Source organism: Solanum dulcamara, chromosome 10 (genome assembly GCF_947179165.1).
Source record: "Solanum dulcamara chromosome 10, daSolDulc1.2, whole genome shotgun sequence".
NCBI lineage: Eukaryota > Viridiplantae > Streptophyta > Magnoliopsida > Solanales > Solanaceae > Solanum > Solanum dulcamara.
Genome location: NC_077246.1, coordinates 6,774,652 through 6,846,740, shown reverse-complemented (window position 1 = coordinate 6,846,740; position 72,089 = coordinate 6,774,652). Strand labels below are relative to the sequence as shown.

Sequence of the window (72,089 nt, the reverse complement as noted above, 5' to 3'; positions counted from 1 at the left end):
TTCAATAAATCTTCCAATTGTTCTTTCAACTCTTTCAATTCTGCCGGAGCCATCCGATAAGGAGAAATAGAGATGGGTTTAGTGTCATGCTCCAAATCAATCACAAAATCGATATCACGATCAGGAGGAACTCCCGGCAAGTCTGTAGGAAATACATCCATAAACTCTCTCACCACCCTCGTAGTCTCTATATGAGATGACTCCGTGGTGAGATCACGTACATGAGCCAAATAAGACAAACAACCCTTATCCATCAAGCGACGAGCACGAATATAAGATATCACCCCCTTAGGATATGAACTCGGATTACCTTTCCATACCACGCTAGGTAAACCGGGATAAGCTAAGGTCACGGTCTTTGCATAACAATCTAATATAGCATGATAAGAAGATAACCAGTCCATACCCAGTATCACATCAAAATCAAGCATGTCTAATAAGATCAAGTCAACTCGGGTCTCTCTACCCAAACATATCACTGCACACTCCCTATATACTCTATCCACCACTAAAAGTTCACCTATCGGGGTAAAATTAGTAATGGGCACAGCAAGAAGATCACTCATATAATCAATACCACATCAAAATAAGTCAACACATAATAGTAAGTAGACCCTAGTTCAAATAATACTAACGTAAAATGATGGCAAACCAGAACAATACATGTAATAACCATATCAGAGGCCTCTGCCTCAAATTTACCTGGTATAGCATAGCATAATTAATGGTCACCCTTAGCCTGTGAACCACTACAACCACCACCTCGAGTACTCCATGAAGCACCTCAAACAACTAAAACTGGTGTATTGCAGACAACTTGTGATCCTAGCTGAATAGAAGAAGAATCACATATTTTCCCCTTATTCAAACTCACTATAACAAAATAACCCAAGTAAACTACTCCCAACTCATCATAGGAGGACCGATAGGTCTATGAGCAAGAACAGACCTCTATCACTTCTTAGCCATTCCCGCAATTATAAAGAGAAATAAGACATTCACTGTGCCTTCAAGATACCCGATTTTGAACAACCTGTCCTAACACTTGGTCAAAAAGATATAAGCCTTCTCAACAGTGATAACCTCAAACTTGGGAGACAATACCCTGACGAATCTCTCCAAATCTCTTTTGCTCCTAAGTAAACATAGCAATGCTAGAAGACATAGGTGGAACCACAAATCTCAAAGGAATCCAAAGTGGGCTAATTAGATATCTAAAATTTGAAATCTAACTGTCAAAGTTTAACCGACCATTTTCCATACTTTTTTTTTTTGCTCCACATCTTCATACTCATAATCAGGCTCGAATAGGCATCACTAAATCATCCTTAAGCAAGAGCCGATATTTCGAACCCGACAGTTACTTTTAATGCGGAAGGAATAGATCAGAGGTATATAACACTTGATATGAATAAATCGCACGAAGGGAGTAAAAAGAAAGAAATTCTCCTATTAAGTATCTTGTAGCCTCTCGAAGATAAGTACGGACGTCTACGTACCGATCCGCAAGACTCTACTAGACACCCTGCTCTTTAACTTATAAGACCGGTGAACCTAGTGCTCTGATACCAATTGTCACGACCCAAAAACTGAGGTCATGATGGCACACATCTCAAAACCCAATCTGATGTGTAACCCTAAAAATAACATTCATACAAGACTTCCAAAGAGGAAAGTGATTCCACGATTTAAATAAAAAGAAAAAAAAACAATGAAGAAATTATCCCAAAACCTGGTGTCATAAGTATAAAGAGCATCTAATACAAGGTTCGAATCTGAAGATACAACATAAGTCTCTGAATGATACAAAAGACTGAAAAATAAAGATAGACTAGTGACGATCCGAATTCTGGGACCTCACCACTAATCTGAGAATTACACAATCCGCTAGAATATTAACTGCCACGTGGGGTACCCCGACTAGTATCTGCATCAAAAAGGGACACAGAAGTAGGGGTGAGTACAATTCACATGTACTCAGTAGGTTTTAGCTGACTGAGTATAAGGAATTAATCAAACCTATGAAATAAACTAAGGAACGCTTCCACCTGCATATAGAAAAGTCCCACTTCGGCATCGGTGCCGCCAGTTTATATATATAGTGGCACGAATAAAGTATAATAACAACTCATAATCACAATTAATCAAATAATTCAAGCAGCACAAATGTCAATGCAATGCAATGCAATATGATGATGCAATGATGTGGTGGTACGGTGGAATCAAGACTGTCGCACAGCCTGTCGTATACACCTGCCGAGCTGTGCTACCAAGCAGGACCCATGGGGGTCTCGCAGACCATATACCTCAATCACAATATCTCATTATCCTTGCCACCTCCTCGTGGTCAAGAGATCACAATGCATCCACTACCCTGCCGGAAAACTGCCTCGGTCAGGGACTCAAGATACAAAGGTTAGGATCACAATGCATCCACTACCCTGCCGGAAAACTGCCTCGGTCAGGGACTCAAGATACAAAGGTTAGGATCACAATGCATCCACTACCCTGCCGGAAAACTGCCTCGGTCAGGGACTCAAGATACAAAGGTTGGGATCACAATGCATCCACTACCCTGCCGGAAAACTACCTCGGTCAGGGACTCAAGATACAAAGGTTTAAAGGTGTTTTATTTTCTTTCTCAAATAGAATTTCCATATTTCTCAACTTCCCATGTTTCATGATGTGATGAATGAGGATGAATGCATCAAAACACATATGCATGGAAGTAATAATCAACTCACATGTGGTATAATGTTCAAAGTTCTCAAAACTTAACCTACACATGATATTCACCCTCAATAAATAGTAACGGGAAGAACACACTTTCATTTAAATATTCACCCCTTTCTCAACAATATTTCAATACTCAAGTATGCTCAAAACCCCCAACTCAATCTCTCAGGCGGCATCACAAGTCAAATAATATACTCAAGCCTCTCTCTTAGGCAAATCATAATTCACATGCTCTCAAAGCAAATAAGATAACAAATAAGGCCCCCACACGGGCTATGTAATACAAATAAACCCCGTCACGGCAACACATTAATAAATAAGCCTCCACACGGACATCATAATATATATAACATTCTCAACTCATACTACAACCCCATCCCAAAGTCTATAACATATGAATGATTAATTACCCCATCTCAATCTCAAAGAAAGATAGCCAAACCTACCTCAATTGCCGAAACCGCACTCGAATACCTCCACCGGACAAGTAACTCTCGAATTCAGCGCTCGGAATGACAACCCACTATCAACAATGAAACATACACGTCACAAGGAGTCCAATGACACCCATATTGATAGGTTTCGGAACCGGGGGTAAAATGGTCCAAAAATTAACTATTTTCGAAAAGGGTCAAATCTGTAAATTTATTGAACAATCCCATTCTATTGGTAATAAGGAACTCATGGTTGAAAAACCCATAAAAATAGAGCTTAAAACGAGTTGGAAATCACAATTTTCCTTAAATTCGGATTAGGGAAGAAACAAGGATTTTTGGGGTTTGAAACTAAAATTTAAGAGTTAAAATCGTCAAAAACTTAATGAAAAAGGAAGGTTTTAGGTCAAAAATCACTTACCCATCACTTTGCCTCGAAAATCTCTTCTCAAATCACCTCAAGGAGTTCAAGAACTCAAACAAATGTTGAAAAATATTGAAATGAGAAGAAAGGGGCATTTTCTGCCCAAAAAGTTACTGTTCACGCGTGTTACTGTTCACGCGTGTTACTGTTCACGCGTGTTTTGTACAAATTTACGAAAATCACCCTCAAGGTCATTACAAGAATATTCTCTTTTCTTTGGAAGGCCTAAATTTGTTACACTAATATGCTGGTGTATCCTATCAAGAAATTCTTTATTACCAATATGGACTCTGTTTGTTTTTTTATTGCTGAATATGCATCAAATAATCTTTATTTGAAAAGCATCATATGTGATCTTTAACCTTTCTAATGTGGCTAGTTCTATACATTCGAACTTTAGCACTATCAGAAACAATAAAATTTTCCACCCGCGAATTAGTGGTAAATTTGTGCTATAGAATATGATTTTCCCACTTATTTCTCATAAATTTAATTCATTTTTCAAAATAGTATTAAATTTATAAGGACTCCTTTTAAGTTACACTAGCTAGTTTTGAGAACGTGCTTTGCACGTTTTGGCCTAACTCATGTATAGAAAATATTTGTAACATCAACTCAATTAACGCGAAATGCAATAAAATACACATATCATACAAAATGAAAAGCCTTAAACAAAGCAATATATTAATTAGAATAAGAAAGAATAACCAATAAATAAATAATCACACATAAGAATTATAAGATGATGAAATACAAGAGAGTGCAATGGACTAACATTTTATGTCCAATTATAAAGGGATAAACTGCATACATCAAAAGTTGTGAATAAATGCGAAATAATAATAGAGAAAAAAAGATACATTTACCTGATTTTATAGATGGATATAGTTGTGTTGACGAAATGGAACCAAAAAATTTGTTAATAAATTCACCTCCTATTAAAAACTTTACCTAAATCCCATAGTGAAAAAGTTCAATTACAACTTATCCCTCATTTTTCTTAAATTACCCGATTTCTCTGATTTTTGCCATATTTCTGATACATTTGTGGTTCTTCTGATACATCACGTTTTGGGGTGTAGAATAATTAATGTTGTTGAGTTATTTATGGATAGTAACATAATTTAAGTTAAGATTCCTTGTTTCAATCAATTACTTTGCTAAATAAGGGAAATAATCCATACAAAGAGTAACAGTTATGAGGGACATGAAAAAATTTAAAAACAGAGCATAACAGCGATGTATCAGATCTTGTATTGATATAGGTTTGGGGGTTAGATTCTTGACTAAATTTGTTGCAACGTCTATAAGGAAACTCTGTGTCAGAAGGAAGAAGGGTGGAGATGAAACTCTGTTTCTTTGAAAACAAAGGGTCTTTATTTGGTTAAGGTACTTTTAGGGAGGACATGTTGTTACTGTTTTTAGGCACAAGGTTTAATTTTGAGTCTTTATGACATGAGTTGATACATAACATCTAATACATTGATATAGGTTGTAAATGTATCAGAAGCAGTAAAGCTTGATACATGAGAATCTGATACATATACTTTTCTCGTATCTGATACATTAGAATAGCTGATACATAACCATTCGACATATTCAATAGATTAAGGGTTGATACATTGAAGATTGTTGTATTAGTTTTCAACTGAATTGTGGTTGATACATAACATCTGATACATTGATATAGGTTGTAGATGTATCAGAAGCAGTAAAGCTTGATACATATACTTTCTTCTTAAATTCGAATCTGATACATGAGAATAGCTGATACATAACCATTCGACATATTCGACAAATTAAGGGTTGATACATTGAAGATTGTTGTATTAGTTTTCAACTGAATTGTGGTTGATACATAACATCTGATACATTGATATAGGTTGTAGATGTATCAGAAACAGTAAAGCTTGATACATGAGAATCTGATACATATATACTTTCTTCTTAAATTCGAATCTGATACATGAGAATAGCTGATACATAACCATTCGACATATTCGACAGATTAAGGGTTGATACATTGAAGATTGTTGTATTAGTTTTCAACTGAATTGTGGTTGATACATAACATCTGATACATTGATATAGGTTGTAGATGTATCAGAAACAGTAAAGCTTGATACATGAGAATCTGATACATATATACTTTCCTCTTAAATTCGAATCTGATACATGAGAATAGTTGATACATAACCATTCGACATATTCGACATCCCCTCATCATGTATAATGATGTGTTCATCATCAATCTCAGATGTATCTGATCCAGAACCACCTAGGAGCTTGTTTATGGCTCCTTTTGCAATTTTTCTGAACCATTCATCCTCCGGTAGGGCACTAATTAGAAAGACATTTTCATTAATGAGGCTCATACAGAAAGAAGATGAAAAGCAGTAAGCTAGGTGAACGAGGTATACTTTTGTAGATCTATGCCCCTGGCAGAAAACGTCCTGACTGCACGAGAGAAATTATGTGAGTGATTGTAATCTCTAACTTGTGTGAGTGATTTTAGACGAGAAATTAGGGATATGCTTAGTAAATTTCTTAAATTTTTGGATCTTGAAAATGGAGAGAACGAGAGAAAATGATTTAGAGGAGAGAGAATGTTTTTTGAGTGATGTATCTGAAAGATGAAGGGAAAAATTAAAAATAAGGGATTTTGATAACTTTTTTAAAGGATTGGGACTTTTAGCAAATATAATAATAAAATGTGTGTAGTTTGGTAATTTACCCTTTTTTTAATTAATAGATGAAGAGTGAAGAATATAAGAAGTTAATTTATAGGAATATATTGGAAACTGAAATGAGAAGACATTTATTTCATAAGCCATAAAAGAGGAAATCAAATTAAATGAATATAAAAGAAATGACTGTTGGGAAGTCAATTGCTTTGCCTTCTCATCGACTATGGCTATACGGCTCCCATTTTTCTATTGATTTGTATTAACTTTTACGAAGAGTGTTAATTGCCTTCAAAAAAATATATTTAGCAGCAATTAAATTATTATTGTTAATTAATGAAAAAATAGCCTAAAATCTCTCCAATTTATATCTGAAATTCCAATTACACACTCCAATTATACGGGTGTTCTATCACCCCTGAACATTTTTTAAATTTATTTTATACACCCCTGAGTGCTGACTTTTCATGGGAGGTGAGAACACCTCCTCTAGGCGCATTACAGGAGGCTGATCCAAGTTGCCCAAAATTATATACACGTGTTACGGTTTGTAATCAGCTCCAATTTCTTATTTAGGGTCTTTAATTTTAATTTTATTTTTCTCTAAGTTCGTTAAAAATGGCAAATAGAAACTTGAATAAGCTTTGTATCGCTGAACAGAATGAGTTGATTGCACAGTTGGCGCAATAGATCTCCGAGATGAGAGTTAAGATACAGAAGAATCGAGATTTGTCAAACCTGTCTATCGCTGCCAACACGTCGGTTCCAAGCGAAGGAAGGCCTCTGCTCCATCTTCATTCACAAAATCCTCTAGAAAACATCCTGAATAATCCTCATGTCGTTCCAACTCAGAGATCACCAACCATCGATTTAACCACTTCTAACCCACATTACGCTAACTCATCATACCAAGCACCACCGCCCTCCCAAAAGCTAAATGCTAACAATTCTCAGACATTCTGCCTATTTCAAGGATCAAACGTCAACAACTCCCAGACTTTCCCTCCCTTTCAATGCCCAGATGCCAACAATTCTCAAACATTCCGTCCCATGTACCAGACTCTTTATCGAAACGCTCAAAACCCACCTACCACTCAACCCATACCTTTAAAAACCACTTTCTATACTCCAACACTACCAGAATCATATCCTCCTTACACTACATATTCCGAGCCTGATCACAATAAGGAGAAGGAGAATGAGTGGAGGACCAAAGAGGAAATGACTAAGCAGAGTATGAAAGAGGAAATTGTAAAAGCTATGAAAGAGTTTCACTATACTCCGGATGTTGTTAGGTTGAATTATGAAGATCTGGGTATCCATCCAGATCGAGACCTTCCGGAAGGGTTCAAAGTACCGAAATTTAAAACTTTCGGAGGAATCGGAAATCCTTTGGCTCATTTGAGAGCATATTGTGATCAAATTGTAGAAGTTAGGAAGAACGGGGCTTTATTAATGTGGCTCTTTAGCTGAAGCTTAAGCGGAGAGGCCTTGGAATGGTTTACTTCTCAAGAAATGAAACAGTGGCCAAGTTGGAATGTTTTGGCTAAAGATTTCATCGAAAAAATTGCTTAAAATGTGGAGATCGTTCTTGATTGTTACTCTTTGGATAAAATCAAACAGAAGTCTACTGAAAGCTATCAAGAGTATGCCTACCATTGGAGAAAAGAGGTTGCCAGAGTTCAACCTCCCATGACTGAAAAAGAGATTATCGAAGTCTTTGTACGCATTCAAGAGCTTGAGATCAAATGGGAGATTAATGAAGAAATTTTTTATTTTTGGTGGGATAATTGGCCTAGTCATGGCCCTTTGGCCAACAAAGTACAGTTTTCGAAGAAACCAGGGAGTATCACTGTAAATAACTTCACTCTAGGCCAACAATGGAATATTGACAAACTTAGCATGACTCTTTCAGACAATATTGTTCGGGAAATTTCTCAAATTGACATTGGTAACAGAAACAACAAGGACATATGCATAGGGTCTCCAAGTACTTCTGGAGAGCTTACTTGCAACACTGCTTGGAATATTCTAAGGCAGAAAAAGACTAAAGATCTTCTATTCAGGCAAATTTGGGGGATGAACATTCCTTTTAAGATTTCTTTCTTTATATGGAGAATTCTTAAAAGGAAATTATCCGTGGATGATATTGTGAAAGGACTTGGTATAAGAGTGGATACTTTATGCTCTTGTTGCAGAACTTCTAGGCCCTAGACCTTAGACCATTTGTTTATAACAAGTGATCTTGTTGTTAAGGTCTGGAATTACATGACCAGACCATTGGGAATCCTTTCCAATGCCAACTCCATACAAGGGGCTTTTGATTGCTGGTAGCAAACGATTGCTAAGAATGAAGTTCACAAATTTATTCTACATGTCACTCCTTTCTTCATCCTATGGGAGATCTATAAAAGCAAAAATGCTAAAAGGTATGATCAAAAGAATATATCTGTATATAGAATTACAAATCAAATTTTGTTTAATGTGCAGGTAGCCATCTCAAAAGAGTTCTGTAAGATGAAAACTATGTGGGACTGGACAACGATGTGCAGAATAGCTGAAGGGTACGAGCCTAGGATCAACAGCATAATAATTAAGTGGGAAAGACCAAATGACGACAACTGGAAACTCAATACTGATGGAAGCTTCATGGAACGACCGAAGTTAGCGGGGATTGGAGGGATTGTTAGGAAAGGAAATGGTAATATGGTCTTTGCTTTTGCAAACCCAATCCAATTCTTAACTAACAATTCGTGTGAATTAGAGGTTGCTCTACATGAAATTAATTGGTGTATAGGCAAAATCAATGCACTAATGACTTTAGAGATGGATAACTTGTTAGCGGTTAATATGATCAATGGGTTCACAAAACCTACTTGGAAACTCAAGAAATTTTTTGAGAAGATCAAAAGGAAGATTCAGGGCAATCGAATTGATGTCAAACATTGCTTCCGAGAAGCAAACTCAGTTGCAGATGTCCCTGCAAAATTTTCTACAACTAGAAAAAGGGAAGAAATTTACACTCGAGAAGTTGATTTGCGAGAGTCTTGTAAAGGTCCTTTGAGATTGGACAAGCTTCAACTAGCCTCCTTTAGATTCAAAAAGGAAAAACATCCTGGATGGTGCTTTAATCCACCATGACTACTGAGAGGGTCAAATTTTTAAAAGAACAGTACCTTACCTCTCAGGAATAATCAATTGATAATTTTATCTTCTGCGTAGTTTTTTTTTGGTGTCACTCTGGGAGGTTTTGGTTTTATGTCCCCCCCTCTTTTGTACTTTTCCTAATGAAATGAGGTAGGGGTCAATGCCAAACCCCTTATTATAAAAAAATCATTATATTGTTGTTAAATTATTATAGCTTCATTCTACTTTAACCGTCATTATTCTTTGATTAAGTTTGTTGTCAAGATATTATAAGAAGAAATGCATAATTCAATCTCTAAATAGTTATTCCTTTCAACATATTTAAGAATTTTGTAATCAAACTAAAAACTAGAGGACAGAAAACATAATGTTTCCATCATTTAAATTATTTATGCAATTACATTTTTGAGTTTAATCAACTTCACATATTTGGGAATATGACATCTAAAAATGACGGATTTAAAATCACTCTAATCCACTTATAATTAAATTGATTATTGTAAAATCAGGAAAACAATATAGTTAAAAGAACCTATTTATGGAACTTATTTTCTTTCTTATCCTCCATAATGGTGATGTTGATGCCTTTCACTCAATTGAAAGTATGAGCCAAAGCCGTCATGACATGAGCTTGGTCTGAAATTATTTGTGTAGTTGAAGGGTTTTGTCCCAAAACAATGCAATAACCATCATCATAATTCTCCATTCCATGTGCCATGAGTTGCCATACTAAGCTTCCTGCCATGGTTCCACCTTCTTTTGCCAAATTGTACACATTTCTATATACACTACTCATGAATGTGTCTCTTGATCCTTGACCTCTACTAGACTTTCCAAATTCAGCAAGCACTAGAGGTTTCTTTAATATGCTTCTTGCATCTTCCCAATGCCTTGTTATCCACTTTTCCATCCACACCAATTGTGCATCATCGCTTTGTCCAGACACCCTATATATATAACGATATAAAGAAATGTTTAGACCTATAAAGTAAATCTCTATAATAAGTGACTTTGGTAATTCAAATATATTATAATGGAAATTTACCATTGGTCAGTGTATGCATGAATAGTGGCAAAATCAATCTCATTAATAAGATGGTTACTTATGAAATCTGTTCCAACTTGATAACCAGGATTAACAGACTTCCTTTCAGGAATTGAGTCACCATAAAATCCCTCCATTCCAACCTCCAACAAGTGTTTGTTGTCTAGTGACTTCACAAAACTTGCCATTTCTTGAACCCAAGCCTATAACAATATTAGTAAGAAATCATATTTCAACATTCAATTAATTTAGAAATGAATTAAATTGCATTATTAATAGAGGCTCACATTAACAGTTTTTCCTGAATAGTCAGCTTGGTCCCGTGGCTCATTCATAAGTTCCCATGCCATAATTGTTGGATCATCTCTGTAAGCAACTCTAGTAATGCTATTCAATCTTGTAACCACTTTCTGTAATACAATTTCATAGATTTATTAACCATCATACTAGGGGGTAATGATTATAAAATTGAGGGGACTCTGAATAAAATGCGTCAAGTTTAGATATTACCCACATACCTCAATGTGGTTCTTGAAGTACTTTTTGAGCATAGGATGAGTATAGAACTCGTCGTCGTTACTAATCTGAGCTCCTGCATTTCGTGCCCACCAAACATATTCAGCTTTTCCTCCAAAGTCGTTCCATTGATTTACAAAGCTCAATATTAATCGAACACCATATTTCTTAGCTTCAGAGATCACAAAATCCAAACCCTAAATTTTGAAACAATATAACAAGTATCTAATTAAGGTCACATGCATTACAACACGATATATAATGTTACTATAATTAACATAAACCTTTACCTGAAAAACACGTTCATCATAAACACCGGGTGATATTTGTAATGCTCTATCACCTCCATCACTGAAAGCCCACGTACGACAAACAGAAAGACCAGCAGCAGAAGCATCTTTAAGAACCTCAGTGACTTTGTACCTTTCAGAAGGCTCAGCAGCAACATGCATCAACCAATAAGAGTTGAAACCATTGAATAGAAAAGGGGATCCATTGATTTCAAAATGGGAATCCTTAACTCCTATAAACCCGGAATTCGCTTCACATGCCAGAGCTAAGAACAAGAGAAAGAGCCCAGAAATGCAACTCCTTCTTGTATAAGACATTTTGTATAGTGAATTATACAAGATATATGTGTGATGGTCACCTATTGTGGGGTTTTATAGTGAGTTGAAGATAAGGAAATTTACTAAAAATAGTAAAACTTGCAGGAACTATATAACACTTTTTAGTGGATATAATTGATTATTGAGATTTGATGAAAATATTTTCATTCTTAAAAAGTATCATGGGATGTTGATAGAAGAATTATGGCAGTTATTTGGTTAAGATAGAAAGAGAGGTCTGTTGAAAGAATTGTATGGAAACATTAATTGGTTGATTTTTAAGGTTGGATCACTGCTAGAATTGATGATGATGAAATAATATGGAAACGTGTACTCAAGTAAAGGCAGTTTGAAAAAGTTAGTTAGTATTAGAACTATACTTGTCTAATGAAAATATACAAAGAACTCTTCCATATAAATTTTAATCTCCATCTGGATGTGTCATGTGTATATTTTAAGTTGTTCGATCGAGTAATTAAAACATTTGAAAGTCAGATCATTTGGTATATTGGGTTTCGGTATTCAGGAGTCCTACATTTTTTAATATTTTATTGCAAGACATTGAATAGTTGTAGTAATAATAGTGGTAATAATAGTAATAATAATAGTAGTAATATTAATAGTAGTAATTGTAGTAGTAGTAATAATAGTAGTGGTGGTACCCTAATTAATAATAATAATAATTATTATTATTAATAATAGTAGTAGTAATAATAACAATAATATAATAAAGTACTATTACTAATAATATAATAATATAAAATTAAAAAAATTAAAGAGACATGACAAGATCATAACTTAATTTGGGGTGATTTTTTTTGAGGAATTAAGATCTTTTGGCCACTTACAAAATGAATTGAAGAAAATGACATTTTTAGATTTTTTATGTGTAAAAATAAAAAATTTGTAAAAAGGCCATGCAACTAGAAAGAAAAAAAGAATTTTCAAAAATAGCAAAGATTTGAAACATAATTAGGCTTCTTAGCTGCAATTTGTCTAATTTTGTTTCATAGCTATAGTTCCAATTTCTATGGCAATTTTCCTTTGTATATCTCATTACATTATACAAATTGGGCTTTCAAAGAAATTGTATCTATAAATACAAATTTGCTTTAGAGATTTGTATATGAGCTCCTTAATTCGCTTTGTATACAAATATCAACCTTTAGAGATTTTGTATGAATTCCCACAGATTTGTATATGAGCCTCGAAATATACAAATACAAAAAAATATAAATTTGCTTTAGAAATTTGTGTATGAGCCCCGAAATATACAAAATATAAAAGAAAATACAAATTTACTTTAAAAATTTGTATATGAGCCTCTAAATTCTCTTCCAAATTTGTATATGAGCCCAAAATTTGTATAATAACAAATTTCATTAAACTATCACCGCAATTCATAATTATGTGAAACTATAGTTATATTAAATAATACACTAGTAATATTTTCCAATACGCATATTTTTTCAAAAAATAATTGTAAATGGCCTACAATTTACAAAAACTCAAGTTGTATTACGGTGCGTTTGGTATGAAGCAAAAAAAAATTCACATAAAATAATTTTAAAAAAATATTTTATTAGAAAAATAAATAAATTCTTTACTTATTTTCTGGTGTAAATAAGTAAGCAACGTATATTGTCCAAAAACTTTTATATAAAAAGATTATGAGGGTTGGGGATAGGAGTGTGGTGATGGGGTTGGGTTAGGAGAGATTGAGAGTGGGGATAGAGGTGGAGTGTGTTGTTAAGAAATTTACTTTTTTGGAGAAAATGTTTTTCAAAAAGTATGACTAATCAAAAATAAAAGATATTTTTTTAAAAATATATTTTTCTCTATACCACACTCACCCTTGAAAAACTCTCCCATATTTGGGATCTTTTTTCCCTCCAAATCCAATCACTTAGCTTTCGCCTCATGAGGAGTTAAAAGAGGTTGATATTGTCCCCTGTCTTGTTAATTAAAAAATCAAAGGCATTACAAGATTAGAAGGAGGGCATAAGTAGAGCTATCGAAATGGATTTGGCCCGTGAGGCCGGTCCAATTCAATCTTTGAATTAAATAGGATTGGGCTAAAAAATTTCAGTCTATTTAAGAATGAGACTTTTTAACCCAGCCTCATTTGGCCCGCAGGCCTCATTGACTCAATCCGTGAGTTTCAGAGGTCAGCTCATGGGTTGTGAATTTTAAAAATATTTATTATATATATTTTAAGTAGTATTTTATTTTGCTAAATCTTCACCAACTAGACAATTGAAGTTATTATAACTATAAATCTTTGACCTCTTTTACTTTTGTATTTATACCTAATTTCTTGTTTCTCCTTTCTTTTTCTAGTTTATGAAAAAATGATCATGTAATGTATGTTGTTACAATGAATCTTATGATTGTTGACTGTTGTATCTTGTTTATTCTATTGTTTTGTAAGTATTCCACTAAAGTGTGCGGAACTCATGAACATGTGAATTTTTGAAGTATTGGCGTTGTGTTGATCAATGTTCGATAGTATTTCTAAGAGGTCAATGCTGTCCATCTTTTGATTAAAGGGTCGACCCGTTCCAATCTGTAGCCCGCTTAAGGCCGGATTGAACCACTATTTTATAGGTCATTTAGTTAAAATAGCATAGTTCCTAAGTACTAGGTTTTGTGGCATAGCATAGTTCCTAAGTAGTAGGTTTTGTGGCATAGTATAGTTCCTAAGTACTAGGTTTTGACAGCTCTAAGCATAAGCTATACCTCAAAACCTATTACTTAGGAACTATACTATGCCACAAAAACATGTTAGAGTGTTAGTTAAAAGAAATTATTAACAAAGCACCAAGTTAGACCAAACAAGGCAACCTGAAAGTTCACTGAAATTGTTAGTTGTGAATTGGGTAAGTTTAGCAAAAGCCATGATCATCTGACCATTTCTCTTTCTAACAATCCCTTATGCTCCTGCTTTAAAAGAGTTTAATAAACAACTTCCATCCGTGTCTGAAATAAATGAATTAGTGAGTTTAAGCCTGTGGTTCAGATTTTAATCATGTAGGATTTAGATAATGAACCAAACGCATCACGGCAATGTCACAAATAAGTCTAATTATTAACAGATGACATAACTAAATTATTTTTGAAAAGTTGCAACGCTTTTCAGAAGTTGCTTGCAAGTCATCTGCTTGGTTGCACAATATAATGTATTTATAACAAAAAAGAGATTCTAAATCCATCATTTAAAAATACAATTAGTTCAGTGCAAAGAAATTTTAAAGATTGTAGCTATAAAATTTAAATTCTAGATTCGCCTCATATGTATATAACATTCTAAGTTGAGAACACTAGAATTCACTTCAACCCCAGAACTCGCCCTAAATCCGTCCCTGCAAATAGTCATCTATTCCCACTGGACCATTTATGGTGAAATCACGCTGCTGCAAACTATTATCAGTGCAAATGTAGTAATTCCCAAATGGACTGCCAGCAGAAGAAGAACCATATTGAAGTACATTTTTCCACATATCAGCCCTGCTATCCCACCTTTTATCTGTATCAAATAGCCCTTCTTTTAATTGGATTACATCTCTCAAATCCTGATAATCACTATTTTCTTGTACTATATTGCTAGTATATTTTGGCGTTGATTCATGAAAGCCGCTCCCATCAAACATCCTTATTTGGGCATCCTGGTGCACTAAGTTATGATCAGGGTACATGGAAGAGCTGGACCATAATAGTGTATTGTCCGTACTCTTACCTTGTATCCTTATTTTTTCATCTAAAACAGAGGTACTCTGTTCCACTGCTGAAGGTACCCTGTTTTTCTTCTGACATTGTCTGATGTGACGTTTATTGTGTTGGATTTGAGGACCATTCTTCGCGAATGAAGTAGTACTTGAGGATGCTGATTTAGTCTCGTCTATGTTATTACCAGACGAGTCCAGGTATCCGACGAACAGATGCGGGAAATTAAGTCGCGCATCTGTTCCTCTGAGCCTAAAGGCCTCGACATCATAAGCAAAAGCAGCTTCCTCAGCATTGCCAAACGTGCCTAACCAAAGTCTAGTTCTTTTACGAGGAAGGCGAATCTCTGCTACCCATTTCCCCCAGTGGCGTTGTCTCACTCCCCTGTACCGTTTAGGGACAGGGGAGGAGACAGTGCCATAAACATTCATCATTGTCGTTGTCGTCGTCCCATTGTCAGTGGTTCGACACTGATTAAAGCAACTTTGAGGTGCAAAAGAAATCATAGTTTGATTTTGAACAAGTGATTGCCAATTAAGGTGACAATTACTTATTGATGGAGGATCATCAAGAGAAAAAGGAAAACGAAATCTTGAACTATTATGAGGAGTATAAGAAAACCGTAGTTCATAGCCACGTGCTTTAATCCTTTGAGCTACATGCCCCAACCCGTCTCCACTTGATCCAACGTTACTGTGTTCTGATGATGGGCTCATTTTGGGCTTTTTCAGAGGTCTATATATTGACATAATGGATTGAACACTGTCAATTGATTCGACATATTCCATTTTTCTTGAAGTATGTATGAATGAAAATTTGAAAAAAATAATGTAATAGTACTAATTGTATGACAAACATCAACATGAAGTGGGAAGAAAAGGGCATTGAAGCAATATGATAGAAAGATGACGAGGGGGCTTAGGTTTTATTTGGTAAAGATGACAAGAAATATGGATGTTGACATTCAATTGAAGCCTGGTTTGTCAACTACTTTACTTGTTTCACTTTATTTACTTTAGTACGAAATTTAAGAAAGTCAAAAAAAATAATAATTCATTTTAAATTATATATATATATATAATGTATCAAAATATACTTTTATGATGTGATATTAAATATGTCACACGAGATGTTAAAATTAAAGAATTATTAAATTAAAAGAGAGTTATTTATTTTTAACGAAGCAGCCCGGTGCACTAAGCTCCTGCTATGCGCAGGGTCCGGAGTGACCTCCTAATCACATGACAGCAATTTTACCAGTTACTTCAAAGCTCTCTTTCAAAATTATTTAAATTTAAACAGACTAAAAACGAAAGTAATATAAATAAATTTAAAGTGAGTAATAAATTAAACAATACATATTTTTTCATCTATGTACACCAAAAAGACAAGAAAAAGCCATTTGTGTGTGCATGTTTTCATTCACATAGAAAGGCATGACTCTTGCAATTTAGTAGAAGCCAACCCAAACTTGCTTGCAGGTTAAGAGATGGATTTGTTTTACCTCTCTACTTGCTTTTGTGGTTAGTAATGAATTATTATTTTTTATTTCAAAGTTCAAATACATTACTCTAGAAGTTTTATTTCAAGAAAGGAAACAATAAGGTTACTTACGGTTCTAAACACCTCAGCTATCAACATATATATTGATTGTATATATTTCGATCATGTTGATAAACTAGTTGACCGAACAGTATATATTCATAACTTTCCCAAATAATAAAGCACATTGGACAACCCTTGGTTTTACAAAGAGTAGCAATATAGTATGTTTATTTGTACAAAAATATGTCTATCAATGTTACAAGAGAACATTATTTGGAAGTTCCTTTTGGATTTTATTAGGACCTACTCTTCATTACTCACAATTTTTATTTGTACAAGTGCTAAAAAAATGTATATATCCGTAACTTCAAAGTTTTTTTTTTTTTTTCTATTAGTACATTTATTTAATTTGTTATAATGGAATAACATGCTTTATTTTCCAAGTTACTAATTTCTAACCTTAACAAGTTTGAGGGTCGATTTGTTCATCAAACTTTAAAAAGTAGACCGAACGCTTGGCTTCCTAATAAGTCATAATTACCACGTTATTTTCAAAAGTTACAAGTCTTCCATGTTGGAAAGTACCTCCGTTATAAAATAAGTGATATTTTTAACTGGAACATATTACTTTTGAAAATTACTCACTTTTTAAAAAATAAAAAGTGTTTTATTATCTTATTTTTAATTAAATGCCTTGAAAAAAGAAATTTTTTCCTAAATGATGTAAAATTACATATATTAAAACAAGAAAAAAATTGAAAGAAAAAATTAGTTTTTCGTGAAATATCATTTATTTTAAATTAAAATAAAATGAAAAGATAATAATATCACTTATTCCTAGTATATTTTGTAGGCATATTTTAGTGCTTTTTGACTTTTGACTTCTTACCTTTATTTTTCTTTAATTGAGAGAGATCCAATTGTGCAGTCATACGAGAGCAAGCGTGCTTTAGATTTGGTTGCTTCTTGATTGGGTTTCTCCATCAAGTGTGTTTGGCAGGTAAGAAAAATATTTTCCTAATTTTTTTTATCAAAAATTTTTGAAAAATAATTTTTCTAGAAAAATATCCTTATTCGTAGAAGTAGGAAAAATAAATTTTATAAGTGTCATTTTAAATTCATTGTCTTTTTAATACGCCCTTAACTCTTAACCCCCCCGCAGTGACCATCATGACACACCTACTCTCCGGCTTAATTCACCTATTTTTTAAGATTATACATATGTAATAAGTGACAGAGAAATTTTGTAGCTAAATTATTATAATTTATCGTTAATCTTATTAAGCAACAAACTAACAATAAATTATGCTAGCTACGAGCAATATAGCGACAAAGTACGTGGCTAATTTCGTGTCATATGCAAACAAATTTATGGAAGCGTGTGGAATAGTAATGCAGCTTTTCTTTCCTAATGACGCCAGAGTTTTAGCCCTTCAAGTGACTACTTATTCCATACCAACCATGTCAATGACATTGTATAGATTAATGTGAATTGGCATATTGACATTGTATAGATTAATGTGAATTTGCATATTGACAGAATCTACTCAAGTAACGTCTTGATTACTACAAGCAATTAATATTATTGGTCAGGAATTAATTATTGCTTTCTCCATTTTAATTTGTTTCTTTTAAATTATTTATTTTACTTTTTTTCAATTAATTTTTAAAAAAAGTATTTTGTCTTTTTTGACAATTTTTTAAATCAAACTTTTAACTCTCTTTATTTTAAAATAAATGGTATTTTTAGCTTGAGCACCCCTTAAGTAATTATTCATTTTCCAAAATATATATTATTTTTACTAACTTACTCCTAATTAAAAAAAACTAATTAATGGTTCTTGTTAATGCAAATAAGGGTAGTTTCAAAATAAAATAATAAGATCAATTTCTTCTTGAGAACCTATAACACCACTTATTTTGAAATCAGGGAGTATATGGTATGTTTAAGATCACACGATTATTGAATATTTTGATACATTTTACATATTTTAAGTTTAAAATAAAATTTAAAATTTATATATATTTTCTTAAATTCTATGTCAAGTCAAAGCGAGACAAATAAATTAAAATGGAAGGAATAATTCAAAACAAGGGTTGTTGGGATGCTATGGCAAATTATTTGAAATTTAAATATAGTTTTCTGATCAGATGATATAGGTAAGTAAATTTTGAAATGTATATCTAACTTTAGGGGTGTATATAGTTCGAGTTGGTTTGAATTTTTTAAATATCAAATTAAATTAATTTGTATTGAATTTTTAAATCTATAATTTAATTGTACCAAGAAATGTCAGGTTTTCAAAAAACTATTTGATAAAGTCTTCACACAAAACATATAAAATTGTACTTGAAATATTTCTTTAATTCTAGTAATTAACATAAATATCTAAGGTGTTTCTTTAATTAAAAAAACACAAAATATGACAATAAAAAAGATGAAATCGCATAAAATAAATATTGTTAATTAATAAGTCATAATAAAAATGATCACAATCTAAAAGTACTAAGTTATGCCAAACTAAGTACGTATAATAAGTGTTAGTTACATAACTAAAGCTCAAAGAAAAATATTTAATTATGTATTTTCACTGTATAAATTAATTGATGTAAAATTAAAGAATAAATATCTAATATTATAGCCATTCCTAGTGTTGAAATCATTTTGTAAGCATTAGTAGTTATTTGATTTTCATTGTACACTCCTATCTAACTTTATGGATCTACACTTTGCCCTCCTCCATAGAGGTATGCGTGCGCATACACATAGTGAATGATTTGACCATAAAACATTGAGTTCTTTCGAACTCACAGATTCACTGTTAAATTTGTTAATATATATATATATATATATATATATATATATATATATATATATATATATATTTCTATGTTGATAAATTTGTCGAATAATGATATTTTTTACTAACTTACTCCTAATTAAAAAAAACTAATTAATGGTTCTTGTTAATGCAAATAAGGGTAGTTTCAAAAAAAAATAAGATCAATTTCTTCTTGAGAACCTATAACACCACTTATTTTGAAACTAGGGAGTATATGGTATGTTTGAGATTACACGATTAATGAATATTTTGATACATTTTACATATTTTAAGTTTAAAATAAAATTTAAAATTTATATATATTTTCTTAAATTCTATGTCAAGTCAAAGCGAGACAAATAAATTAAAATGGAGGGAATAATTCAGAACAAGGGTTGTTGAGATGCTATGGCAATGTCACACCCCAGGAAGATACCCTAGGCGTGATCGGCACTCAGAGACTATTGCTAGTCCCGAAGCGAACCACTTGGCCAGTTCACACAATTATTCAATCAACTCTCTATCAGCGGAAGACTTAACTCATCAAGATGATCAAATAACTACTTATACAATAAGGCCAAAGGCCAAAAATCTGTCTAATCCAATCAATAAGACTACTAGTATGAATGAAACTAGCCAAAAGACAATCTCGAATCAACAAGTCAACAATCTAGTATACGAAACCTATATCACTACTATCTAAATGGTGCCAATGACAGGTTCATGGCTACCTCAATTCAAATGAAGAAAACTAAACTCAAAAGCTAGAAAGACAAATGTGGCATCCTCTTGAAATAGGGGTTACTCACCAATCAGCTGAATACGAATATATCATCAACGATGCGCCTGTTGATGACCTCTAGTACCTGTCTCTGCATCATGAAATGATGCAAGCCCAAATGGACGTCAGTATGTGGAATGTACGAGTATGTAATATGATAGAATGAAATATGCATAAGGTAGAATACTATCAACTCAGATAACTCAAATCAAGAAGTAAGAAGCTCGATCAAGATGTCATAAGTCTAAAGCAAGAGTAAGGTTTAGACATAAATCAATCATATACAATCCAATCCAATCCAATCTAATCAGAGTACTATCAAGACCAATATGGGAGTTTCTTTTATCCGACAACAATTACTTATGAGTCAATGATCGTATAACAAGCTCGTTGTTGTTGCCCACAATCGTCCAATACCTTGCCAGGGTAAATGACAAATCTACCAATCCATATCCAACAATCAATCGAGTCCTATCTTTTCAGGACAATAAAAGAGGGAAACATGCAACTTTAACGGTTCAATCCTCTCCTATGTTTGGCGATGTAGGTATTGAGTTAAATTTATTACTTACTCTTACCCAATTCGGTGCTTGATACTCCTCCAAGACTCAATGCTCATAAGACAATCAATCCCAATCAATCAATGAACAAGTCTCATATGGACCTTTATCAGTTCATCGATTCTATCTAATCAATCCTTTCGGACAGTCAATCTTCTAATCATTCCCAAATCATTCATTTATGAGTAGTTAGGACAATCATTTATGAAAATATTTAGTTGAAACCATTCAATTTAGTTCAATAATGAAGATGCAAAGACTATCAAGTTTCATCAAAACTATCATCATACTCACATCCCAATCACAATCATACATTCACAAGTTCAAGGCTCTAGACTCAATCCTTAATCGTATTCATCCAATATTAGTAAAAATATCATGAGGGTTTATGAAGTAAATAGTCAAAAATTATTTGTTCAAGAATAAGTTCATAGAAATCATCAATTACGCAATATTATGTAAAAATATGTTAAATTTAAAAAAGATTCTCAAGAGGACAATCGTGGGGACTCAATTCATTCACAACTTAACCTATCACAATCTTGGGGCACATGAAAGAACAAAGTCCATGCTTTAGTATAGACTTACATACTTGAGATTAAGACAGGATAATCAATCTTGCAAGAGTTTGATTGAATCTTACAACCTTAGCATTTTCTCCACTCCTTAGCCCTAAGTCTCTAGTTAGAATGCGTAGAAGAACTTAGGAATGTTTTGAAACTCATTTAAGGTTGAAAAAGACCTATATTAGTCGTGGAATAACTACAGGAGGGGTGGAAAAAAAATAAGAATGACCCTCCTTAAGAATAAAAAAGGGTAGAATAATTGGCCTTTGGGGATCAGGTCCGCGACGCAGACTGATTCCCTCGTAGTGCAATTTTTTTTTAAAATTTTTTCGATCGAATTCTAAACCCGTAGAAAATAATTAGGATAGAATTACGTCCAATCCACGACAGGTCCTCTATTTTCGTTGCTTCACTCCAAAAATTTATCTTTTGATCCGGTTAGCCTAGAATTCAATCAAGATCATTTTTTCACAAAATTTTTCATCCTGATCAATATTCCGGCCTCGGATTGACTAAAAAAGTTAAGAAAGATGCGTTAAACGAGCAATCTCTCATCTAGGGGTATTTTGGTAATTTTAGCGGATGTAACAGACAAATTATTTGAAATTTAAATATAGTTTTCTGATTAGGTAAGTAAATTTTGAAATGTATATCTAACTTTAGGGGTGTATATAGTTCGAGTTGGTTTGAATTTTTTAAATATCAAATTAAATTAATTTGTATTGAATTTTTAAATCTATAATTTAACTGTACCAAAAAATGTCAGGTTTTCAAAAAAAAAAAATCAATAAAGTCTTCACACAAAACATATAAAATTGTACTTGAAATATTTCTTTAATTCTAGTAATTAACATAAATATCTAAGGTGTTTCTTTAATTAAAAAAACACAAAATATGACAATAAAAAAAATGAAATCGCTAAACTAAATATTGTTAATTAATAAGTCATAATAAAAACCATCATAATCTAAAAGTACTAAGTTATGCCAAACTAAGTACGTACAATAAGTGTTAGTTACATAACTAAAGCTCAAAGAAAAATAAAGTAAAATATATATATTATTCTATGTTGATAAATTTGTCGAATAATGATATGTTGTCTTGCAGAAAGAGAGGGGGGAATAAAGTGAGAAGAAAAATAGGAAAGAAAATTTATCCTATCAAAATGACACCTAGCTCTTCCCCTCTGTGTGGCATGCTCTTAGGCCTTAGTTTATATTCAATCATCCTTTATGTTTCATTATAACGATCAAGTTCTTTTCTAAAACTGTTTCATGGTATATTATGATATTGTCTAAGAAGAAACAAAAAGAATATGTCTTCTTTGATATTTTAGAACTTAAAACTAAATTATTCAGATCTTCATTGTAGATTAGTAGTAAATAAAATTTCTCACGATAAGATCAAGGTAATGTATAGTAAACATGTAGCTTAAAAACAGTCGTCTTTCAAAGTATGGAAAACTTTTTTTGCAGCAACATAAAAGAATCAAAAGACCTTTTGAACACTAAAAACAACCAGAGTACCAAAATATGAAGTCAAGTACAACTAAGAAATGGAAAAAATTGTATACATAACGAAATTCATGATCCATGGCCAAAATTGTTCACACTCATTTGTAGCCTGCCATACCCACAACAGCTTCTCCACCATATGGTCCAGCGCCACCCTTAGCATTAGAGTAAGACACATAGTAAAACTTGTTGATTATGCTGGTGAAGAAAATGAACGCCGCTCCAGCTGCAAAAACTCCCTTTCTCACGGTCTCACAAGATACAGGCTTATCATTAAACAAGAGCGATGATCTATACTTGGTGTGGTACGCGTTCCTAACTGAACCAGCCAACAAGCACACCTCAGCTATGAAGAAAGTAACCCTGAAACATAGGTTAATAATATAACTTAATTATCACATTGCCTATACTTTTGAGTCTGAGTAAATATATTATGTGTTAGCTTATAATTTACCAACACGCGATGAATAAAAGAAGAGCACAACCCCTTGAACCACCAGGACTCAAAGGCTTTCCACAACAGAAGCAACGACTTGCCACCATTATAAGGATTTGACCAACCATGAGAAATAAGAATGCACCAACGCCAAATCCAGTTGAAATGTCGGAGTCATAGACACAATAGGTATACACTTGCTCACTATCTGTTTGAATCGTGGCCTATCAATGAAAAAAAGACTTGTTAGATCAAAATGAAGTACATATGCTAGCAAAATTTGAATATGAAACGAAAAGTAATATCATAGAGGTTGATATTCAAATAAATGCTAAGAATAGGCAGAATAATAGATTTTTCTGTAAGCAATGGACAGGGGCGGAGCTATAGTACTATGTACGGCTCGGACCAACTTAATAAATTTTGCTTAGATCATATATTAAAAAAATTCATTAAATATATAATTACGAAACCAACAACTTAAATAAGCTACGAATTCAATAAAAAAATTTAAATTCATAACTTTCAAATTTTGATTCTGCCTCTAAAGCAAAACAAAAGCTAAATATATAGACAAAACAAGATCAATTTTTCAAGAGTTGAACAGATCAAAGACCAAACAAGGAGCCGTAGATCAAGTTACAGGTTATCAAACTCCAGTAATTTTGATCCAAACTTTATATTTGTCTGAAGAAATTCGAAATTCAGTAACTTAAAAGGACTAGAATTTCAAATTCTGACTCCGTCTCTAATCTAAACTGACAAAAATATGGATGATATGAAAATGAACATAACATAGAAAAAAATGTATAATTACATACCGTGCTTCGTCTCTGTTCAGCAGCAACAGCCAAAGCAAAAGCAATTAGATCCAAAACAAAGACAGTGATCATTACTAGCTTCGAAGCCATTGTAAATCAAATTGATGAAACACTTTTTTCCCACACAATTGCTTTTTTTCTCTCTGTTATTACTATGTTGTTTCAGTTTCAATGTCTGTCTATATACAATGTAATAAAAGCCTTTTGAGTAATGAAGAAGAAGAGTAAGTATTAATAAAGAAGAAGAAAAAAAACATTATTCGAGATAAAAAGTGAATGGACACACCAACAAAATGTAACGACATCTCAACTTTCAACCACAATACATAAAGTTGATGCTACAACTCTAACCTTCCATATTTTGTAACTACCTATTCCCTCCATCTCAAAATATAAGTCGTCGTCTTTATCAAATTAAAATCAGACAAATAAATTGAAATGGATAGAGTAACATTTTTTTTCCGTCAAATAAAGGACATATATATAGTTGTGTGTAGGAAAAGTAATTTTGAAAATCTGAAAAAAATATATATCATATTAATTCCTTATACTATAAGTTAAATTCAACACGTAGATTTTGATCTAACGGTTGGTGCCGTTGTTAAAGAATAGAATAAGATTCATGGAACAAAAATGATGCATTTTTGTGGTCCACCATTCAACTTTTCCAACTTTCCATTTTGTGAACGGTAAATTGGAAATATATGCATTTTGTTTATATGGAACTTATTGTAAATATTGGTATCAAAGTTACTTTTTTAATTTTGTCTTTCAACTAAAATATAATAGTATAAAAATTGTGATATCAACAATTTTAATTTTAATATAGTAATTCGGTCGTACCATGGCCACCAATAATTATATGGGATGATTACGAAAATTTACAATTATCTAATTTACATTGTAAAAATATAGTCCAAAACTTATATTACAAATTTTAAGCTACAATCACAATCCGATATACAATATTATACGTTCGGTATACAATAATATACAATTTTTTCATATTTTATTTTTATAAAAAATATTCAAAAGATTTATATTATTAAACACCTAATATAAAATATTATATAAAATCATAAGAGATATTTATACACCATACATAATGATATACAATATTATAATTTAATGTATAAAAAATGAACTTCGTCTTCTTCTTTTTATCCAAGCATCAGATTCATCCAAAAATACCTAAAAAGTTGGACCAAATCATCCAAGATTTCATATCTAGGCTCCTCAATACATAACCAATCTTTTGCAACAATACCCACTCAAAATGGAGCCTAATTGCAAAAATTTAATTTTGAAATTTTAAAGCTTTGAATTTCAACAACTTTCAACAATGTCAATAGTACTTCATTGTAACTCCAATAATAGAGATAAAACAATGACTTAATATGTGAATTTCTCCAAAAATAAAAAAGAAAATTACTTCTAAATATACCTGGAATAAGAAAAAACCACATAAAATGAAGGCAACAATCGACACCAACAATAGCTAAAATTAGGGGTTTTCACGGATTGGTTTGAGTCGGTTATTAGTCAAAACCAAAATTAAACCAATTTAATCGGTTTTTAAAATTATTAAAACCAATCCAAACCAATTAAAATAGACATCCATCGGTTTGGTTGTTATCGGTTTTGGTTTGGTTTGATTCAGTTATTCGGTTATTAGCCATACACAAAAATAAAAATAAAAATGATTCATTCAAAAGAGAAGAAAAGACAATAATTCATTCAAAAAATATAAATTTTCTTCGTGCCATTTTGGATCTTATAATTCTTATACCATAACTTTAATTATGTTTAACTCCCTCCTTATATTGTTAGCTAATCCAATGTACTAAACAACATAAACTTGCTTAATAATGATAAGCTAATGATATAATTGTACAAATAAAAGACGTATCATATCTTACTATTTTAAATTAGTAAGCTGTATTTTTTGCATAAAAAATTATTTCTTATATAATTGTATAATATATATATATATAAAAATTGTCGGTTTGGTTCGGTTATTTCTTCGATTTTTTTGAACAAAACTAAATATTATCGGTTTTTAAAAATGTCAAATCAAACTAAATAAAAAAATTGATTTGATTTGGTTTTATGATTTGGATCGATTTTTACCCAAACTGTGAACACCCCTAGCTGAAATGTGTGAACATGTATCGGAAAGAAGAAAGAGAAGAGGAAGAAGAATGACAAAAAAAATTGAAATAAAAGGTAAAATATTTTTAAAAAACTAAATGGGCCATTAACTGAAAAGTAATACTTTCTTCTTTGTTATTGGGCCATATTTGGTAGGAACTTTAAACTTGGGCTAAATTTGGCAAACATTAGATACTCAAGGTAGAGTGTAGTTTTCTCTAATTATCTATCTATTCATAATAGGAGAGGTGTCGAATGACACGTGTCAGTACTATAACTGTTTTTCTTTAAATTATGTTTATGTACGCTATGTTGAAATTTGACATAAGAGTATATGTTAAATTTTTTTTTTTTGAATTTATAATTTATGTTATATTTTCAGTTTCATTTGTTTTAGAAGTATTGACTCGATATTTCAACTTGAAAGCTATTTCTTTTAGTTAAATTTGATAGATTATCTTTTTGTCAAATGTTTTAATAATTTTATGACATTATATTTATAATATTAATTTTTTTGTCAAACATGTATTTCATGATGTTCATAGAAATTTTGTACGTTTAGTTTTTATGATTAATTTAATTAAAATATTCTAATTTGAAAAATATAAATCAATTATTTTTTATAATGTTAGTTAAGAACATACATTTTTTAATTAATATATTTTCAAAAGACGATATATATCTTAAATATTTAATTTTAATATCATTTATAAAGATCTTTATTTGTCTAATATAAATTTTTAATTTTAGATAATTAGCTTTTATTTTTTAAAATTTAATACAACCTTATGATTTCACTTGTGCAACCAAAAAATACACTCGTAATTACACTGTAATTATATTGTGGCAAAAAACAGATAATCATAATTATTATGTTGATAGTTACTATCCTAGTAATTACACTAATTTCAATCACTACATGGCTTTTCAAACTGACCCTAATTGTTTATAAGCATTTTTTAAACTTATCCAATGCTTAAAAACTATTTTACCTTAAAACATTTAAAATAAATCAATCCAAACGCCTTTTTTTTTACATTCAAACTTCTTCGTATAAATTAGGAGAGGGAGAAACAAATTAATTGGAACATTTCCACTGGAAACTTTTTTATCAGCTTCTTTTCCGTCCATTTCGTTAAGAGTCATAAGATTTCTGGGTTTTAAGTTTTAACTTTTACTCTTTTTTGCAGATTCTACGCATCTGATTTACATTCATCAGATATTTTTTTTCCAACTTTTGTAATCCATTCATCCACAAAAAAATGGGTCGAGTAAGCAACAAACAGATTATGATATTCTTTTATTGTATGTTTTGCTGATATTGGGATTGCCTGTACTGGTTGTTTCGGTTTTGGCATTAGCTGGGCCTTTGTACGGAGGAGTCACGTTTATCGGCTGGATATGGATGATCTCGATCATCTTGGAGATTTTGGGAATGCTCTGCTTGTCTATAATTGGAGTACTGGTAACCGATAAAAACACGAGCAGACCTTTATTTGGGAGAGATGGAAAGTACTCCTACTACTTGTTGCACAAGTATGTGTTGAATGCTGAGAATTGGGAGCAGATTAAGAGATGTTTGGTTGATTTCAAGTTTTGTCAGCCTACAAATGTTGGTATAGGGGGGGGTGATATTTTCAAATATATCTTCTATCATATTCATGTTCTTAATTACTTTTGTTTTTATTTATTAGTATCTCCTTTAATTCAATTTATTGATTTTCGATTTATCAACATGTTAAATCGGTAACCAACTCAATAAAATATTTATTATTGATTTTTAGTTAATCGATTTTTAATCCTTAATAATTCGATTTTAAATGCTAATATATTAATATATACATAGGATGTTCTTAAAATAGAAATAGTAGCAAGAATAGAAGTGCAACACATATTTCTATATTGATCATTTTTTTTAGACAGAATTGTTCGAATTTTTCTAAATGCTCATGCAATAAATTGCAGAAATAAAATAATTATCTGTCTTTGTCACAATCAAATCTAAAATTGAGAAGAAAGAAGATAATATTAGTTTGTGTCGAGAAGAGAGAAGGTGTTGTAATAGGGAGGTAGAGAGGCTAGTTTGTGTTGCCTACCGCCAAAAGTAAAATACTAAATTTAAGAAATAGGGTTGATAAAATATTAAAATCATTGTCATATAATTAGAAGTAAAATAGTAATTTTAATATAATCTTATCGGGTTATTGATTTAACCATAACTAAAACCATAAAATTGAAAATCAAACCAATAATCCAATAAAAAAACTTACAAAATCGTTTAAAATCATTAATCTAATAACTCAATACTAATAATTTAATTTAAAAAATCACTTTTTTTCTTTTTCCTTTTTTTGATCAGATAATTGTAGTCTGAATGATCATTTTTTTTCGATTTGATTTATTAGTTGAATCGATTTTTACGCACCTCTATTACCAGGAGAGATGTAGATAAAATAATGAATATGCCATAAATATATTTTTCTGAATTTAAGTTCCAAGCATTGAGGATGCAACAAATATATACTCCCTCTGTTTACTTTTAATTATCTATTATTTCAAAAATAAATTTTCTTTTCTACTTGTCACTTTTAACATATCAAAATTTTTTTATTTATTTACATGTTTAATTTTAACATTAATTACTTATTCTCCAAATTATTTTTCAAGATCTAATATTATACATAATTAATAAGGGTAGTGTGATCAAATAGTCATATCAATCATTGTTTTCTTAATGATGTGTCAAGCCCAAGTATGACAAGTAAAAATGAAGAAAAGGAGTTTATAATTACGTCAAAACAACAATACTTCCGTCATTCCTAAATACTTATCATGTTTTATTTTACACATTCTTTTACCAAAAAACATTAACTAGAACATAAATTGACTTATAAATTACCCTTATTTATTAGTCCTTTCAATTTAATACTTCTCATCAAAGTTAGTTAGGATTGTCACAGTTAGTTAGAGTGAGTTGTGCCCACATGTATCATCTTGATGATTGTTAGTTAGAGTTACTTAGTATATAAATAAGTAGATCACATATTTGTACAATTTATTTTTTTCCTTTTCTAATGAGAATTCACTGAAGGTTCTCTCTCAATTTCTTCTTTCTCCTTCTATGGAGATTTCATAGTTTTCACCATTGTAGGTGATCTCATAGTCTTCAATTCATTAATTCAACATGGTATCAGAGCAAGATTTCTCTTACTAGATTCTTCAGTTGTCTATTGCTATTATTTCTTTCCCTTTTATTATTTCTCCAATTTGGTTCTATCACCAATCTGTTGTTAAGGTTGCATACTCGAATTGCACATACAGAGCTTAATTTGATCTTTCAGTAAATCAAAAGTTCTTTGCAATTAAAGTTCACTATGGTAGAAGTCACAGAACAAAGCACCAACATTGCAGAGAGCTCCAGCACCACAAGATCTATCTATGTAAGTAGCCCTTTCTACATTGATCCATCTAATAATGCAAGTCTGGTTCTTGTGCCGAGTGTATTTGATGGAATAGGTTTTAGATCTTGGAAAAGATGTGTAGTAAGGTCTCTATGTGTGAAAAACAAACTAGGTTTCATCAATGGTGTGACACCCCGGAAAATTTTTCGCAAAGAATCAAACCTTTCTTCACGTGTGAGTAGACTCGGGCCGGAGGACTTGTAATTCTACATGTGAGTTAGGACTAATTCCTAAGTATTTGAAGTGTGTTAGATGTGTTTAGGGGTCATAAGGGATCTCTAACACCAAGTCGAGTCCAAAGAACTCCAATCGATTAAGTTTTTGGACGAGTTAGTATAAGGTTCAACTTCAAACGACCATATCTCCTAGTATATAAAGAACTGGGTGGCCCACAACCTACCAAATTAAAGGTCTTTGAGTCTTCTTTCCAACGCCACCAAGATTGGAATTTTTGGAGTTCGGAGTCAAAAGTTATGGCCATTTTACTACGAACTAGCACTGCAGGAATATTCAGGCCTGGGCGAAATATAGGCTTGGCACCCCAGTGGCGCGACGCGCCACTATAGCGCCAGAAAACAGCCTCAGTAGTTTGATCCTTGGCGCAACGCGCCACTATTAGATGTGCAGGGTTTTAGGCCTATTTTGGCTTGGCGCGACGCGCCACTATAGCGCCAACAAGATTTTTTGCCCAATTTTCAGATTTTTAAAGAGGGGCAACTTGGACTTTTTCCAAATTACATATACCCTATCCTTGAATGTTTTGGGACCATTTTTCAGCCCCCACTCTCTCTCTAAAAGCCCTAGGAGCTTCTCTCTCTCTCTCCTCTTCTTCTTCCCCAAATCCATCTCCAACAAAGGGTGCCTTCAAGAGTTTCAAGGATTCAAGTCTTCCATTGAAGACCTAACATCAAGTTCCTTCAAAGTCTTCAAACAAGGTATGTAAGGCTAACCTAAAATATGGATTTAGTTCTCCCATATGCCCATATATGTGTTGGATAGAAGTTGTGAAAGAGTTGAACCTTCTAAGAAGGTTTTCTTGAAAGTTTTCCTAAACTATGAAAGGTTTTTAAGTACTATTAGTTGATTGATGTTTTTAATGACTTGAGTTACTAAATAGTTAATTTTCATATTATTGACTACAAATGTATCTTTGTAATGGATTTATAGGTATTGACGATTCTCTTGAGTTGAGTTTTGTTGAGAGTATGGGTTCATGTTTCATTCACATGAACCCAAGATGAAATTTCTTGTTATAAATGTCTTGAGGTTGAGATGGATAGTTGTGTGTATATATGTATTGATTGGAATGAAAAGAATGAATTGGTTAGTTAAGAATGTCTCTTTACTTCTATAAAATGAACATAGGACAAAAAAATAAGGATTTTAGAGTAAATATTTGATGATGATGTAAATGATAATATATGAGGATGATGTGATGATGATGTTTTGATGACGATGTGAGGGATGACGTGAATGGTGCTTATTTAATATGTGTAGAATGATTGATGAAGAGGTATATTGATGAGGATGTTATGTGATGAAGTGGATTGGAGTCTAATGTGATTTTGTGGTATATGATGTGCATAATTTGAGTTGATTGGAGTCTTAGGAATATTTTAAAAATAAATTATCTCTTGAGGAGGAGCTTTAAATAAAGTATTTGTGAACCTTTTTGCATAACCTATTTATACACTATTATGAGTCTAAAGAATTATTAGTTTCATCTTTGATTTAGAAAGGAGTTTAAGTATGAGTTGAGTATGAAGAGCCTTTGAATGAGTTGAGTATCTTTACATTAAAGTATTTATTTTGAGTTTGAGTTGAGGAGTTGAAATTATATTTTGATGTACATAACATTTTCTACATTCATTGGGTCGAGATTGTATAAATTTTTAAAGAGAAGAGTTTGATGATTTGAAATAAGTCGATTTGAAAGAAGGTCCAATGAGACTTGTCATTATGAGTTAATTGAGTTGAAATGAGAACAGAGTTGATGAGGTGGCAATGTTCCACATGAAACTAGCCGTGAGGGCTTGTTTGAGATGATTGAAGGAGTTTTATGAGCATGGAGTCATGGGAGGAGTATCGAGCACCGAATTGAGCAAGAGTACAGTCCATACTCGAACCCAATACCTGTGTTGCCAAACGTAGGGGGGATTGAACCGTTAAGTCGGATGCTTCCCCGAGAGATATGTCCTGACATTATAGGACTTGGTTGGATTGGATCCATGAGGTTCGTCGTTCATGCCCTGGCAAGGTATGAACGGGCGTGGCAACGACGTTGTTTCGTTGTACCTTCAATGGCTCATAAGTGTTGGTTGTCGGTTAAGAGAAACTCCCATTTAGGTCTTGATAGTACTCTGAGTCAGTTGAGTTGAGTGAGTTGCTATATGCTTATGAGTTAGTCCGGTCTACACTATTTCTTGTTAGACTTAGGACACTTGAGTGAGTTGTTACATATTTATTGAGTTGAGTCCTTTGAGTTGAATTGTAAAATGTCGCATAATTTAATTTGCATATTTACTGAGTTGAGTCTCTTGAGCTGATTGTTGAGTTGAATGTTAAGTTGATTGTATACGGTCGGATTGGAGTAGATGAATTGTGATTGGATTGAATAGGATGGTATGTGACTAGATTGGATTTGATTATTAAGTTGATTGTTGAGTTGAGTGTATATAATCGGATTGTACATGATTGAAAGGGATCGAATTGTAAATGATTTGATTTAACTGTATTATACATAATTGGATTGGATTGTATGGTATATGATTGGTCTCTGTCTAAACTGTATCCTTACTTTAGACTTATGATGCCTTGTTGAGTCTCTCTTATCTTTCAATTTGAGATATTTGGACCGCTGCTATTCTTCCTTGAGGTATGTTCCATTCTGCCATTTTACATACCAGTACATTCCATGTACTGACGCCATTTGGCCTGCATCGTTTCATGATGCAGAGACAGGTTTGAGAGATCATCAATAGGAGCATCATTGGGGATCTATTTGCACTCAGCGTGTTGGTGAGACCTCCCCTACATTCAGAGGACACCGTCTGTGTATTCTTGCATCGAGTTAGCCCTTTTCATTTTGATTTAAGGTAGCCATGAACATGTCATTGGCACCAATTAGATAGTAGTGATAGAGGCTTCATAGACTAGATAGTGATGAGTCGATCGAGTTATTCTTATCAAACTATTTATAATGACAAATATTAGAGTCGAATTTGTTGGCCCATGGCCTTTATTCTTTGAGTTAGACTGAGGTTTGAGTTGCCCACTGAATATTCTTTTTATTCTTTTATCTTCCGCTGATCGAATGAATGAACGGATGTGTGATCAGGCTATGTGGTTCGGTTGGGAGCCAGAAATGGTTTCTGAGTGCCGGTTACGTCTAGGGTACCCTCCCGGGGCGTGACAAACATGGTATCAGAGCACAGAGTTCAAGTGTCCTAGGGAGTCTATGAAGCCGTGTCTAGTAGAGTCTTGCTTATGGGTGTGTTGTGCACCACACTTATAATCAGGAGGCTATAGGACATTAAGAATTTGTTTCCCTTCTTTCATATTCTGAAATTCGTGCGATAGAGTTTAACTCTATAAATATTCCCTTCTAATTCATGCGTTGCTCAAATCCATTTGACTACCCCTCATACTCAAGGTAGTTGAAATGGTAGATATGAGATTCTTGTTGATAAGTTAAGATAAAGTCTTGAGGAAGGGAAGAGACGGCACAAGGCTTGAGTGGAGCCGATTACTGTGCTTAACTCTATTGATCTGGGAGGATTTACTCTCATTCATATGGATCGTGCGTTGAGTCAGAGCGAGATGTATCCTAGAATCTTATCCCTACATCTTGATTCGAATGTTACCTTCGAGGGGGAAGTTGTGTATCTAAGTGATAAGTGTCACCATCCAATGGAAGGTAATCCAAGGCATGGAGAGCTATGATTGATAGTATGATCGTAGAGTTAGAAAGAGAGAGTTGGAGGAGTAGAACTCAAATAGTGAGAATGATGGTTGATTGAGGCTTGTAACTAGGGAGAAGTATCTATAAGGTGAGTAACGAAGTATAATGAATGATTGTGATAGTGCTAGTTCAAGATTTAATTTGGAAGGCTTGACATGACGTATGCGAGAGATTAAGATATTAACTTGCGAGGAGTGTGTGTTATGAATGGAGGGGTTATGTGACCCTCAGAGGTAAATAGTGAATTGAGTCTAAGTCATATGGTGAGAAGAGGCTTAAGAGGTGTATGTGAAACAGTGTAGAGTTATATGAGGTTCTAAATTGTGAATTGCTCTAAGTGACTAGTTAGTATTCCTTAGTTGATGACTTTAAGCTAAGGGGGAGATGATAGGGTAATGAGCCAAAGTAGGTCTTGAGCTTTCGATAGTGGTGAGTTGGCTAAGATGATAGTAGATGGAGTTGAGTAAGAGTAGATGAGGGAGAGTGAGTGCTTCCCGATTGTGATAGTTGTATTGTACTTGTATAGTTGAGGATAGATGTGTGGAGGAGGAGTGAGATGAGACCTTGTGATGAGTAATAGATAGGTAAGAGTATGTTAGTGTGTCTCCGGGAAAGAGCTCATACAATGATGAGGGTATAAGTGTTAAAGTGAGCTCGAGAACTCTTAGATGAGAGTGAGGTAGTTAGAGTGATAAGCTTGAGAGTATGATTGTCACTGTGAGAGTGATGGTAGTAGGCTAACGATTGCATTTGGGAGAAAAGATTGGAGGTACATGAAGGGTGTTATGAGGCTTAGAAAGGAGGGGAAGTTTGGACACCGATATATTGACCTTCGCAAAGAATCAAACCTTTCTTCACGTGTGAGTAGACTCGGGCCGGAGGAATTGTAATTCTACATGTGAGTTAGGACTAATTCCTAAGTATTTGAAGTGTGTTAGATGTGTTTAGGGGTCATAAGGGATCTCTAACACCAAGTCGAGTCCAAAGAACTCCAATCGATTAAGTTTTCGGACGAGTTAGTATAAGGTTCAACTTCAAACGACCATATCTCCTAGTATATAAAGAACTGGGTGGCCCACAACCTACCAAATTAAAGGTCTTTGAGTCTTCTTTCTAACGCCACCAAGATTGCAATTTTTGGAGTTCGGAGTCAAAAGTTATGGCCATTTTACTACGAACTAGCACTGCAGGAATATTCAGGCCTGGGCGAAATATAGGCTTGGCACCCCAGTGGCGCGACGCGCCACTATAGCGCCAGAAAACAGCCTCAGTAGTTTGATCCTTGGCGCAATGCGCCACTATTAGATGTGCAGGGTTTTAGGCCTATTTTGGCTTGGCGCGACGCGCCACTATAGCGCCAACAAGATTTTTTGCCCAATTTTCAGATTTTTAAAGAGGGGCAACTTGGACTTTTTCCAAATTACATATACCCTATCCTTGAATGTTTTGGGACCATTTTTCAGCCCCCACTCTCTCTCTAAAAGCCCTAGGAGCTTCTCTCTCTCTCTCCTCTTCTTCTTCCCCAAATCCATCTCCAACAAAGGGTGCCTTCAAGAGTTTCAAGGATTCAAGTCTTCCATTGAAGACCTAACATCAAGTTCCTTCAAAGTCTTCAAACAAGGTATGTAAGGCTAACCTAAAATATGGATTTAGTTCTCCCATATGCCCATATATGTGTTGGATAGAAGTTGTGAAAGAGTTGAACCTTCTAAGAAGGTTTTCTTGAAAGTTTTCCTAAACTATGAAAGGTTTTTAAGTACTATTAGTTGATTGATGTTTTTAATGACTTGAGTTACTAAATAGTTAATTTTCATATTATTGACTACAAATATATCTTTGTAATGGATTTATAGGTATTGACGATTCTCTTGAGTTGAGTTTTGTTGAGAGTATGGGTTCATGTTTCATTCACATGAACCCAAGATGAAATTTCTTGTTATAAATGTCTTGAGGTTGAGATGGATAGTTGTGTGTATATATGTATTGATTGGAATGAAAAGAATGAATTGGTTAGTTAAGAATGTCTCTTTACTTCTATAAAATGAACATAGGACAAAAAAATAAGGATTTTAGAGTAAATGTTTGATGATGATGTAAATGATAATATATGAGGATGATGTGATGATGATGTTTTGATGACGATGTGAGGGATGACGTGAATGGTGCTTATTTAATATGTGTAGAATGATTGATGAAGAGGTATATTGATGAGGATGTTATGTGATGAAGTGGATTGGAGTCTAATGTGATTTTGTGGTATATGATGTGCATAATTTGAGTTGATTGGAGTCTTAGGAATATTTTAAAAATAAATTATCTCTTGAGGAGGAGCTTTAAATAAAGTATTTGTGAACCTTTTTGCATAACCTATTTATACACTATTATGAGTCTAAAGAATTATTAGTTTCATCTTTGATTTAGAAAGGAGTTTAAGTATGAGTTGAGTATGAAGAGCCTTTGAATGAGTTGAGTATCTTTACATTAAAGTATTTATTTTGAGTTTGAGTTGAGGAGTTGAAATTATATTTTGATGTACATAACATTTTCTACATTCATTGGGTCGAGATTGTATAAATTTTTAAAGAGAAGAGTTTGATGATTTGAAATGAGTCGATTTGAAAGAAGGTCCAATGAGACTTGTCATTATGAGTTAATTGAGTTGAAATGAGAACAGAGTTGATGAGGTGGCAATGTTCCACATGAAACTAGCCGTGAGGGCTTGTTTGAGATGATTGAAGGAGTTTTATGAGCATGGAGTCATGGGAGGAGTATCGAGCACCGAATTGAGCAAGAGTACAGTCCATACTCGAACCCAATACCTGTGTTGCCAAACGTAGGGGGGATTGAACCGTTAAGTCGGATGCTTCCCCGAGAGATATGTCCTGACATTATAGGACTTGGTTGGATTGGATCCATGAGGTTCGTCGTTCATGCCCTGGCAAGGTATGAACGGGCGTGGCAACGACGTTGTTTCGTTGTACCTTCAATGGCTCATAAGTGTTGGTTGTCGGTTAAGAGAAACTCCCATTTAGGTCTTGATAGTACTCTGAGTCAGTTGAGTTGAGTGAGTTGCTATATGCTTATGAGTTAGTCCGGTCTACACTATTTCTTGTTAGACTTAGGACACTTGAGTGAGTTGTTACATATTTATTGAGTTGAGTCCTTTGAGTTGAATTGTAAAATGTCGCATAATTTAATTTGCATATTTACTGAGTTGAGTCTCTTGAGCTGATTGTTGAGTTGAATGTTAAGTTGATTGTATACGGTCGGATTGGAGTAGATGAATTGTGATTGGATTGAATAGGATGGTATGTGACTAGATTGGATTTGATTATTAAGTTGATTGTTGAGTTGAGTGTATATAATCGGATTGTACATGATTGAAAGGGATCGAATTGTAAATGATTTGATTTAACTGTATTATACATAATTGGATTGGATTGTATGGTATATGATTGGTCTCTGTCTAAACTGTATCCTTACTTTAGACTTATGATGCCTTGTTGAGTCTCTCTTATCTTTCAATTTGAGATATTTGGACCGCTGCTATTCTTCCTTGAGGTATGTTCCATTCTGCCATTTTACATACCAGTACATTCCATGTACTGACGCCATTTGGCCTGCATCGTTTCATGATGCAGAGACAGGTTTGAGAGATCATCAATAGGAGCATCATTGGGGATCTATTTGCACTCAGCGTGTTGGTGAGACCTCCCCTACATTCGGAGGACACCGTCTGTGTATTCTTGCATCGAGTTAGCCCTTTTCATTTTGATTTGAGGTAGCCATGAACATGTCATTGGCACCAATTAGATAGTAGTGATAGAGGCTTCATAGACTAGATAGTGATGAGTCGATCGAGTTATTCTTATCAAACTATTTATAATGACAAATATTAGAGTCGAATTTGTTGGCCCATGGCCTTTATTCTTTGAGTTAGACTGAGGTTTGAGTTGCCCACTGAATATTCTCTTTATTCTTTTATCTTCCGCTGATCGAATGAATGAACGGATGTGTGATCAGGCTATGTGGTTCGCTTGGGAGCCAGAAATGGTTTCTGAGTGCCGGTTACGTCTAGAGTACCCTCCCGGGGCGTGACAAATGGGGAATGTAGTAGGCCAGAATTGAACTCACCTCAGTATCGTCAATGGAAAAGATGTGATAATATGGTCACATCTTGGATCCTCAATTCTCTCGGAAAGGAAATAGCAGATAGTGTAGAGTATGTCTGCGATGCCTTGGAATTATGGAAGGAGTTAGAGGATAGATATGATCAGATGAATGGAGCAAAACTATATCAAATTCAAAAGGAAATTAATGATCTCAGTCAAGGAGTACTTGACATTATAGTGTACTATACTAGAATGAAGAAGTTGTGGGAGGAATTAAGCAATCTAAGTGCAAAAGGCCAACGTAGTTGTATATGCAGCTGTGGAGGGAACGAGAATGTTAACACCCAATTTTGACCCTCCATAAACGTATATTATTTATTGAGCTTCTTCAATTTTAAACAATCTAAAGTAATTATTTTTATAAAATACCAAAATATTTTCAAGTGTATTTTGAAAGAAATTTTTATCATTTTTAGAATTTTTAATGATATATATATATATATATATATATATATATATAGTTCTATAAAATTATCAATGTAATTATTAATTTCTATAAATATTCAAAAATGATAAAAAAAATTAAATTTATTGTTTCGTAAATTAGTAGCTTATATTTTTGAATTAAGTAGTTTATAACTAAGTTAATTAATTTATTTTTTTAGAATTAAGAAGCTCATTAATTATTATCGTTGATTTATCTTATCTAATTTTTAGTTGAATTCACAATTAAATCAGTTTGGATATTTTGTTAAGCTTAATTGACTAAGTTGTCAATTTTCGTACGGCCATTTTCCTTACAAATTCAATCATTTTTTCACTTCACCCTTAACCAAATTTCAAGTCATTTTTTAGCCCAAATTCAGGTCCAAAGTCATCCCACTCTCTACAAATTCAATAACAATAACAACCTACACTACTACAACATACTAACACTTATATACCTAAAGCCCAATTCTTATAATAATTTTGGCCAACACCAACTCACTACAATACATATACTATATTTATACAATACTAACCCACCATTTTTTCTTTTTCCTTTTCCACCTCCCAATCCCACCTAAACCCTTTTTTTTTAAATTCCCAAATATCATCATTTTTCTACCCCACCCTTTTTCTTTTCCCCTTTTCACCCCACCAAACCCATCATTATTCAAAAATCCATTATTACTCCCACCAACCTCACTCTTTTTTTTAAAATTCCTTCATCTTCTTTATAAAAAAAAGGAAGAACAACATATATCACAAAAAAGAAGAATTAATCTACATTCATCAACATTCAAAAACATACAAGAAGAACAAAAAAAGGAAGCAAGAACATAATACTACAACAAAAAAAATTAGACAAAAAAAAATCACAAAAAATTTTAGTCTCGAATTTTCGATTCTTTTTTTTAGTTCTTTCGCTCATTTCTTGGTGGGTTCAAGAAATTCATCGCCCTCAAATTCGTCGTTTCAGTCGCTGCCCGAAAATAGGTAAAAATATTTTCTCGACTTTATTTTATTTAATGAATAATTATTTCATGTCTTCTATGTAGTCGATTTGTAATTTTGTTTTTTGAGTAAGCATGTGTTAGGATTAATTACATTAATGACAGAAATTTCTTGTCTTGCTTGAAGTGTAGTGATATTTTTTTATCAAATATGTGAAAAACTCTTAGTTTCGTTCATTATTTTTTCCAAGTAGTTTTCTTTGACAATATAGATTTTTATGTTTCTAATTTCTTCTTTTATCATCATTTAGATAATAAATATATGCTTAAAGTTACTTGTTAATTAGAACTTTCATGGCTTAATTAATTTAAATTTTGCTTTGAGATTTGAGTTAGTATAATGTATATGTTAATTCCATGCCCTTTATTTACTCAAATATATTTTTATGTTCCTTTTTTTTTACTTTTTTTCTAGATATATGTATGATGTTAGTCACTATGTTATTTTATTATGTTCATATGTGTTCTTTTTAAGTGTTATGCATATATACGTATGTGTGTATTGATATTTCATTTTTAAGCCTCAAGTACTCACCATATCAGGTTAAATTTAGTGGTAATTTGATCATGAGTTGTGTTGTCCCTATTCATTTACTATGAAGTTTATGTATTTTTTTGTTAATATACAGTGCTCATATTTGTATTATTAAATATTATGCATGAATTGGTCTGGTAGTACAACACCTGATTAATTAGAATTAATAAGGTATCTCGTCCTTAGATGCAAGTTTCATATTGGTTTTCTTTAGATCCTAGTGATTGCACTTAAAATAAAATGTTTAAGTATCATTTATTCAATTAATATGAATCATAGTTCAATTACTTTCTCTCTATTCATTTACTAATTTTATTCTTTTTGTTTATTGTATGAGCCATCGTCTGAGTCCAATATGGACTTTCTCCATTATTTGCATTTCGACGTTGAGCCACGGAGGCCCAAATACCTTCTTTTTTGAATCATTTATTCAAAAAATAAAAAAGAATGTTGATTTACAAGTTGTTGGAGCTGAAAATAGGCTGTATAGGATGTATATACAGTTCGATATACATGAAAATAGTGTTGTATACATTGATATATAGTGTATATACATCTGCGATATACAGTAGAATTAGCTCTAAGGCCCAAAACGTAGGTTACCCAATAACTCAGTCCAAGCATACAGAAACTAAGTGTTGGACTAATTTTTCATACTTTATTCATTTATATTTAATTCGAGTTGTAATAATTTATTTATTTATTGACGTTAATTTATACTTGCGTAGAAGTTGATTTAGTTTGGTTTAACTTAATTGAACTCCCCTAAAAGAGAAGCCATTTTTTCTGTTAATTTATTCTTTAAAAATAATTTCATTTAAGTATTTTCTTTTACTTAGATATTTCAACAAATATAATTTTCTTCCAAATTATGTTAAAGGTTTTTAAGTTGATGTTTTTTCAAATCAATTGAGTTTCAAATGTCTTTCTCTAAATTGATTTTTTTCTAAATAGCTCAAGTGATTTTCCTTATTTAATCAAAGTATTAATTGCCTTTAATTTAGTTAAAATACATTGGATCTATTACTTCTCTTTAAAAATATTTAAAATTCATTCACTTAGTCATTTAATAGAGTATATTTTCTTGATAAATTATCTCAAGTATTTCAAATTGATTTATTGCTTAAATAAATATATTTATCTTTACTACTTACTAGTAAGTTTTTTAAAGTTAGTCAAATAATTTTCAAATCGCCGGATAACCGCACGTTAGAGGTCATTTTGAATGCTAACACCTTCTCAAAGTAAAAAATTGAATTCTTACCCATTTTCTCTAATTTTTAAGACTTAAATATGTTAAGGTCTTTTAAATTAAGTTTTCTTAATTTCTTTAAAAAATTAAGTGGCGACTCTTCTTTTTTTATAATTGATTTTTTCTCTAAAAGTTGAAATTAATTTAAAACCGTCTTTTCCCTATAAAATAGAGAACATGCACAAAGCCGAACAAGATAGAAGACTTATTCAGTTTCTCATAGGCTTAAATAAGGTCTACACTGTGATCAAATGAAGCATACTAATGATGAGTCCTTTGCCTTTCATGGCCCAGACTTTTGCATTGTTAATTCAAGAGGAATAATAAAGACAGTTTAAGCCAAACAATCAGATGTTTACAGAAGAAAGCTCAATGAATCCTTCTATAATGAATGCCAGCTCTTCAGGATCATCAGGTGGAAAGTCATTCAGGACAAACTACTCTCCCAATAATAAAGCAAATGGGAGAACTAGACCATTCTGTGATCACTGTAGAAAGCCAGGCCACACTAAAGACAAGTGTTTCAAGATACATGGTTATCCTCAGAACAACGTCATGAAAATGAACAAAACTATAATGATCATAACATCCAAAACAGATACATTCATAATTAGAACTACCAGAACAGATACAATAACAGTCAGAGTCAATACAACTCAAACTTTAATCATAGGTATGCAAAAGGGAAATGAATAGCAGCAAATGCTTTTAGGATTGATACTGAACCAGGTGTTGATGGACCTTCAAACAACTCAGTCCCCAACCTCTCCAAGGAGAAATATGGTCAACTACTCAATCTATTGCAGAACTTCCAAATGAGCAATGCATGAGAAACCAACATTGAAAAACAACTAACAAGTGGAGCTGTGAACTTTACAGGTATGATTACATGTAACTCATCTATTGATTTTGACAAAATATGATGTGGTTGTTTCAAATCAAGAGCTGATTATGGATTCTAGACTCAGGGGCTACACATCACATGACATTTAATAAAGACCATCTCTCAGACATCATTACCTGACTATATCTCCTACTAGTAAAGTTACCAAATGGATATAAGGTCAAGGTGACAGAAATTGGAAATGTGAAACTTGCTGCTATGATTACATTGTATAAAGTCTTTTTTATTCCCTCCTTCAAATACAATTTGATATCAATAAGTTCCTTAGCAATATATCTTAAATGTATTGCTTCCTTTTCTGATTCCTCTTGTGTTCTGCAGGGCCCTTCACTGAAGGGCCTCTGGAAATTGATAGGGTACAAGATGAACCTTACTTCCTTTGTTTAGGTTGCATACAGAAGAGCAGCACTACTTCCAGTTTAGCTTAATGTTCTTCTACTCATAGTGGTAGAATAAGTTATCAATGCACATGTTTTTCTCATTCCTGCAGTGTCTTACCTACTATAAAATACCTTATTCCCAGTACCTTTCATTCCTGCAATACTTTGCCTATTGTAAGAAATTCAATTTCCAATGATTCTTCTTCTCTATGTAATACTACTCCATCTATAATGAATACTATTCATAATAATACAAATAGTATGTTTGACTGTATGCATAACATGTCTCAGATGTCCACTATGTCTCATGAAGTTAACACAGACTTAATATGGCACTATAGACTTGGACATGTCCCTTTTATCAAAATAAAAGGAATATCCTCTATCCCTGTGAAGTTCTCATCCAAATAGCCATTTACTTGTACCATCTGTCCTATAGCAAGACAAACCAAACTACCCTTCTCACCAAGATCACACAACACCGCCAAAATATTTGAGATACTTTATGTTGATCTATAGGGTCCATACCATGTAGCAACCCATGACAATTTCAAATACTTAATTACCTTAGTTAATGATTTTAGAAGGTCCACCTGGACACACTTATTGTGCTCCAAAAATAATGCTCTACACATCATTAAAGCATTTGCCAACATGGTTGAAAACCAGTTTAAAATCACTATCCAGACCATAAGGTCAGATAATGGTCTAGAATTTGCAAGTCACGAGTCTACACTTTTCTTTCAGTCAAAAGGTATAATCCATCAAAAATCATGTCCCTACACCTCACAACAAAATGGTGTAGTTGAGATAAAACACAAATATCTCCTAGAAACTGCAAGATCTTTACTTTTCCAATTAAAATTACCAATAAAATACTGGGGTGAATGCATACTCACAACAACTTTCATCATCAATAGACTCCCCTCTATGAATCTTCACAAAAAGACACCTTTCACTCTTCTATATAACCAAGAACCTCATTACTCTCATATGAAGAGTTTTGATTGCTTATGTTACCCTACTACCCCTAAATACCACAGAACTAACTTTGAACCAAGAGCAACTCCACATGTGTTTGCAGGATATCCTTTTGGTACGAAAGGATACAGAGTGCTAAGTCTCTTACTAAAAAGATTCATGTGTCTAGGGATGTTGTATTTCATGAGGCAGTTTTCCCATTCTCTATGGTTAGTACAGTTCCTAAGTCCTCTCTGTCTAACTTTCAGTCCAGTCATATATATGATGATTCTATTCCTACCCTTAATCAGTATATTCTCTCTGTCTCCTATTCTATTCTTACTGATAGCACATCATTTTCCCTTGACAATATATAATGTAGTACTGAGCATGCAATTGTTACACTTCCAATTGTGTCATTAGACCAATCCACTCACTAATCATCTCCACATGCTTCCCATCCCCTTGATCCTATTTCATCAGTTAGAAGATCTAATAGGACCCATAAACCACTATCCTATCTAAATAACTATATGTACACTGACTATTTGTCCAAAAATACACCACAATATCTGAATGCCTCTTTCTCCCATCATCATCACATTACCTCTGATGTTCTATATCCTGAAAGTCAGTCTCTTGTACTGAGTGTATCACATAATTATGAGTCATCATCATTATGTGAAGCAGCTATAAATCCTGTTTGGCAAGCAGCAATGACACAAGAGTTGTCTGCTCTTCATGACAATAACACTTGGCATCTCATGCCACTTCCAAGTGGTAAGAAGGCTATTTGATGTAAGTGGGTCTACAAGATCAAGAATAAGGCTGATGGTAGCGTAGAGAGATACAAAGCTAGACTAGTTGTGAAGGGTTATACACAATATTATGGAGTAGATTACAAAAAAAACCTTTTCTCCTGTCATTAAAATGACCACTGTGAGAGCCCTCATTGCAACTGCTGTGAAGAAACACTGGAATATTGTGACGACCCCCTTTTTAGGGCCCATATATTCAGGTATTGTCTATGCCAGGGTCAGCCAGTTCGCACCTTATCCCTCTTCACGCTGCAGCGCTACGGGGTATCGAACCCGGAACCTCTGGCTCCTTTACATCCACCTTAAGGGGATCGCCTTTCACCAATTGAGCTGTAGCCCAATTGGTGAAAGGCGATCCCCTTAAGGTGGATGTAAAGGAGCCAGAGGTTCCGGGTTCGATACCCCGTAGCGCTGCAGCGTGAAGAGGGATAAGGTGCGAACTGGCTGACCCTGGCATAGACAATACCTGAATATGTGGGCCCTAAAAAGGGGGTCGTCACAAATATATAACAACTAGATGTGAACAATGCTTTTCTATATGGTGAATTACATGAAAAGGTATACATAGAGATCCCATAAGGACTTGATGTTCATCCCAAAGGCTTAGTGTGCAGATTAAACAAATCATTATATGGCTTGAAACAAGCAAGTAGACAGTAGTATGCAAAGTTATCTGATGTCCTCCATTCTAAAGGTTACACTCATTCCTTAAATGACTATTCATTATTTTACAGAAAAAAGGGGTCATCCATTGTATTCATAGCTATGTATGTAGATGATATTCTTCTCACTAGGACTGACCTGGAAGAAATTGATCAATTAGAAGGTTTTCTTCATAACCAATTCAAAATCAAGGACTTGGGTAAACTATACTATTTTTTGGGATTGGAGGTCCTTTATACAGATACTGGAGTTCTTATTTCCCAAAGCAAATTTGTTCTTGACCTCATGAAAGAGAACCACTGTTCTCAATACTCTAGTCTTACTTCACCACTTGATGCAACAGTCAAACTAAAAGAAAAAGAGGGGAAGCCCATCTCAAACCCCAGTTATTATAGGAAGTTAGATGGCAAACTAAATTTTCTCACCAATACCAGACTAGACATTGTATATAGAGTTCAACATCTCAGCCAATTCATGTAGGATCCTAGAGAACCTTATTTACAAGCTACATACCACATTCTTATGTACCTGAAGAAAGATCCAACATTGGGTTTATTTATGTCCTCTACGGATGATTACAAGATCCAAGATTTTTGTGACTCTAACTGGGCAGCTTGTCCTAACTCAAGAAGGTTTGTTACTGGTTATATTGTACTGCTAGGATCTAGTCCTATTAGTTGGAAGTCCAAGAAATAAGAGACTATCTCCCTTTTCTCAACTGAAGTTGAGTACAAGTCTCTTAGAAAGGTAGTTGGAGAATTGGTTTGGCTTGACAAGTTGTTTGAAGAACTCACTATTCCTAGAATTAGACCATTCCTTATCTATTGTGATAGCCAGTCAGCTTTGCAGATTGCCAAGAATCCCATTTTCCATGAAAGAACCAAGCATATCGAACTTGATTATCACTTTGTGAGAGTGAAGCTTCAAGAAGGTCCATATCCGTCAAACACTTGGTCCCGACCCACTTATGGACAACAGCAGCCACCAAGAGCAGGTGTTCTTGGCCCCCGACCCCAGCATGCATACACCGCAGCCCTTATACCTACGGACATTGAGGCTGCAATGCATACTCTTGGGATCACTCCTCTGTATACAAATTGGTACATGGACACCGATGACACTTCTCACATGACATCCAATCAAGGTAACCTCACGTCCTATTTTAAAAAAAGCATTAATCGTGGTATTATGGTTGGTAATGGTCACTCTATTCCAATTCACGGCTATGGTCACACAACTTTGTCTTCCTCGGGTCCTCCCTTGCACTTAAAAAATGTCCTCCATGCACCTCATCTAGTTAAAAATTTGATGTCCGTCCGCAAATTTACCACTGATAACTCTGTTTCAGTGAATTTTGATCCCTTTGGGTTTTCTGTGAAGGATTTTCAGACGGGGAGGCTGGTAATGAGGTGTAACAGTCGGGGAGAGCTTTATCCAATCACTAATCCAGTCACTTTACCATCTACTTTTGCGGCTTTGGCACCTTCTCTTTGGCATGATCGTTTGGGTCACCCGGGCGCACCTGTGTTGAATTTCCTTAGGAAGAATAAATTAATTAATTATACTCAAAGTAACGATGTTCGTATTTATCATTCGTGTCCTCTTGGAAAACATGTTAAGTTGCCCTTTTATGCGTCAACTTCTTGCACTCTTATACCATTTGATATTATACATAGTGATCTTTGGACGTCACCCATTTTGAGTTCCTCCGGTCATCGATATTATGTCTTGTTTATGAATGATTATTCTAAATTATTGTGGACATTTCCTTTATCACACAAATCACAAACCTTTTCCACATTTTTAAATTTCAAGATATTTATTCGAACTCACTTTGAGTGGGATATTAAGAATATACAATGTGATAATGGCAAGGAATTTGATAATGGCCCTTTTTGGGACTTCTGTAAAATCAATGATCTGTCGTTTCGTTTGTCTTGTCCTCACACGTCCACTCAAAATAGAAAATCCGAAAGACAAATCCGTACGATTAATAACATTGTTCGTACCTTATTAGCTCATGCTTCCCTTCCTCCTTCCTTTTGGCATCATGCTTTACAAATGACAACTTACCTTCTCAACATTCTTCCTCATAAACTGTTAAACTATCACTCTCCTCTTAGTATTCTTTATCAGAAGGATCCCTCTTATTCCCATCTTCGTGTCTTTGGGTGTTTATGTTATCCTCTCTTTTCTTCAATACTAATAAATAAACTTCCACTCCGGTCAACCCCGTATATATTTTTGGGATATCCGTCACATCATCGTGGGTATAAATGCTATGATTTGTCCTCTCAAAAAATCATCCTTAGCTGTCACGTACTTTTTGATGAGATGCAATTTCCTTTTGCCAAATTACATACCCATCAAAATCACACATACCAATTTCTAGATGATGGACCCTCTCCATATGTGGCTCATCATCTCGCTAACCCTACGAACCCACCGGCTCCACCCCTTCCTGCTGCACTGCTGCCAGCCCCGTCGTGTCCAGCGGGCGAGTCTGCCCCCTTGCCTGGGTAGCTTCCTTCCTCGCTGCCTGGGCAGTCCGCCCCGTCTTCCACTCTTCATCCTCTCTCTTCTCCTCGACCCACTCCCGTCTCTTCCTCTAGTCTACCCACCGGTCCTGTTACTAGGAGTAAGCATGGGATCTACAAGCCTAAGAGGTCTTTTAACCTTCTTACATCCGTCTCGAAGTCCCCTTTACCCCGTAACCCTGTGTCTGCTCTTCATGACCCGAATTGGAAATTGGCTATGGATGATGAATATAATGCTCTTATTAAAAATAAGATGTGGGTGTTGGTGCCCCATCCTCCTAATGTTAATATTATTTGGTGTATATGGATTTTTGCTCATAAAGAAAAATCTGATGGTTCGTTTGAACGACATAAAGCTCGTCTTGTAGGTGATGGTAAAACCCAACAGGTTGGCGTGGATTGTGGTGAGACATTTAGTCCGGTTGTTAAATCGATGACTATTCGTACGGTTCTTAGTCTGGCTCTCTCCAAGGCATGTCCGATTCACCAGCTTGATGTCAAAAATGCTTTCTTACATGGCGAGCTCAAGGAGACTGTGTACATGTATCAACCTTTAGGTTATCGAGATCCTGATCGGCCTAATCATGTCTGTTTACTGCAGAAATCTCTATATGGACTAAAATAGGCTCCGCAGACTTGGTATAAACGGTTTGCTGACTATGTCCATACTCTTGGGTTTTCTCACAGCAAGACCGATCATTTCTTATTTGTTTATCGTCGAGGTTCTTCTATGGCGTATCTTTTATTATATGTCGACGATATTATTTTAACTGCTTCCTCTGATGAGCTTCGCCAGTCTATCATATCACTTCTTAGCTCCAAATTTGCTATGAAGGATTTGGTCCTGTTGAGCTATTTCTTGGGCATTGCTATCACTCGTCATACAACCGGTTTATTTTTATCTCAAAAGAAGTATGCAACTGAGATTATTGACCGTGCTGGCATGTCCTTGTGTAAGCCGTCTCCTACTCCAGTTAATACAAAGCCAAAGCTTGGGGCTACTACCAGCACGCCGTTTGCGGACCCTTAACTTTATCGGAGTCTTGCCAGGGCACTGCAATACCTAACATTCACAAGACCCGATATTACCTATGCTGTGCAACAAGTGTGCTTGTTCATGCATGATCCACGGGATGAGCACATGCATGCTCTCAAGCGCATTGTGTGCTACCTACAAGGTACGTTGGAGTATGGTCTTCACCTGTATCCCTCTTCCACAACCAACCCTATCTCGTATACTGATGTTGATTGGGGTGGGTGCCCCAACACACGGCGTTCGATGTTGGGTTATTATGTCTTTATGGGTGATAACTTGATCTTATGGTCTGCCAAACATCAGGCTACTTTGTTCCGTTCGAGTGCCGAGGCAGAATATCGAGGGGTTGCCAATGTGGTTTCTGAGTCCTGTTGGTTACGAAATTTGCTTTTGGAACTTCATTGTCATATTCCACGGGCTACTTTGGTTTATTTGATAATGTTAGTGCCATATATCTGGCTGGTAATCCTGTTCAGCATCAAAGCACTAAGCACATTGAGATGGATATACATTTTGTCCGGGAGAAGGTGGCTCGTGGCTAGGTTAGGGTACTACATGTCCTCTCTCGTTATCAGATTGCAGATATCTTCATCAAAGGCCTTCCGTTGGTGTTATTTGAAGACTTTCGGGACAGTCTTAGCGTTCGGCGACCTCCCGCTTCGACTGTGGGGGTGTGTTAGAATATATGGTAATATATTCTGACAGATTTGTAATAAATTGTATATATTTAGTTTCCATATGTAGATAGTTAGTTTTCTTGTATTAGACGCTTGTATTAGGTATATATATACTTATTATGTTAATGAAATAAAGCAAGGGATTAATTTCTTTCAAACACTCTCTTTTATACCATATTAATTAAGGCAAAAACAACGACTAATAATATATCTTTGGTTTATTAAATTAGAATGATAAGTATTATGTATTATCTATTTTTAGTAAGGATAACAAGTATTGATTTTTGCGCGCGTGCAGTTGAGTTGTTGCAAGCCTCCCACTCCTTGCGGCTTGGAGTTTCACAATGCTACATACTGGACCATGCCCAAAGCAGGGCCAGCGGTAGCAGATGATGACTGCAAGATTTGGAGCAATGTACAGAGTGAGCTCTGCTTCAACTGTCAATCATGTACGAGAGCATTTCTTCACAAACTCCATAAAGATTGGAAGGTGTATTCCATCGTCTACTTTGTAGCACTTCTTGTCTTCAACTTTGTTGGCTGTGTTTACTATTGTGTTCTCATGAGGAAGAACAGATCAAAGGGATATGAAAGATAACTAAGTATACCCTGAGGATTCAACTGACATCTATGTCCTTCAATTTTGGTTGTGCACAAGCAGACACTTAAATTTGTATAAACTTAAACAAGTAGACACACGTGTCTTACGTGACATAAGACGCCATGTAGGATACATAATTGTCACGTAGGATGAATATGTATATTTATTCAAGTTTTATATATATTTCTTCTTCTTGGGGTTGTTTATTGTGTGGAGGGAATTTCAATTAGAAGATACATTGTGTGTTCAAGGTATATGCACTTGATTATATGCATAGAATTGTTGGAAAAAATCTGTTAAATCCTCTCCTTATTTCATCGTGGTTTTTGACCAAAAAAAAATGAATCTCTAGCAGACAAAAGTTTTTGCATCTGTACGTACTTTTTTCATTTTTGGGCATAATAGATAAATATATTCTTTAACTTAGTTTCTGTTTGTATTTATATTCTTCAACTTTGATTTTGCACAAATAGATACTTAAACTTGTATAATATTAAACAAATAGATATGTGTCCTATATGAAGTCAAAGTTAAGTGGTCCACCATTCACTTTTTCCAATTTTCTATTTTATGAACTGTAAATTGGAAATACGCATGTTGTTACTATGGAGCTTATAGTAATTGACATTAAAGTTACTTATTTTTATTTTGTCTTTCATAATACCATAAAATTAAAATTACAATATCAAAAATTTTGATTTCGATTGAGTAATTAGATCTTACCATGCACACTCATAATTAGTTATGTATGCAGATGTCAAAAGATTTGGAAATAGAAAAAAAATATATATCCATAAAATTAAAATCACAATATCAAAAATTTCGATTTTGATATAGTAATTCGATCTTACCATGCACACTTATAATTAGTTATATATGCAGATGTCAAAAGATTTGGATATAAAAAAAAATAAAATATATATATATATGCTGGAATTTAAATCCAGGTCTCCACAGTCAATACATGGAATTCTCCCTACTAAACTACAGCCACTACTAGGTTCATTCATGTGTTGTGTTTAATTTGGTGTACGTGACATACTTCCTTCCAAATTTGTTTCAAGAAAAAATTCAATGTTCTATTTTTAAAAGCAATTTAAATTAAAATTTTCAATATATTTTGATCCTTAATAAGATGATTTATAATTTCATAACTATTTAAAATTTGTTGTAGAACACAAACTTCAAATGTCAAACTTACTTTCTTAAACATCATATTTAGTCGAATGATGTTACATGAAATGAGAGGAGCTCTAAGTCTCCGTTATAATTTGATGTTTTGGCTTTGAAAGTGCATTTTTGTGCACATGGTCCCTCTTCCTTCTTAATTCTTTTTTTCAGGAACAAGATTGATCTTTTGGCTATTCAATATTTTACAGAGATAACAAACAAATTCAAGTAAAAAGAGAAAAAACAAACAAACATATGTCCATGATAAAGAAGGGGAAAATTGATACTCCCTCCGTCCCATATTAGATGAGCATCTTACTAAAAATATTTGTCCCATATTACTTGATTACTTACTAAATCAAGATAGAATTAATTAATTTTTTTCTATTTTACCCCTACAATTAATATGACATTTTGAATGTAAACAATTCTCAATACTAGCTATTTCTATACTCTATGTATATTGCATTGATATAAATAAAGGGCAAAATGATAAAGTCTTCTAATATATTAATAATTTTTTAATCATTGTGTAAAGTTGGAAGTGCCCATCTAATATGGGACGGAGATAGTACCATTAAGGAAGTGTGGCGGAATTCTTGATTCTAAAATGACAATTATTGTATTCAGAGAATATGTTGATTTATTGGAAAAGAATATCTTAAGTTTGCACCAAAGGAATCCAAAATGTTGTCAACTTTGACATATTTTGTTGAGTCAAAAAGAGTGTATGGTTAGTTGTTAACTATGTCTTTCTTTAGGTCATGACAATAGAGGCTATACTAAATTTTACACCTTGAAACTAACAAATATATTGCATTTAATTTTATCCTTTTTTTCATGACAATCCAAGAATGGGAAATGATAGTCTTTTTGACCAAGTTTTTGGCAAATTTAAAATACATATTATTTAAATATTATTTATTTTATAGAATTGAGGCGGCTCTTAAAAAAAAGAAAATATTTTGGGTAGTAAGAGTAGTAGTGTTGTAAATAATTTGGTGGTTAATGGATGATCATAGCTCATAAGTTAATTCCCTCCATAATTTGGTAGTTAAATGGATGATTATAATTTCTAGGTCAATTTCCTCCTTTCTGGATAGTAATGTTGTTGATAATGTGGTTAATTGGATGACCATAACTCCTAGGTTAATTATATTCTTTATGGATAGTAATGTCCTTATTCTCAAGGTTTAATAATGTAATCCTATAAATAGAGGTATTAAGAATGAAGTTGGATACGCTTGAACAATTGAAAGAATAAGAAAGCTCTCATTTCTTGTCTCTCTATTTCTATTACTCTCTTCTTATAGTATTCTTGTATTATTTACTTTAATTTTACAATAAATAGTTACTTTTGAGAAGTTGAAAAAATAGCATTGCTCAAAAGTATTTTTGGAATCTGGTTAAACACAAATTATTATTCTAGTATTAAAAAATTATTTTTTAAATTGATTAGTCAAATATATAATACTACTTTTCAAACGTATTTTTTTTATAAAACACTTTTAATAAAAAAAAATACTTTTAAAAATGAATAAATTTGCTTGTTAAAAAAAACAAGAAAATGAGATCTCTTACTTTCTCACAATTTGAATAAAAGAAAATGACTTTTACAGATCTCTTATATGTTAAAATAAAAATCTCTCGTAAAAAATGCAGGAAAGGATTGGGGTGAAATCTTAGCAAGTCCTGATATCCCTAGAAGAAAAGGGCTTGCATGGGCACGACGCACGAATTAAAAGATTAAAGTTTTATTTACTAAGCTAGTGTTTAATTATATATTTTGAATCAAATTTAAAAATTTATTCTTTAAATATTTATTTGATCATGAAATTTGATCAAATAAAATAAATAATTTTTAGCAGAATGTCAAACATGCTCTTAGTCCTATTAATTCACAGTATTAAACATTCAAAAAGATTTACATCATATGCGAATTTTGGTAATAATACTAACTTTGCCACTTTAAAATATAGTAAATTGTAGTCCTTTCCACTTTTAAAAACAGTAAATTTTAGTCTTTGCCACTTTAAAAAAATAGTAAATTTGAGTCCTCCTTAATTGGGATAAATTTACTTGTCCTTGATTGTCCTTTTTAAAAAAAAATCTTGATATACATATATAGGTGTCGTTTAGAAGTAACATTTGTTTAAAACATTATTTTCAATATGTGATACTTTTTAGTTTTCCAAATTACAAAAAAATATATGGTAGAATTAGACTATAAAGATATATAAATCGTTCAATATTTAAAGAATATTTTGGTCAACTAACATTATTATTCATGTTTACATAAATTATGATTTGAAAAATCAAATTTAATCAAACTTTGACCTTTACTTTTTAATCTTTATTTGCTTGTAACGTTTCTAGAGTCGTTCAATATTTGAAGAATATTTTGGTCAACTAACATTATTATTCATGCTTACATAAATTATGATTTGAAAAATCAAATTTAATCAAACTTTGACCATTACTCATTAATCTTTATTTGCTTATAAAGTTTCTAACGTTTCTAGTCATACTCCTCTTAAAACTATATATTAATTACTCTCGATTGCCTCTATACATTAGTCCATATATGTATTCCCAAGAATTCATTAGAGGAAAAAGAAATTCATAAAATTCATGTATAATTTTTCTTGATTTTTGAAATCTTTAAGTATTATTAATAGAGAGCCCCAAGTAATTCTAAACATGGAACAAGAGATGGAGAATATAGAGAATCAACACATTGATCATTCTAAAAGTGAAGTTATTTTTGACAACACTAATCGTCCCGTCACTCTTAAGGTAATTCTTTAAATATTTCATATGATTTTTTGTTTTGTTTTTCACTTGGTGTTACTCGAGAAGTTCTACATTAGGGTTTTCTGGTAAACAAGATGATATATTATAACTTACTCGAGAAGTTCCACTTTGGGGAAGGGGTTGGAGTTACATTATTGTCCCCTGCTATGTTTTCCACTTGGAGTGGGTTGTGATTTCAGTTGAACCTAATAACTTTGGTTCAAATTTTATATTTGTCTTAAAAATTTATTGAATATATATAAATTATTAATTTAGAACCTGGTAACTTGAAAAGAAATTGAAATTAGTAATCAATAAAACTTCAAATTCTGACTCCGCCTCTATTTGGACTCCTCTCTTTTTTTCTTTCTCTTAGGTATGTCTATTTTTTTAGAAAAAATATTTTGAGACCCTTCAGTAAAATTTCTGACTTTGATATTATTAACTTGAGCTCGAACTTGAGACCTGAAGGAGTACTTATTATCACATAGTGAATTAAACAACAGTGGGGTTATGGACAAGAGTGAGCCGATCTAAATTGGGCTTTTATTTATGAGAAAATTTTAAAAATAGCTAACACTAAAGACATAATCAGGCTTCTTAGCTAATGTTTTTATAATTACGATTCGTAGCTACATGTTAGAAGGGGGGAGACAGACGAGCGAGATCTAAGAGAGAGATGAGAGGTGAGAGATATACAATTGATTTGTATATCTGATTGATAATTGTGTCATAAATACAAATATAATTGATTTGTATAATAAACTACCTACTAGAAGGAGAAATGTGACACTCCAACTTATAATAAGAAGTACATATTGAAAAAGCACAATAGAGATATTGGGTATATAAGTAAGTAGGCCTAGCACACTAATGACACGTTTTAAAGCCATGGGGGTCTAGGCCCAAAGCAAATAATATCACTAGCGGGGTGGACCGTTACAAATGGTATCAGAGCCACTCCAAAGTCAACCTTGTTAATGTGGGTTGAAGTTCAACTGAGTTTAGGTAAATCCTGATAAGGCAGGGCAAACCTCAGCGTCTAGACAAATCTCATGTGGTGGGGCAAACCTTAGCAAGGATGCTGAATCCATAAGAGGAGTAAAGATAAGAAGTCCTACATCGACAAAACACAGAAGATATGTTGGGAATAAAAGTAAGCAGACCAAACGCACTAATGAAGCATTTTAAAGTCTTGTGGGTCTAAGCCCAAATCGAACAATATCACTAGCGGGCTGGACCGTTATAAATGGTATCAAAGCCACTCTAGTGTCAGCCTTGTCAATATGGGTCAAAGTTCAATTGAGTTTAGGCAAATGACCATAAGACAGGGCATACCTCATTACTGAGTATAGGCAAATCTCATGCGATGAGGGTAAATCTCAGCGAGAAAACTGAGTTCATAGAAGGGGGTGTATGTGACACTTCAATTTAAGATAAGTTCCACATCGAAAAAATAAAAGAGAGATGTTGAGTATATAAGTAAGCAAACCTAACACACTACTGACATATTTTAAAGTTGTGCGGACATAGACCTAAAACAGACAATATTACTAGCGGATTGGATCGTTAAAACGAGAGAGGCGAGTTAGATTGAGAGAGGGGAAGAGAGGCGAGCGAATCTGAGAAAGAGGCGAGAGATGTAGAATTGATTTGTATATCTTTTTGATAATGGTATATGTGATCGGTAATTGTATCACGAATACACTTGTTATAATTGATTTTTATTAATGAATACAATTGTATCAAATATTATTTTATTCAATTCGTTGATCCAAATCAATTGTATCAAGTATATATAAACTAATACAATTTGTATCCAAATACAATTTGTATATATTAATTAATACAATTGTATCGTTGTTGTAATTCGTAATAAATTGTATTTATATTCATGTGCATTTGTATTCATTTGTTGTCGTGTGTTATTATATTTATGTGTTAGCATGTGTGTTTGTGTTACCATTTGTATTTGTATCATTGACTGTTATCATTTGCATTGTATCATTGACTATTACCATTTATATTTGTAGCATTGACTGTTACCATTTGTATTTGTATGATAAAGAGAGGAGAGAGGAGAGAGAGAGGGCAGAAAGAGGAGAGAGGTGAGCCAGAGAGGGCTGAGAGAGACGAGAAAGGCAAGAGAGGGAGAGAAGAGAGAGAAATTTGCTATAATACCCTAACTATAGCTACAAATCGTAATTCTTTTAAATTTTAGTTGTGTATAGTAAATACATATCACATGTTTACCTTCTTAGGTAATTTTTATCCACATATGAAGGGGAAAAACCCCAAAACCTAACCCTAGAGACCAAAAGCTATCACAAAAAAGGTCAAGAACTAGGTCCCTAATGCTTTCTTTCAAGAATCTGACATAGCCTGTTTGGATTGACTTATTTTTAAGCAGCTTATAAGTTGAAAACTGCTTATAAGTTAAAAAAAAAAGTAGGTGCAAACCAACTTTTTTTTTGACTTATAAGCTGTTTTCAACTTATAAACTGCTTAAAATAAGTTCATCCAAATAAACCCAACTATTTATTGGGGCTTATTTTAAGCACAAAATGACTTTAAGTTAGCCAGCCAAACAATAAAAAAAGCTGAAAACAGCTTATAAGCCAATCCAAACGGCCTCAAAGAGCCGAGACATGTGTCAACTGAAGATCTGAATTGCTTTAAGAGATTGTGGAGTAGGGAAGACGAGATAGTTATCCTCTAAGACATGATAGATTATGCATTCACGAAGAATGTCAAAAGAAATTCATGAGACTGACATTCTTCATGAATGCATACTTGAGCTTGCCTTGAAGGATAGCTATCTCGTCTTCGTCACTCCATAATCTCTGAAAGCATTTCAAATCCTCAATTGATTTTCAATTGGAGTGTTTTGTTTTGATTTTGAACTAATACTAGGAGTAAAACTCCCTTTTCGGTTATACTAATCAACCATGTGTTCATTTCCAATGTTTGAATTACATTTTCGATTTTCAAATGCCTAATATATACAACCTTGACCATAACTTTCGAATGCCTATTGACAGATAGTGTAACATGTCCTATATTCCATTTTTTATGGCCTTACATAGTTTAGAGGATACGATTGTGTAAAAATTATTGAATGTATTATGTATAGAAGTTAAACTCTTCAATTTATTTTCTAAGGATAATGCTTTGCGTGTTCTTGCAGTTTGAGAATGTTGGTTACAAGATTAAACTCGTGAAAGAAGGGTGTTTGAAGAATTCCTCAAAATCAGAGGAAGATAAAATAATCTTGAAGGATGTCTCGGGGATCGTTTCTCCGGGAGAAATGCTGGCGATATTAGGCCCTTCAGGATGTGGAAAAACAACTCTAATAACAGGACTCGGAGGTAGGCTCGTTGATGGCCATCTAGATGGCGCTATAACGTACAATAACAAGTCTTTTTCCAATGCCATGAAGCGTAGCACTGGGTTTGTTACTCAAGATGATGTTCTTTATCCTCACCTTACAGTGTATGAAACACTTGTGTTCACTGCCCTCCTCCGTTTGCCTAAAACTTTTTCGGTTGAGGAAAAAACCAGTCATGCTGAAGCGATTATACCTCAACTCGGATTAACAAAGTGCAAGGATAGCATCATTGGAGGTCCGCTTTTGAGAGGAATTTCTGGTGGGGAGAGGAAAAGGGTAAGTATTGGGCAAGAAATGCTTATCAATCCGAGTTTATTGTTCTTGGATGAACCAACATCGGGGCTTGATTCTACTACTGCTTTAAGGATTGTGTCTACGTTAAAAGATTTAGTGAACGGTGGCAGGATGGTTGTGATGACAATACATCAGCCTTCTAGTAGGCTATTTTACATGTTTGACAAAGTGTTGCTGTTATCCGAAGGAAATCCCCTGTATTTTGGCAGAGCCGAAGATGCAATGGGATATTTTTCAGGCATTGGATTTCCCCCGTTAGTTGCTATGAATCCATCGGACTTCTTATTGGATCTATCAAGTGGTATGTTTATCTATCCTTCTTTGGTTAATTCAAGTCATTTGTTATACATAGTATAATTTCATGTTTTGTTAAACATAGAAATTTCATGTAGTGACACTTATTTGATCGGATTGACAAGGGGCTGAATCTCCGTCAGCAAAGCCACTGCTATTTACAATACCCCATGGCATTGTACTGGACTTCCATTGACTTTTCTATGACTTGTATGGTTAATTATCCTTTGATGCAAAACATGTCCATATCTTCGCGATCGTACATTTCTAAATGCTAACTCAGAATATATGTTCTCTTTTAGGCAAACGGTATGATGAAAGATACTAAACTGGTGTGATTTAATTTGTTAGGTATACTGTCCGATGATCCTCGTGTATTATCCGATGCTCCTAGAGAAGATCCAGCATCAATCAAGCAAACTTTGGTAACTGCTTTCAAAACCAATCTAGCAGAGAACTTGAAGGAACAGTTGCAAGAATCTATCGATCATCAGGTTACTGAAAAATTACATGAGAAGAAATTCAATCAATGGTCGAATACATGGTGGCAGCAATTCTCAGTGTTATTGAGAAGAGGGATGAAAGAACGAAAACACGAGTCCTTCTCTAGCTTCAAAGTTGGAGAAGTCTTGGTGATGGCTTTCATGTGTGGATTGTTATGGTGGAAATCTAACTACATTCAAGATCAGGTAATTGTTAATTTTACGTGAAGTAAATCGTTACTCTGTAATTTTGAACTGGTATAAAATGGGTATATATTCTCTACCTTCATGAGGTATGGGTAAGGTCTGCTTACACTCACCCTCTCCACCCCATCTGTGGGATAACACCGGGTGTGTGTTGTTATTATAAAATTGGTATAAAGAATTTAACCTAACCAGTGTAATTTAACCTGTTATAACCAGGTTGCTATTAACGGCTACACCTTACACGTAGTTATCTTATAATTAGGTGGTCTAATAGTGTAAAAAACTCTATTTACGACGTAATTGGTGTCATATGTTAACTGATGCAGATTGGCTTTCTGTTCTTCTACACTACTTTCTGGGAGTTCTTTCCTTTGTTCCAAGCTATTTATACCTTCCCACAAGAAAGGATGATGCTGGAGAAAGAAAGATCATCTGGCATGTATAGGCTCTCCGCGTACTTTATGGCAAGGACTGTAGGTGACCTTCCGATGGAGCTAGTCCTTCCGACTATTTTCACCATTATAACATACTGGATGACTGGCCTAAAACCATCCGCGGGGAGCTTCTTCTCTACTTTATTTAGCCTCCTCTACAATGTATTAGTCTCCCAAAGCCTCGGACTTGCTATTGGTGCAATGGTCATGGACCAAAACTCAGCTACTACACTCGGTTTAGTCATCATGCTAATGTTTAACTTAGCTGGAGGGTACTTTGTTAGGCATGTCCCGAGGTTCATTGCCTGGATAAAGTACGTATCAATAAGCCAGTATGCGTACAAGCTTTTGTTGGTGTCCCAGTATAGTCCGGGGGAAACGTATTCATGTGGCATAAACGCAACCTGTCTGATTGAAGATTTTCCTTCCATAAAGCCTATAGGGCTTGGAGGTAAAGGCATCTCAATGGTTGCATTGGCTGTTATGCTCTTGGGTTATAGGTTCTTGGCTTATGTTGCTCTTATGAGGATTGGTGTGACAAAGAAATAGATTTTGATTTACTCGAAGATTGTAGGAAGTGTTCCATTTGCAATTTTGGTTTGTTTTCTTCTGAGATATGCTAGCCATGTTACAACAACAACAAAAGAGACATTTAATGACAATAGATTTTCCTTTTAGCTATAATATTTATGGCCGCAAAAACATTTAATGGCAATTGAGTTCATGTCATTACATCTAGAATCGCTAAAGTCTTTAACAATATTCATATAAAGTGTTGGCTATAAATAACTATATTTATTATTGTTGCTAAATATAATATAGCGGCAATTATATTATTGTCGTTAAATAATTGCCACTAAATTCTTTATTTGTTAGGGTGTTATACAAAGAACATGCAATTTATCCAACTCTATTTGGTTTCTAGACTATATATCTAAAGTTTGGGAAACATTTACTAGTACTACATTGTTTTATCTTTTGCTTAACTACTCCCAAGTAAATGTAGACACAACGAAGTGGTGAAACCTCGACGGTAAAGGTTCAAATTCCAATAGAGATTGAGGTATGGCCTATTTGCCCATTAAGGGGTGAAAATCTTGGTGGTTAAGGTTAATTCATCTAGCAGAGACAATAAAACACTCATTTAAGTTCTCTCCAAGTACTGCCTAAACCTTTAGGCAGTGTTATCTAGTACTTACACGGGTTGGAAGGATAGCAAGTACCCAATTGAATAGGTTTAGGTGTGTGCGAACTGGGCCAAACATAGTTATTCTACGATGATAGAGAAATTAAATTGCAAGTAAAACTCTATATTTGTGTCAACTTCTTATGCTTTTTAATTTAAACATAATTAATCATAAAATTATCTACAAATAGTAAAATATGTTCAGTTTGGTGACCAACGTGAGAAAGAACTCACTAAGAGAAAAAAACAGTCAAAGAGATTTCTTACTTCAAGAGTGAAAAGAACATCATATAATTGGTTATCTAAAGCTAAAGATTTTATCCCTCTTAATTCGTTTTTTATAATCATACAATTGTTATGACATAATTATGATTATAGCTTTATTTTTTTTAATCTTTTTTTTAAACAACGTGCTCCCGTTATAGGCGGAGCTAATGTATTGCAAAGTGGTTTAAGTTAAAATATATAAAGTTCAAGAATTCCCTTAGTTTCTTATATGTTTACATTTTTATAATTTGAATCTTGTTAATATAATCCTAATTATGCCACTAGCATCTATGCCTATTTCAACTTTGTCACATTAATTAAAACAGAGGGAGTACTAAGCAGATTCTTCATCAAAAAATATAAATATAAGGAGATATAATTAAGTGGCTGATAAGCATAACTTTATTAGAAGAAAGTAAGTACTTTGCAACAGAAGTTTGTTCAACAAAGAGTCTCCTTCCAAAATAAGGTTATCTATGCATTTGTGTGCATCACTAATATCATTGCTACTACTATTGTGCACACTTCTTTAATGTTAAGCTTGAGTAGTTGGAAATAATTGTCATGAACTTTGGTCTTCAATTCCTAAAAGTGACAATTATTTTGTGAGTAATTTCTTTGAGCTAAAACGACTGAAAATGAGACGGAACCACTCCAATGAAGTAAAAATTTAGATAATCAATCAACTGAACTATTAATGATTCGCTTAGTAAACTAGTCTTAATTACTCTCGATTGCTTCTACATATCAATCAGTCCTTATGTATTCCCAAGAATTTAGGAGAGAAAAAAGAAGTCATCAAAGAAGTCTTGATTTTAAAGTCTATTAAATAGAGAGCCCCAAGTAGTAGTTAAAGTAGAAAAAGAACAAGAGTTTTAAACATGGAAAAATTAAAGATGGAGAATATACTGTCCCAACAACAGAATCAACACACTGATCATTCTAAAATTGAAGTTATTTTTAACAACATTAATCGTCCCGTCACACTTAAGGTAATTCTTTAAAATATTTCATCTGATTTTTTGTTTTGTTTTCTACTTGATGTCACTCGGGAAGTTTCATGTTAGGAGTAAAGTGCTCTCTAACAAAAGTAAATTGGGCTCGAAAAGACCTGAAGAAATACTTATTACTCCATTATAGTAATTGTTGGTGATATTTCACATGTGATTATCTATTACTCTCTTCATTCAAAATAAATGAATTTTCGAGTTATGATACACCCTTTAAGAAAGTTAGTTAATGACATTAATTAAAGAGTAATTTGTCAATATTATCCTCGAAGATGCTATATATAATGGTTTGGGTGATGTTGCAGTTTGAGAATGTTGTTTACAAGATTAAGCTCATGAAAGAAAGGTGTTTCAAGAATTCCCCTGAATCAAATGAAGAGAAAATAATCTTGAAGGGTGTCTCGGGGATCGTGTTTCCGAGTGAAATGCTGGCGATATTAGGCCCTTCAGGAAGTGGAAAAACAACTCTGCTAACAGGACTTGGAGGCAGGCTTGTCAATGGACATCTCAAAGGCGCTATAACATACAATGACAAGCCATTTTCCAATGTCATGAATCGTAACACCGGCTTTGTTACTCAAGATGATGTTCTTTATCCTCACCTTACAGTGTTTGAAACTCTCGTGTTCACTGCTCTCCTTCGTTTGCCTAAAACTTTTACGGTTGAGGAAAAAAACGATCATGCTGAAGCGATTATAACTCAACTTGGTTTAACAAAATGCAAGGATATTATCATTGGAGGTCCGTTTTTGAGAGGTATATCCGGTGGGGAGAGGAAAAGGGTAAGTATTGGACAAGAAATGCTTATTAATCCGAGTTTGTTGTTCTTGGATGAACCAACATCAGGGCTTGATTCTACTACAGCTTTAAGGATTGTGTCGACTTTAAGGGATTTAGCAAAAGGTGGCAGGACGGTTGTGCTGACGATACATCAACCTTCGAGTAGGCTGTTTTACCTGTTCAAAAAAGTGTTGCTGATATCTGAAGGAAATCCCCTGTATTTTGGCAGGGGAGAAGATGCGATGGGATATTTTTCAGGCATCGGATTTTCCCCACTAGTTGCTATGAACCCCTCAGACTTCTTGTTGGATCTTTCAAATGGTATGTTTCATCTGTATATAGATAGTAATTTCATGTATGAAGACTTTTTGTTTTCTTTTACGAATCAGTGTGACAAAGGGCCAAATATCATGGAACATGGAAGCAAGGCCACTCTGCCACTAACATTATCCTATCGTGTTGTGCTGAGACGCTCATGATGTATGTTATCTTATAGGCAAACAGTATGATGACTACTAAACTGATGTGATTTAATATGTTAGGTATACTATCAGACGATCCTCGCGTACTATTAGATGCTCCTATAGAAGATCCAACATCAATCAAGAAAACTTTGGTAACTGCTTTCAAAACGAATCTAGTGGAGAACTTGAAGGAGCAATTGCAAGAATCTGACATTCATCAGGTTGTGGAGAAATTACATGAGAAGAAATCTAATCAATGGTCGAATACATGGTGGCAGCAATTCTCAGTGTTATTGAGAAGAGGGATGAAAGAACGAAAACACGAGTCTTTCTCTAGTCTCAAGGTTGGAGAAGTCTTGGTTGTGGCTTTCTTGTGTGGATTGTTATGGTGGAAATCTAACAACATTCAAGATCAGGTAATCGATACTTCTCCTCGTTAATGAAATAATTAGACATGTAATTATTTTTAATTAGATGATCTGATAGTGTAAAAAACTCTTTTACAATGTAATAATTAGAAGTCAAATTAATCACATTTGTTAACTGGTGTAGGTTGGGCTAATGTTCTTCTACACTGATTTCTGGGCATTTTTTCCAATGTTCCAAGCTATTTTTACCTTCCCACAAGAGAGGATGATGTTGGAGAAAGAAAGATCATCAGGCATGTACAGACTCTCCGCGTACTTTATGGCTAGGACTGTAGGTGACCTTCCAATGGAGCTAGTCCTTCCAACTATTTTCACCGTTATAACATACTGGATGACTGGCCTAAAACCATCCGCTTGGAACTTTTTCTCTACCTTATTTAGCCTCCTATACAATGTATTAGTCTCCCAAGGCCTCGGACTAGCTCTAGGTGCAATGATCATGGACCAAGAATCAGCCACTGTACTCGGTTCAGTCATCATTCTATCGTTCACCTTAGCTGGAGGGTACTTTGTTCAGCATGTCCCGTGGTTCATTTCCTGGATAAAGTACTTATCAATTAGCCAGTACACGTACAAGCTCTTGTTGGGGTCCCAGTATAGTCCAGGGGAAACGTATTCATGTGGCATAAACGCGACGTGCCTGATTGAAGATTTTCCTACAATAAAGACTATAGGGCTTGGAGGTAAAGGAATCTCAATGGTTGCATTGGCTGTTATGTTTTTTGGTTATAGGTTCTTGGCTTATGTTGCTCTTATGAGAATTGGTGTGACAAAGAAATAGATTAATTGCTTTACTCAAAGATTGTAGAAATGTCCCATTTTTCTGTTTCTTATCATTACGAAGCCAAATCTAAGAAGAAGTTTCCGTATTTATCTCATTCTTTTAAATATCAAGGTAGTGACAAATGATATTTATTCTCTTTGTCCCAAATACTTGTTACGTCTCAAAGGGGGTGGGGGGTGATTTGAGTTCTTGTTAAATGTCAAAGTAGTGACAAATGATGAGTCCAGAGCCGAAAGGGTAATCAAAAATTTTAAAACGGAGATTGATTTTAGGATGTAATCAAAAGGGTAAAAACAAACACTGGCGTGCGATTTTTACTTTTTTAGTTGATGGAGTCAGTCAACCGTTAAAGTAAGTCGCATAGCAGGATGCGACTTACAAGTCGCACCACAGCATGCGACTTTCTTTAAATCTTGGGCCCAAGCGCCTCTTCCCACCCCACCCAACCCCCCACACCATCCCAACCCCCACCCCGTTGCCCACCCCCAACCCAAAAATCTTTTTTATAATTTAGGTGTTACATTTTTTATAAATTAAAAATACTTTTACTAACTTTTAAAATTAAATCAATAACGGCAATTAAACTATTTCAAATGCATGGTTAGATGTTACAACTTATCATTTTCCACTTCTTGATGACTTCAATTGTTAAACCTTTAGCTTCTACCATTTATTCACATTTATTCACAACCTTTCATGTACACAATTTCTCCCTTTATAAAAAATGTAACACCTATATTATAAAAAGGATTTTTGGGTTGGGGATGGGCAACGTGGTGGGGGTTGGAATGGTGTGGGGGGTGGGGGTGGGAAGAGGCACTTGGGCCCACGATCTAAAGGAAGTCGCATGTTGTGGTGTGACTTGTAAGTCGCATGCTGTGGTGCGACTTGTAAGTCGCATCCTGTCGTGCGACTTGTTAGTCACATACTTTAATAGTTGACTAACTCCGTCAACTAAAAAAGTGAAAGCCGCACGCTAGGGTGTGTTTTTACCCTTTTGGTTACATCCTAAAATCAATCGTCGTTTTGAAATTTTTACAAAAAAAAAAATTACCCTTTGGCTCCAGTCTCGTAGTTATCACTTATTCTATACCTATAGTAATTTACATTTATAATATATTTTGTATCCAATCACATACTGAAAAAATATGTATTTTCTTAAAAAAAGGTTTCCAACCTAAAATACTTATTTGATACATAATATGTATTGAGGCACAATCATTGTTGTACATACACCTAATTAGAAGGAATATACAAGGTATACTAGTAATATACATGCATAAGAACATTTTGGTGATTACCATAAACAGAGTGGAGAGAAGAATTCATTCTGGCAATCTTAGACATGGCTCCCCTTATGTAATCTGCCACCTTTATTGCAAATCTGAATAACTATGGACGTAAGACAACAACCCATATCTTCACCACTGCTATCTTCAGCTCTGCACCCAGACTCACCATTAATCAAAGGTCTCGAAAATATGAGTACTAGAAATAAAGAAACTTTTTGTAATAGTGCTTCCTCTTTTGTGTGGCAATGCGAATTCTAATTAGTCGAATCACTATACTTTGAATTATATACATTATATTCACCACTAGAATCTTCCTCTAATTTAGCTAGTAGAGTAAACTATAATTCAGAGGTGGATCCTGCAGATTACGTGTTGGAAATAGCTTTTGCTCAAACTTTAATTCAGAGGCGGATCCTGCAGGTTACGTGTTGGAAATAGCTTTTGCTCAAACTTAATCTACGTATTAAAATATTCACTAAATGTTTATAAAAAATTGACTATGAATTCAACTATTATTGTATACTAGTTTGAAATCATGATAAGAATCCATAAACTTCAAATTCTGGATCATTTCTATTAGGCATAATACATAAACGTGCCCTTTAACTTAGCCTCAACTGACATCTATGACCTCCAACTTTGGGTGTGCACAAGTAGACACTTAAACTTGGATAAAGTTGAACAAGTAGACTCACACGTCTTATGTGGCAATTCGTGTGAGATACACTCGAATTGATTTGTATATGTCACGTAAGACGTGTGTATCTACCTACTCAATTTTATACAAGTTTAAATTTTCATTTATACAAATATAAATATTAGATGAAACCAAGTTAAAGATTGTGTTTATGCATTATATCTTCCTATTAGATGCATGCATTAGCTCATGCTGGAGAAATATAGCTTTCATTTTCCAAACGAATAGGATGATTTAATGTCACACTTGATAGCTCACCAATCAGAAGGTGGCATTTGTTTGAGTACATATGCAACAACTACCAGTCTATGTTTGCTGCTAATTTTCTCCTTCCAGAATTTTTAGATTCACCAATAAGTTCCACTATTGTGGCTAGGGCAATTCGGATTGGATATAAAATTTAGGTTTGTCTACTTAATTTTTTCAATGAAAGAAATTGCAATCCAAATTTAATTTAAATGAGTTTGGATTTGATTGAATTTTTTTAAGTTTGATTTTGAATTAATTGATTTGAATATTTTAGATTTTTGCTTTTGACTCTAGAATCTTTAAAGCATGCCATAACAATTAACAGTCTCAATTCACCTACAACCTCAAGCCACCATGTTGGTCATGTCATGTAATTTCATATTGAACTTAATACTTATAATGGACGCAGCCATAGAAATTACTAATCTATTGGATCTTTGGAAATTAGACTTTTTAGTATTGGCCTCATGAATAGTAGATTATCAGGTACCATATCACAACTTAGTGTCAGATTTGAGTAGTGACAAGAATAGCTTCTACTACTACTCAAACACTCCCCTTAAAAGTTTGGTCAAATCAGGAGTGGAGCTATGATTTCGATTACGGATTCAAAAGAATTTAATAAATTTGATTCAACTCAGGTATGTATATTAAATTATTTATTTATTATATACAAATAATTTAGCCAAAATCTAAAAAATTATCTTGTTTTAAAATTCAGAATTCATAAACTCAAAATTTTAACTCTGCCTCTAAATCAAATACATTTAACTCTATAAAATAAGCACTGAAAATGATAGAGGTAGAGATGGCAAAATCAGCCAATAAAATGATGACATATGCTGGTTAAGAACCCACTTATTTTATTATTTGGGTTCATTTTGATCCATTTTGTTCAACCCATTTTAAAATTGGATTGGTACTCTACTCAGATTGCACCATGTCCCTAATTTTTAGCTCAATTCGCCTTGCCCAAGTAACATTTAAGTGGGTCAATATAACTCATCTATTATTAACTCAATTCATTTTAACATTTTCAAATTCAGCTCAATCCGCTCATTTAACACTCCATATAATAAAAGTTTTGGTTGACTTATTTATGAATGTCATAGAATGGCGATTGGCCAAAACATTGACTATGATCTTTTGAATATGCCATTTCTTATAATCACAGTTCACATATAAAATATCTGATACTCCCATCACAGCTTTCACGTGTGAGAATGAAATTATGTCTTTGACAAAGTTTATATTTCTTTTAATTACGCTATCTATTTCAATTTATACGTCTAAACTTAATAATATAAAAGTCTTAATACTAGTACTAGTTAATCGTCACCATATGATCAATAACTACCAAATATAAGTTAGGTGAGAATATGATCCTTCAAGTTATCAATAGTTTAAAGCACGTTGGCAATATAACAATATTAAAAATATTGTGTTTGCGTGCCAATAATATTTATGGACCAATAGAATAGTAGATACTAATTCAACATGATGATAAGTATATAAGGTGTGTTGTAAGTAACTTAGGGTCAAAAAGAGATTAGACCTAAGACCAAGTCAAGATGGCAACTTTACCATGACTAAAAAGTTTTAGATGAGCCTATCTTCAAAGGATAACTACTCCCTATGTATAATGAGTTGTGTTGTAGATAATGCATCAAATTAAAGTTGTTTGAATCTAATTTTTAATAGTGTAAGTCATTTATTACCCTTTGGACATTCCTACAAAACGTTGTGATCATTTTAATGTAAGATGAAACACTACTAAAAATAGGTAGTGGTGTAGCCACATATAGCTTTGGCTGATCAGTCGAACATCATTTGTCTATAAATCATATTATGTATATAGAAAATTGTACAAAGTAATAAGTGAAAAATTATTTCTCATACGTATATATTAAATCTTGAACACCCTTAATAAATTTTCTAACTTTGCCACTGAAAATATGTCAAAAAAATTGACGGACAGATGTTCTTAATTGTAAGGAAAAATCGGAAAATGATGTCTCCGTGGAAAAAAATAAATCAATGTACTATCTCTATTATAATCGAGGGTCGTCAGTCGATTATATAAATATATAATTGTTGGGAAATAGATATACAAATAAATTTAGAAAATCCACGGATTCACTGGATTTTGTCCGTCGATTTTTCACATTTTTTAGTAGCAAAAGAATCTGGTATTGGGGTCATCCAAGGGGAAATGGAATTCCCAAATATGAATCTGAAAGTTCAGAGGGTGTAAAATTGTCATGCAATAGAAAAATAAATTGCTAGCTGCACTCATGATTGTTTTATGATTTCTACATTGTTTCTCTTGTCTCCGCTTCATAGATTTATTTAGTTGTTTATGAGTGGGGATGAGTGACATGATTTTCAAGGTAATTCGATGTATTTTGAAAAAGATTTTCAATTTTGAAATTTGAAAAACTGACTAAAGTCAATATTTTGGACTGACGAGGTTAGATTTGAATTTTGGGAATTTCACTATGTTTGAAGAATAATTTAGGACTTGGTTGGATGATTTGCACTGATCCCGAGGTTCTCTAAGTGATTTGGATCATTGAATTAATTTTTAGCTTTTGGAATGAGCTAGAGCTGACCACGATCAACATTTGGTCAAGATGACCTTGGATCAATGATTCAATGATTTTAATAGGCCCAAGACATGTTTATTGATCAATTTGCACTATTAATTTGTGTTTGAAAGGTTTCGAATGATTTCTGAGTGTTGAAACCAAAGTTTTATTTATGTTATGAAACCAAAGTATACAATTCATTCGCTTATACAATGAATGATATAATGTGACAAGATCATAGAGGTGACCCATAGTCTTTTTATGAGGAAATCTATGAACAGAAAATAATGATTTTTGCCTTTAGCGATTTCATTATTGTAAAATCGATTTTGGGAGTTTTGAACCTCGAATTTGGGTAACTTTTTAGGGATTTTGCTCGATTTGATCATGGAATAAGAATCTAATTTTGTATTTGATAATATCTCACTAATTTATTAGTCAATTTGTTAGTAATTTACTCTGCGTTTGGGTGTTAGAAATTGAGGAATTTTGCCCTAAATTTCTAAAATTTGATATTTTTTTGATTTAAAGTTTGATTTGTGGTTGAATTTAGCCGATTTTCAGCGCATCAGCTTTTTACATATTGGTAAACCAATTTTGAAATCAATTTCTAGTTTTGACTTCAATAGCTCGGAGTTAACTATTTTACTCGATTTTTGAATCAAAGTTTTTTATAACAATATGGGTTTCAATAGATTTGTAAACTCACATAAAGTATGATTTTGATAGATTGGAAGCTTTCCAACGTTATTCAAAAGGGAAAGGTGATTTGTGATGGTTCGTGACACATTTTCTCAACTTTTTAGGCAGCTTATGTCACACATCGAGAGGGTACCCTAGGCGTGATCGGCACTCGGAGACCATCGCTGGTTCCAAGGGAATCTCTTGGTCTGATCACTCATTCAATCACTCAGCGGAACACTCGACTCAATAGATAATTAACTCAAGTGGGTATTTAGAAACATCATCATCAATAAATAAATAATAGATTAAAAATACTCAAAGTATAATATAACTCAACGTCATAAACTCAATAATAAAATTATGGTTTAAAAACAGACTCTAAAAAAATCCTTCTACTCAATTCATGTTATGAAGCCTCTAATTGACTCATAAGAAGGTGCTGAGACAAGTCTACGGCTACCTCAAATAACTAATAAATAATAAAGGAATGAATGAAAAGAAAGGAGCTCCTCCGAATGCAAAGAGGTCTCACCAAAACTAGAGAAGTAGATCATCAACGATACGCCTGTTGATGATCCCTACTATATGTATCTGCATAATAAAATGATGCAGGCCTAATGACGTTTGTACATAGAATATATGATTATGTAATATAGTTGAAAGGAAACTTACTCATAAATAATCAGCTCAATTCATAGGAATCAACTCTGAAAATAAGTCAACTCAATACGGCATACAATATGTATAAAAGAATGCCTTAAAGATATGAATAAGTAGATGTAACTCAGTATATAAAAATATAATACTTTACTTCTTGGAGAGTTTCTCTAACCAACAACCATCACTTATGAGCTAGTGACGATACAACGAAGCGATGTCGTTACCATATCCATCCAATACCTTGTCAGGGTAAAGGACATCATATTTCTAGATCCACATCAAAAGTCCTCTTATTTGGAAAAAAAGGTTTTGCCTCTATCCTACGTTGGCTACGTAGTTTATTGGCTTTGAGCTGCCTCTAATCTTAGCCAAATCGGTGTTCAATACTACTCCCAAATTAGTTTATTATGCTCATATACGTCAAGTGAGTACAATAATCAAAATACATCTCATCTAGTCTCATTGGACTTTACATTAATTTATTCAACTCATCTCAAAATAGATGTTTTAAAATATATTAATATTTATGCTCAAATAATAATTAAGAAACTTCTCAAACTCATGCTCAAAATAATAATAAGAAACTTCTCAAACTCATGCTCAAAATAATAATTAAGAGACTTCTCAAATTCATTTAAACCCAATGCTCATACTCTTTCAAAACTCAATAAATATGCAGACTCAGTTTAAATCATACTTCGTTTAATGCATGAAAACAATTCTCATCAACTCAACATAAGTACATATTAATATAATGATTATCAACTCAACTGGGGTTCATGTGAATGAAACCATGAACGGCAATCTCAAGAATTCAAGGTGTAGAATCAATAATAATCTCAATGCATAATTAAATAAAACTCAATGAACAAAGAAAATACTCATTCAGAACTCAAGAAAACTAGGGCTAGAAATCAACTCAACTCTTTAATGATAGAACTTAGATGTAGAGCGTGTGGATGAACTCAATCCAACGCTATGATTAGCCTCACATATTTGGAAATCAAAGAACAATCAAAACTTTGACAAATGAAAGTTGAATGCTTGAATCTTAGCCCTTTTCTCCTCTCAATCCTTGCTCTCAATTAATTCTAAGTGTTAATGAGAGTTTAAGCGTCTAGGGTACTGATAAGGGACTCAAATAGCCCAAAACATCAGGGTTTTGGTTTGGAAAGGGTGGAAAAAGATCAAACTACCCTTCATTAAAAACTAACTTTTGGCCGTTTACAAGTCCTTCTGTGGATCGTAGAAGACCAATCGTAGAAACTATGGCCCAAAATTGGACCTTACTGGTTCAAGGTGTTTTGGGTCTACGACAAGGCTTCTATGAGTCGTAGACTTTTCTACTAATTGTAGAAAGTAAGAAAGGACCTTGCATACTGAAATTTGACTAAATTCCACACATGCGCACAATTATGAATCATTTGGTACAACCCTATACACATATGAAGGATGACTCGGTCTTAGCTTAAAAAAAATTAGAGTGTTACAGCTTATGACTTGCTCTCTTAGACCTTTCTTGGGCGATGATTTATTGTATCAAGTATGATATAGGTTGGAACTATTGGTGGATTAGATGAATTAGGAAGAATGACTTATTATTGTCTAATCTAGGTTGAGACCTAGATAATAGATATTATATGACTTGAATTGATTATTTGCTATTGTATTAATCACTCCATTTCTTGTGTTATATTGTACCTTGAGGATCTAATGGCCTGAGGGCGTTGTGTTGAAAGCAATCTATTTCTATATATATATAGAAGCCTGAGGTCGATACCGAATAGTGATGTATGATGGTGACGAGGTCATTATCGATTTTTTAAAGTTCATTATTAAATGTGTTCGAAGTCACTACTAAACGAGTATATGAACTTTAATTTATGAGCCCCCATGGATTCTAGATTATGACATGCCACCTTGGAACCGGTGTATACTGGTAGAATTATTGATCATTGCGTTTCATTACATATCATTATATTACATTGCTTTACTCTTTCCTTATATGTCTTTCTTATTTGATGTTGTTGTC

General features: G+C 33.6%; 6 protein-coding genes across 6 annotated transcripts; 3 read left to right on the top strand and 3 right to left on the bottom strand.

Moving 5' to 3' along the window:
- Positions 1 to 10,014: 10,014 nt before the first annotated feature.
- On the bottom strand, positions 10,015 to 11,594 carry LOC129871402 (mannan endo-1,4-beta-mannosidase 1-like). The gene is made up of 5 exons (XM_055946312.1): positions 11,277 to 11,594; positions 10,989 to 11,183; positions 10,758 to 10,880; positions 10,471 to 10,673; positions 10,015 to 10,372 (listed from the first exon to the last, which is right to left on the bottom strand). The coding sequence occupies exons 1-5, from the start codon at positions 11,592 to 11,594 to the stop codon at positions 10,018 to 10,020; spliced, it is 1,194 nt and encodes a 397-aa protein (XP_055802287.1). The 3' UTR covers positions 10,015 to 10,017.
- Positions 11,595 to 14,765: 3,171 nt separating this feature from the next.
- LOC129870900 (ethylene-responsive transcription factor ERF086-like) lies at positions 14,766 to 16,193 on the bottom strand. The gene has a single exon (XM_055945777.1). The coding sequence runs from the start codon at positions 16,103 to 16,105 to the stop codon at positions 14,945 to 14,947; it is 1,161 nt and encodes a 386-aa protein (XP_055801752.1). The 5' UTR covers positions 16,106 to 16,193; the 3' UTR covers positions 14,766 to 14,944.
- A 6,812-nt stretch (positions 16,194 to 23,005) lies between these two features.
- LOC129870493 (uncharacterized) lies at positions 23,006 to 24,606 on the bottom strand. The gene is made up of 3 exons (XM_055945298.1): positions 24,363 to 24,606; positions 23,560 to 23,765; positions 23,006 to 23,468 (listed from the first exon to the last, which is right to left on the bottom strand). The coding sequence occupies exons 1-3, from the start codon at positions 24,450 to 24,452 to the stop codon at positions 23,204 to 23,206; spliced, it is 561 nt and encodes a 186-aa protein (XP_055801273.1). The 5' UTR covers positions 24,453 to 24,606; the 3' UTR covers positions 23,006 to 23,203.
- On the top strand, positions 24,574 to 49,903 carry LOC129871065 (tetraspanin-8-like). The gene is made up of 3 exons (XM_055945929.1): positions 24,574 to 24,586; positions 27,800 to 28,176; positions 49,604 to 49,903. The coding sequence occupies exons 1-3, from the start codon at positions 24,574 to 24,576 to the stop codon at positions 49,901 to 49,903; spliced, it is 690 nt and encodes a 229-aa protein (XP_055801904.1).
- A 3,873-nt stretch (positions 49,904 to 53,776) lies between these two features.
- On the top strand, positions 53,777 to 59,517 carry LOC129871609 (ABC transporter G family member 9-like). The gene is made up of 4 exons (XM_055946567.1): positions 53,777 to 53,872; positions 57,057 to 57,852; positions 58,197 to 58,534; positions 58,861 to 59,517. The coding sequence occupies exons 1-4, from the start codon at positions 53,777 to 53,779 to the stop codon at positions 59,515 to 59,517; spliced, it is 1,887 nt and encodes a 628-aa protein (XP_055802542.1).
- Positions 59,518 to 61,287: 1,770 nt separating this feature from the next.
- On the top strand, positions 61,288 to 63,981 carry LOC129870977 (ABC transporter G family member 9-like). Its single transcript, XM_055945846.1, has 4 exons — positions 61,288 to 61,413; positions 61,737 to 62,532; positions 62,754 to 63,091; positions 63,228 to 63,981. The coding sequence occupies exons 1-4, from the start codon at positions 61,303 to 61,305 to the stop codon at positions 63,882 to 63,884; spliced, it is 1,902 nt and encodes a 633-aa protein (XP_055801821.1). The 5' UTR covers positions 61,288 to 61,302; the 3' UTR covers positions 63,885 to 63,981.
- The last annotated feature ends 8,108 nt before the right edge of the window (positions 63,982 to 72,089 follow it).

Excerpts from the sequence above, each read along its gene's own strand:
- LOC129871402 (XM_055946312.1), bottom strand. The coding sequence starts at position 11,594 with ATGTCTTATACAAGAAGGAGTTGCATTTCTGGGCTCTTTCTCTTGTTC. Across the intron at positions 11,184-11,276 it reads ATGATGAACGTGTTTTTCAG|GGTTTGGATTTTGTGATCTC; the intron begins GTAAAGGTTTAT and ends TTCAAAATTTAG. Across the intron at positions 10,881-10,988 it reads ACTTCAAGAACCACATTGAG|AAAGTGGTTACAAGATTGAA; the intron begins GTATGTGGGTAA and ends ATTGTATTACAG.
- LOC129870900 (XM_055945777.1), bottom strand. The coding sequence starts at position 16,105 with ATGGAATATGTCGAATCAATTGACAGTGTTCAATCCATTATGTCAATA.
- LOC129870493 (XM_055945298.1), bottom strand. The coding sequence starts at position 24,452 with ATGGCTTCGAAGCTAGTAATGATCACTGTCTTTGTTTTGGATCTAATT. Across the intron at positions 23,766-24,362 it reads CTGAACAGAGACGAAGCACG|GCCACGATTCAAACAGATAG; the intron begins GTATGTAATTAT and ends TTTCATTGATAG. Across the intron at positions 23,469-23,559 it reads CTTTTATTCATCGCGTGTTG|GGTTACTTTCTTCATAGCTG; the intron begins GTAAATTATAAG and ends CCTATGTTTCAG.
- LOC129871065 (XM_055945929.1), top strand. Across the intron at positions 28,177-49,603 it reads ATATCTTCTATCATATTCAT|TTGAGTTGTTGCAAGCCTCC; the intron begins GTTCTTAATTAC and ends GCGCGCGTGCAG.
- LOC129871609 (XM_055946567.1), top strand. The coding sequence starts at position 53,777 with ATGGAACAAGAGATGGAGAATATAGAGAATCAACACATTGATCATTCT. Across the intron at positions 57,853-58,196 it reads CTTATTGGATCTATCAAGTG|GTATACTGTCCGATGATCCT; the intron begins GTATGTTTATCT and ends TTAATTTGTTAG. Across the intron at positions 58,535-58,860 it reads CTAACTACATTCAAGATCAG|ATTGGCTTTCTGTTCTTCTA; the intron begins GTAATTGTTAAT and ends TAACTGATGCAG.
- LOC129870977 (XM_055945846.1), top strand. The coding sequence starts at position 61,303 with ATGGAAAAATTAAAGATGGAGAATATACTGTCCCAACAACAGAATCAA. Across the intron at positions 61,414-61,736 it reads ATCGTCCCGTCACACTTAAG|TTTGAGAATGTTGTTTACAA; the intron begins GTAATTCTTTAA and ends GTGATGTTGCAG. Across the intron at positions 62,533-62,753 it reads CTTGTTGGATCTTTCAAATG|GTATACTATCAGACGATCCT; the intron begins GTATGTTTCATC and ends TTAATATGTTAG.